Source organism: Chrysemys picta, chromosome 8 (genome assembly GCF_011386835.1).
Source record: "Chrysemys picta bellii isolate R12L10 chromosome 8, ASM1138683v2, whole genome shotgun sequence".
NCBI classification, from domain to species: domain Eukaryota; kingdom Metazoa; phylum Chordata; order Testudines; family Emydidae; genus Chrysemys; species Chrysemys picta.
The window spans coordinates 108,954,678-109,022,553 of NC_088798.1; the positions used below are offsets into that span (position 1 = coordinate 108,954,678).

At 49.0% G+C, this 67,876-nt stretch overlaps 4 protein-coding genes across 9 annotated transcripts; all 4 read right to left on the minus strand.

The window, feature by feature from the left end:
• Positions 1-905: 905 nt before the first annotated feature.
• On the minus strand, positions 906-6,749 carry LOC135973312 (ovomucoid-like). Its single transcript, XM_065556050.1, has 4 exons — positions 6,234-6,749; positions 3,491-3,513; positions 1,347-1,462; positions 906-1,106 (listed from the first exon to the last, which is right to left on the minus strand). The coding sequence occupies exons 1-4, from the start codon at positions 6,289-6,291 to the stop codon at positions 1,025-1,027; spliced, it is 279 nt and encodes a 92-aa protein (XP_065412122.1). The 5' UTR covers positions 6,292-6,749; the 3' UTR covers positions 906-1,024.
• Positions 6,750-17,719: 10,970 nt separating this feature from the next.
• On the minus strand, positions 17,720-22,820 carry LOC135973313 (ovomucoid-like). The gene is made up of 4 exons (XM_065556051.1): positions 22,575-22,820; positions 20,048-20,070; positions 18,167-18,282; positions 17,720-17,925 (listed from the first exon to the last, which is right to left on the minus strand). Exons 1-4 carry the CDS (start codon positions 22,630-22,632, stop codon positions 17,844-17,846), a joined length of 279 nt encoding a protein of 92 aa, XP_065412123.1. The 5' UTR covers positions 22,633-22,820; the 3' UTR covers positions 17,720-17,843.
• A 6,260-nt stretch (positions 22,821-29,080) lies between these two features.
• Positions 29,081-32,841, minus strand: LOC112059814 (ovomucoid-like). Its single transcript, XM_024106789.3, has 4 exons — positions 32,675-32,841; positions 30,135-30,157; positions 29,535-29,650; positions 29,081-29,295 (listed from the first exon to the last, which is right to left on the minus strand). The coding sequence occupies exons 1-4, from the start codon at positions 32,730-32,732 to the stop codon at positions 29,250-29,252; spliced, it is 243 nt and encodes an 80-aa protein (XP_023962557.1). The 5' UTR covers positions 32,733-32,841; the 3' UTR covers positions 29,081-29,249.
• A 10,545-nt stretch (positions 32,842-43,386) lies between these two features.
• LOC101947131 (serine protease inhibitor Kazal-type 6-like) lies at positions 43,387-48,750 on the minus strand. Of its 6 annotated transcripts, none has more exons than XM_065555166.1 (5): positions 48,459-48,750; positions 47,095-47,172; positions 45,386-45,411; positions 44,290-44,405; positions 43,387-43,599 (listed from the first exon to the last, which is right to left on the minus strand). In XM_065555166.1, the coding sequence occupies exons 1-5, from the start codon at positions 48,547-48,549 to the stop codon at positions 43,554-43,556; spliced, it is 357 nt and encodes a 118-aa protein (XP_065411238.1). In that variant the 5' UTR covers positions 48,550-48,750; the 3' UTR covers positions 43,387-43,553. The 6 variants fall into 6 exon arrangements, with proteins under 6 accessions (XP_065411238.1, XP_042700837.2, XP_065411239.1 ...); XM_042844903.2 differs by lacking the exon at positions 48,459-48,750 and adding an exon at positions 48,275-48,452; XM_065555167.1 differs by lacking the exon at positions 48,459-48,750 and adding an exon at positions 48,275-48,452 and having other exon boundaries at positions 47,095-47,175.
• Positions 48,751-67,876: the final 19,126 nt, after the last annotated feature.

Here is a 67,876-nt window from a genome sequence, read left to right on the forward strand (position 1 = left end):
TTCATTTGCAAATTTGACACCATCAGATCAGGATTAAACAAAGACCGTGAATGGCTATCCAACTACAGAAGCAGTTTCTCCTCCCTTGGTGTTCACACCTCAACTGCTAGCAGAGCACCTCACCCTCCCTGATTGAACTAACCTCATTATCTCCATACTGATTTATACCTGCCTCTGGAGATTTCCATTACTTGCATCTGAAGAAGTGAGGTTCTTACCCACGAAAGCTTATGCTCCCAATACTTCTGTTAGTCTTAAAGGTGCCACAGGACCCTCTGTTGCTTTTTACAGATTCAGACTAACACGGCTACCCCTCTGATACTTGGTTTTCATAACCATTCGTCCCCATAACAAGTGGCCCTGGTGGTGATACTGGGAAATCTGGGGGAATTGCTTGTATGACTTCTAGTTATCCAGTGGGGCGAGACTGAAGTCCTCTCTGTTTGACTGGTTTGGTGCCTTAATAGTAAAGGAACCCCAGGTTTGGGCTGTGACTGGCATGCTCTAAGCAATTTGTCCTGAATTGATACTCTCAGTTGTGTCCCGCCAGAGGCAGCCTCGTTACACCAGGCAAAGCTCTTTTACACGGGCTTTGCTCACGGTCTCGTGATCTGGGCCATGGAGAACACTCAGGTCTGGAAGGGAGTCAGATACAGGGAACATAATAATAAATAATAAAATAATAAGAACGTGTCTGGGGTTGTGTATTGATTTCTCTTGTAGGAAAAGCCATGGCAGGAGGTGATATAATACTTGCCAGTCTGTGGCTCCCTGAATGCCTGTGACTGGTTACTGCACTTTGTGTTCTCATTAACTCCGGTCTGTAAGCTGGGAAGAGCCTCTGTGAGACCCGGGAGAGCAGAGTCCTTCCTTGGAAAGGGGGAAAAAACCACAGAGGTAACGAATTCTGCTGAGTTTGCTTTATTGCACAAACAGGTGGGGAGCGATGCTCTTAGCGGCCTGGAACTGGCGGATGAGACGAGAACGGGACTCCGTGCAGGGATCTGTTAGTGGGAACTAAATGCTAAAGGTCATCTTTTTCCTTGGCCTCATCGTGCGACTTGCATTCTCCATAATGCTCAAAGCAAAGACTTCCAAGGTATTCACTGGAGGGAAAGACAGAGACACAGAACTCAGGGCTGCAACCTTATGGACAACGAGAGCAAAACATCTGTCAAGGCCCCAGTATGTGACATTAACCAGAGCTTATTTGCTGACAGGAAAAATTACACTGAGGAAGTCGACCCAGCCTCTAGGAGGTAAAGACATAGGCGCAGGCAGGGCCTAGAATTACCTCACAATTGTATTTTAGTTTTTGTTAATGGGTCGTTTATTCTGTTACTTACTAGACTGCTTGGCAAAAGAAGCATTTGTTGCCATATGTCTGGCCATCAGTGCCACAAACAGGTTCATACTGCTCGGTGCAGAATTCTGGAGGCTCCTTGTACTCACTGCAGAAACCCTACAAAGAACATTAGTATTGCTATTAGAGTTATTGTCTGCATTTCAGTGGTGCCCCAACGCCCCACTTGCCTCTGAACAGAGAGGGAGGGACACTCCCTGCCCCTGGGAGCTCGCAGTACCTACTCCTGTCTCTTGTCTCCACTGACGTTCTGATGAACCGACTCCCCAATTCCCCTCTCGCTGTCAGGAGGAGCCGAGCCCGTCTCCCTGGTGTAAGAGATGTTTCTGAACCCACAGCACATGGTGTGTGAGCGAAGGGGCATCTCCGTAGGCATCAGATGCTAATCTGACATTACCCAGGGTACAAGCTGGACTGATGAACAGCTGTGTGCCCTTTTACACTGCTTTGCTAGGAAAGCAACCACTCCTATTCCTGCTCACCCACAGCCTCCAGCATGTAAATTACTCTGAGCTGTACGGCATGAGTGCTTTGGCCGGCCACTCTTGAATTACACTGCAGGGAAACACCAGCAAACTTCCAGTCCCAGACTCTCCCCCAGAAATGTGCGTCTTGTAGTGCCCAGCACCCTCCTGGACAATACAAGCTCATATAAAGTCTGTCATTTTATTAATAGAAAATGAAATGCACAAATCCTGTTGTTTCAAATGGAGTTTTCCAAACCCTTCAATCCAAACACACTGCTTTAGATAAAACAATAAAACAAGTTTCTTATCTACAGAAAGATAGATTTTAAGTGATTACAAGTAATGAGGCATCAAAGTCAGAATTGGCTACAAGAAAATAAAAGCAAAACGCCACTAATGCCTGACTTATCAAGCTAAGTGAATTCAAAGCAAAAGGTCTCTTTCACCAAATGCTTCAGCAGTCTTACTGGGTGTCCTTTCCACCAGGACCCCTCCCCCAGTCCCGTGTTACTTTCCTTGTCCTTCAGGTATTGGTGATGTTGTGGGCAGAGAGAAAGGGAGGAGTAACTTGGGGCGTTTGTTCCCCATTCTTATATTTTCCCCTCTTCTTTGAGCATCATCTACAGCTGGGATTCATGCGACAGAAAGTTTGTGGGGATGGGAACCTCCAGCTGTTCCTTTGCCAACAAGTAAATTTCTCGCTCACAACTTTTTTCCTGCCAAAGAATGGCCATGTAACCATGTTAGGGTCACTTTGATTATGTTGAGACCTGGCTGAGGTGTGAGTTTGTCTTTTGTCTCTGGTTTATAGCTGTTTCCCCAGACTGGGAACATGTCTTATAGAGCAGAATCTTATAACTTTACATACAATGTTGCCTCACAGATTTAACAGGACAATAATAATGTTCAGCACATGATGAGTGTTCAAAGATACCTCACAAGGCATACTTTCTAAAAAAGGTATCATAATCTTGTAAAAGGGGTGAACATAGGGGTACAGACTGTCACACCCTGGTCTAAGAGATGCTTCTGAACCTGCATCATATAGAATGTGAGTGAAAGAGAATCTCCACAGGCAGCAGATGCTCATAAATCAAAAACCTCATGCTCTTGTCACACCGTCCCCTCCTCTGCTCTGTCTCAGTTGCTCCCTGTGTCTCCCCCAGGCCCATCACAGACGGACCTGTACAATAGCGTAGGGAATCCATCCCCCTGACCCCATGGCTTACGTCTACTCAGCAGTGAGACACCCCTGGCTAGCTCCGCTCAGCTGACGTGGGCTCGGGCTGTGCAATTGCTGTGTAGACATTCGGGCTTGGGCTGGAGCCTGAGGTTTGGTACCCCACGAGGGGGGAGAGTCCCCGAGCCTGAACATCTACACAGCCATTTTGAGCCCTGCAGCCCACGCCCCCCAAGCTCGAGTCAGCTGATCCGGTCCAGCTATGGACGGGCCTTGGGTCTTTGTTCCAGTGTAGACATACCCATGGGTTCTCAGCCCCAGAGATTCACTCTCCCCTGGCTAGGGCACTGGGTACAGTCTACTTCTGCTCTGAGTCATCAGTTCTAGCGTGTTTCTAACCCAGAGATTGTGGTCCCTGTGATGCTACAAACCAGAGACTGGGGAAAGTGACTATTAATGAACAGGGAGAGTTCGACTTACCGTACCAGCCTGGCCAGCAGCATCTGGAACAAAACATACAGACAGAATGAGACTCTTTCAGATTCTCTCTCCCATTCTGGTGCTGGGGTTATCCATGTCCCTAGTTCTGACCAAGTCTCTCTCTTTACTTCTACTATCTTGGTGGGGGGATCACCTGCAGAGCCCGAGAGGGCCAGTGTGATGGTGTCTGCACAGAGAATGACCGACACTGTCTCCTGGCAACTGATGGCCTGGGCCCCTCCCCTGCACAGGTGCCAACTGAAGGTGTTGGAGAACAAAGAGATCAGGTGGCCTCCTGGCCTGGGAAAGAGACAAAGGCAGAGGAGGTGCTGGAGAGTTTCAGTTGGGAGCTGGCTGGGGAATTGGAGGGAGCCCCAGGACTGGGGTCTAAGCTCCCTGCCCCCCAGAAGGACCTGACTGAGGGGTCCTGGGTGTACCTACAAGCCCTGCTTGGAACTGTGTTCCTGTTGGCCAATAAACCTTCCGTTTTACTGGCTGGCTGAGAGTCCTGGTGCATCGCAGGAAGTGGGGGTGCAGGGCCCTGATTCCCCCACACTCCGTGACAGGAGGTGTCTCCTCTACAGGACCTCACCCTCGCCTTTGGGGCAGATGGGGAGTTTCCTACTTTTCCAGGAACTTCTGAGAAGATCTCAGTGCTATTTGTTTTAACCCTTCTCCTTCTGGATGAAGGGTAACGTATCTATCCACTCAATTCAGTGAAAGGCTTCAGAAAATATTCATGCTGTCAACAAGACTTAATCATAAAAATGCAAAGAAATGTCTTTCTTTCTTTCTTTGGAGTTTCAGGGGGAACAGTTCACCCATGTAGTGGGATCGTGGTTGTCTTAAGCCACCTATAATAAAACAATGCCCACATGATGGTCTCAACTTTTAGCTTCTGAAACACAGGCCTCTGCCATTTGAGCTGAAGAAATAGCTGTTAGTCGCCACCTCCATAATACCCTGATGTTCTTTCAAAACTACACCCAGCCAACAGAGGCCAAAAAATGTCCATTGACATCAGTGGTAGCAGGATTAGACCCCAAACTATCCACAACAAAAGTGGTTAATGGCTTTGCTTTAAAACGCCTTTTATGGAGTTCTGCATTTCAGAGGCATTTCATACCACAGCCACTTTTCTGTCATTCAGTTTTCCTATGCTGCTCTGGTGCTGGCCTCTGACATTGGACTCCAGTTTGTCTTTGTTGTTTCTTGATCTCTCTGTAAGTGTGAGGGGTTTCCTGGTTCTGCTTCTTGGTCCTGCTCATTAGGGGCTCTGATGGGAAACTTGTGATCTGGGTCTTCAGGAGTTAATTTTCAAAAAGCCAACCTAGAGCAACAGGGATTGAATTGTGCCTCGCTGCCTTCGGGAGCAGCCTGCTTTGTCTCTCTCTGTGTTTTGGGCTCTTGTACAATAAGGTTCTGGATTCTGAGAAATCATGTCGTATTATATTGCAAGGATACAGAAAGAGAGTTTTACATTTTACTCTAACATCCATTTGGATGGTATGAACATAACACTGCACACTCCGCCAGGTACCCCACAACAGGCTGTCTGGTCCATTCATTGACACTGCCTGAAAAATACCAGAACACTAAAGGTTGTGTCTCAGCAGCTGTTTTGCAGGATCCAGGATCTCACGGGCAGCCAATAAAACCTCAGCAGCTTTTGACTCTCTCTCTCTCTCTCTCTCCATTATTTGAGTGTCTCTTCCGAGTTAAGCCATAGCACAGAATTACATCAGCAATTACTCAATTCTAATGAGATGTTTCATTCGGAACAGGTCTGACTGTTTGTTAATGAACCTGTATCCAATTGACTAAGATATCAGCCCCACCAGTGAAGATTATCTGTATTAAGGAGCTATGGATAATGGGATCATTCAGCATTACAAGGTAGGGATTTAACCAAAAAAAGCAAGTGTTTGGAGAGGATCTAAATCTTCCAATTTCTCCTTTGGCAATGCCATAGAGCTTGTCATGCTAATAAAGTATCGTTGACTTGAATTAATTCAGGGCATGAAGCAACTCCTAAGTAATACAAGGTAAGAAGAAATTTTTGCTGTGGGAAGCTTCTCTCAGAACTGCCGAGGGCCTTGTACATGGCTCTAAATACACTGGCATAGGCTAGTGTTGGAAACAGAGATTGGGTAGCTGGGTGCCTGGTCTGATCCCGGGTGGGAATTTTTGACTCCTGATGGTAAGGTAACTGGATAAAAAGTGTGAAAAATCCGGACGGGAATGGGGGCTAATAGGCACCTATATAAGAAAAAGCCCCGAATATTGGGATTGTCCCTATAAAATCAGTACATTTGGTCACTGATGGCCTCTTTGTGGAGTTTCATAATAAACAATGACAGGAATTAAAAGTATTTAAACAACTAGATCAAGAATTTTACTGCCAACCACCTCAACCTCAACAAAATAATCAGAAAACAATGAGAACCGTAGACGAGAAGAAATTCAAAAAGAAAGGGGATTCCATGGATGTTTGGTTTCTAGGGGTGAATCTTTAGAGCTGCCTCAGTTTCTGGCAGAGTCAGTGATATCCCAGCTCAGAGAGAACCCCGGGAACAGCCCTTCCGAGCTCTGGGATCCGTGCAGGGAGGTTAGAGCTCCTGGAATCAGCCACTGTGGGGATGTGTGAATCCCTGTATAGATCAGAGTGAGGCTGGCCCCGACCTTTCAGGGGGCAGAGGTATCAGAGCAGGGCTCAGCACAGGTTACAGCAAAAGTGACTCACCTGAGTAGAAGCAGCAAAGTGCCAGAGCGAAGAGCAGAACGGCCCCTGTTATCTTCATGGCGGACGTGGCTGTCTGGTCTGCACTGGGCTCTTGGTGCTCCGCTCCCTCAGTAAACCCCACAGACAGAGCCCCACTATATATAGGGTGTCGGAGAACCCACCTTCATTGTGACATCATCCTAAATAGTCACTCACAACTCCGGCAACCGGAAGCAAAGCTCTTGAGGGGAATGTGAAACTGTAAACAATGTTTCCTCCTCAACAAGATTCCAGGATAAGTTGAAGGAGGTTACAAGTCACATCCTTGATTTGGTGAATAATGGCGTAGTTATGTGGGTTGAGTGCTCACCATGGGGACATGGGCACCCAAACCTGGACATGCCTGTTTGTCATGACTGCGAGTGCAGAACATATTGCTCATGCTGCACGTTAAAGGCACTGACCCAACAGAGCACCTGACATTTACCGTGTTACCAGCCTCTTTCAGCCAGACTCTGCAGTAGGTCCCAGCAGCAGGGGGCAAAGCTGACCGTAAGCGACTGCCATGCTGTCCTGATCTTGCAAGTATTCTGCCCGGAGCCGGTGCCTGGCTTAGTTTAGAGGCGCTAGAGGGCAGGTCTAACTCATTCCACTGGCCTGTGACCCCAAGAAGCCGTTTCCAATGTCGTGAGATTCCAGGATCTTGGTTCTGTCCCTTTCCCCGGCTGTGCGCCCTGCGGCAGCTGCAGTGATGGGGTGACCCAGGAGTTGATTTGACACCTGGAGATCCCCGTGCACAGGTTTAGCCCAGTGTTGACTTGGGGCCCAGCCCTGCACGGTGCTGGGCGCCCTCGCAAGGAGCTGAGAGCTATTTTGGACCAAACCAATCAGCACGGCACCGATCCCAGTCAGAGGGACGCCACAGTCCCCGGTGCCCCCTGGAGGAGATGGACGGAGTGAGCAGCTCATGGGTCTCTGGGTCGTGGGGTATTGGGAGAAACGAAGCTGGGCAGGGGATGGCGCACAATGTGGATCCACATGGCCACACATGCTCCATGAGGAAAAAGAAGGACAAGCCATGTACACCTCCCTCGCCGAAAAGGAGGCCTGGGCCCTGTGTCTGGGTTGGAGAGCTGTCACGGGGTCCCTGGTGTGCTGAGGAGACTAGCGGTTAGCGTCCACTCCCTCGTGGGGCAGTGCCAGAGGAGCCCTGGTGCGCTCACTCCACCGGGCTCCGACCCAGGGACCCAGGAATGGCAGCAGCGTATGGCCTCCAGGAGGGGCCCTCGGAGCTACCTTGCCTGGGTCATTCCTACCACTGCTTCCCTCCCTCAACATCTAGTCATAGAATACCAGGGTTAGAAGGGACCTCAGGAGATCATCTAGTCCAACCCCCTGCTCAAAGCAGGACCAATCCCAACTAAATCATCCCAGCCAGGGCTTTGTCAAGCCTGACCTTAAAAACCTCTAAGGAAGGAGATTCCACCACCTCCCTAGGGAACCCATTCCAGTGCTTCACCACCCTCCTAGGGATATAGTGTTTCCTAATATCCAACCTAGACCTCCCCCACTGCAACTTGAGACCATTACTCCTTGTTCTGTCACCTGGTACCACTGAGAACAGCCGAGCTCCATCCTCTTTGGAACTCCCCTTCAGGTAGTTGAAAGCAGCTATCAAATCCCCCCCTCATTCTTCTCTTCTACAGACTAAATAAGCCCAGTTCCCTCAGCCTCTCCTCATAAGTCATGTGCCGCAGCTCCCTGATCATTTTCGTTGCCCTCTCCTGGATTCTCTCCAATTTGTCCACATCCTCTCTGTAATGTGGGGCCTAAAACTCAACGTAATACTCCAGATGTGGCCTCACCAGTGCTGAATAGAGGGGAATAATCACTTCCCTCAATCTGCTAGCAATGCTTCTATTAATGCAGCCCAATATGCCGTTAGCCTTCTTGGCAACAAGGGCACATTGCTGACTCATATCCAGCTTCTTGTCCACTGTAATTCCCAAGTCCTTTTCTGCAGAACTGCTGCTTAGCCAGTCAGTCTTTAGTCTGTAGCGGTACATGGGATTCTTCCATCCTAAGTGCAGGACTCTGCACTTGTCCTCGTTGAACCTCATCAGATTTATTTTAGCCCAATCTTCCAATTTGTCTAGGTCACTCTGGACCCTATCCCTGCCCTGCAGCATATCTACCTCTCCCCTCAGCTTAGTGTCATCCGCGAACTTGCTGAGAAAAACAAGGAGTCCAGTGGCACCTTAAAGACTAACAGATTTACTTGGGCATAAGCTTTTGTGGGTAAAAAAACCCCACTTCTTCAGATGCATGGAGTGAAAATTACAGATGCAGACATAAATATACTGACACATGAAGAGAAGGGAGTTACCTTACAAGTGGAGAACCAGTGTTAATAGGGCCAATTAATCAGGGTGGATGTGGCCCACTCCCAATGATTGATGAGGATGTTGTGACGCTCTGTACCTCGGGGGAACACCCTACACCCCCATGTTTATCTTCATAAAACGATTGTGTGGTGTCCAATGCAAAGTTTATCATGTCGGATGTCTGCGGAAGGCTCATGATGCACTGAGCATGGTTGTTATAGGGATGTTATAGTCATTGTTACAGTGATGTTATAGGTTATAATTTCATGTACATAGTTATGAGGCTGAAAAATGTGTCCTCATGGCTTAAAGCAAGCCCAGGCAGAAACTCTCCAGGAGCAGAGAGGCAGCTCACACCTCGTCAGGGCATGGATGGGACAAACCCAGCCCAGCCCCACAGGAACAATGGACACTGGCTCATGCAGCAACAAAAGAACCTGTTAGTCCCTGGAGGGAGTCACCCCCTTCCTTGGGGCAGTTTGGGACTGGGATGAGGTAATGCTCACCTGACGCTGAAGGTGGGGGGCAAAGCCAAGAGGAAAGAAAGGACATGATAAAAGGGGGAGATGTTTGTCCTGCTCTTCCTCTCTCTCTTCCTCCTACATCTACAGACACCACCACCAAGCGACTGAAGCTCTGATCAAAAGGGGAGAGCCTGGCTGAAGAGCAGCCAGCTGGTGGTGAGAAGCATCTAAGTTTGTAAGGACATGGAAAGTGTTACGATCAGCTTAGAATGTGTTTTGCATTTATTTCATTTTACCAAATCTGACTTGTTCTGCTTTGACTTATAATCATGTAAATCTACCTCTATAGTTAATAAATCTGTTTGTTTGTTCTACCTGAAGCAGTGCGTTTGGTTTGCAGTGTGTCAGAGACTCCCCTTGGGAGAACAAGCCTGGTACATATCAATTTCTTTGTTAAATTGACGAACTCATATAAGCTTGCAGCGTCGAGTGGGCATAACTAGACACTGCAAGACGGAGCTTCCCAGGGTTGTGTCTGGAACTGGAAATATTGGCTAGTGTCATTCGCTTGCAAGTAGCTAGGAGCAGTTTATGCCAGAGGCCGTGTGTGAACAGCCCAGGAGAGGGGGTTCTCACAGCAGAGCAGGGTAAGGCTGGTTCCCAGAGTCAAGGATTGGAGTGACCGAGCAGATCCCTGGGCCGGATAACACCAGAGGGGATCGTCACAGAGGTGTCAATACCAAGAGAGGGAAAATTGCTTTTGTAGTGAGCCAGCCACTCCCAGTCCCTATTCAAGCCCAAATTAATGGTGTTAAATTTGCAGATGAATTATAGCTCTGCCGTTTCTGTTTGAAGTCTGTAAAAAGCAACAAAGAGTCCTGTGGCACCTTAGAGACTAACAGACATATTGGAGTATAAGCTTTCGTGGGTGAATACCCACTTCATCAGATGCATCTGACGAAGTGGGTATTCACCCACGAAAGCTTATGCTCCAATACGTCTGTTAGTCTATAAGGTGCCACAGGACTCTGTGTCACTTTTTACAGATCCAGACTAACACGGCTACCCCTCTGATCTTTGAAGTCTGTTTTTGAAGTTTTTTTGTTAAAATATGGCTACTTTTAAATCTGTTATTGAAGGTCCAGGGAGATTGAAGTGGCTTTTGTATGTTACCATTCCTGATGTCTGATTTGTGTCCATTTATTCTTTTACTTAAAGACTGTCCGGTTTGGCCAATGTACATGGCAGAGGGGCATTGCTGGCACATGATGGCATATATCACATTGGTAGAAGTGCAGGTGAATGAACCCCTGATGGTGTCGCTAGAGTAGATATGGAGACAGAGTAGGCAATGAGGTTTGCTACAGGGATTGGTTTCTGGGTTAGTGTTTCTGTGGTTTGTAGTTGCTGGTGAATATTTGCTTCAGGTTGGGGGGCTGTCTGTAAGTGAGGACTGGCCTGCCTCCCCAGGTCATAGATTCATAGACTTTAAGGTCAGAAGGGACCATTATGATCATCTGGTCTGACCCCCTGCACGCTGCAGGCCATAAAACCGTCCCCGCCCCTTCCCTGGACTCTGCTGCTGAAGTCCCCAATCCTGTTATTAGTGACCTCAATCGGCAGAGACCCTCCTGCTAGAGATCCCTGCCCCATGCTGCGGAGGAAGGCGAAAAACCTCCAGAGGCTCAGCCAATCTGCCCTGGAGGAAAATTCCTTCCCGACCCCAAATATGGCGATCAGTAAGACCCCGAGCATATAGGCAAGAGTCTCCATCCTGACCCCTTTTAGCCATTATGCTATTTACCTACCATTGCTTGGTTTTCCTTGACAACTATGTTTTACCATTAAACCATTCCCTCCATAAACTTATCTAACTTAATCTTAAAGCCAGACAAATCCCTCGCCCCCACCGTTTCCCTCGGAAGGCCGTTCCAATATTTCACCCCTCTAACGGTCTGTGAGAGTGAGGGATTATTTTCCAGAATAGGTTGTAGATCGTTGATGTGCTGGAGAGGTTTTAGCTGGGGGCTGTACATGATACCCAGTGGTGTTCTGTTATTTTCCTTGTTGGGCCTGGCCTGTACTAGGTGACTTCTGGGTATCCATCTCGCTCTGTCAATCTGTTTCCTCATTTCACCAGGTGGGTATTTTAGTTTTAAGAATGTTTGATAAAGATCTTGTAGGTGTTTGTCTCTGTCTGAGGGGTTGGAGCAAATTCGGTTGTATCTTAGGGCTTGGCTGTAGACAATGGATCGTGTGATGTGTCTTGGATGGAAGCTGGAGGCATGTAGGTACGTATAACGGTCAGTAGGTTTCCGGTATAGGGTGGTGTTTATGTGACCATCACTTATTTTCACTGGGTTGTGAAATCCAGAAAGTGGATCTCTTGTGTGGACTGGTCCAGGCTGAGGTTGATGGTGGGGTGGAAATTATTGAAGTCCAGGTGGAATTCTTCAAGGGCCTCCTTTCCGTGGGTCCATATGATGAAGATGTCATCAATGTAGCGCAAGTAGAGGAGGGGCACTAGGGGACGAGAGCTGAGGAAACGTTATTCTAAGTCAGCCATAAAAATGTTGGCATACTGTGGGGCCATGCGGGTACCCATAGCAGTGCCACTGACTTGAAGGTATAAGTTGTCCCCAAATCTGAAGTGGTTGTGGGTGAGGACAAAGTCACAAAGCTCAGCCACCAGGTGTGCTGTGGCCTCATCAGGGATACTGTTCCTGACAGCTTGTAGTCCATCCTCATGTGGAATATTGGTATAAAGTGCTTCTACATCCATGGTGGCCAGGATGGTGTTTTCAGGAAGAACATCAATGCATTGTAGTTTCCTCAGGAAGTCGGTGGTGTCTCGAAGATAACTGGGAGTGCTGGTAGCGTAGGGTCTGAGGAGAGAGTCCAAATAGCCAGATAATCCTGCTGTAAGAGTGCCAATGCCTGAGATGATGGGGCGTCCAGGGTTTCCGGGTTTATGGCTCTCGGGTAGCAGATAGAATACCCCTGGTCGGGGCTCTGGGAGGGTGTTGGTGTAGATTTGTTCCTGAGTTTCTTGAGCAGATGGTGTAGTTTCTTTTGGTATTCCTCAGTGGGATCAGAGGATAGTGGCCTGTAGAATGTGGTCTTGGAGAGTTGCCTGGCAGCTTCCTGTTCATAATTCGACCTGTTCATTATGACTACAGCACCTCCTTTGTCAGCCCCTTTGAATATAATGTCAGAGTTGTTTCTGAGGCTGTGGATGGCATTGCGTTCTGTACGGCTGAGGTTATGGGACAAGTGATGTTGTTTGTTCACAATTTCAGCCTGTGCACGTCTGCGGAAACACTCTATGTAGAGGTCCAGTCTGTCATTTCGACCGTCAGGAGGAGTCCACGCAGAATTCTTCTTCTTGTAGGGTTGGTAGGAGGGTTCCTGTGGGTCAGTGCACTGTTCAGTGATGTGTTGAAAATATTCCTTGAGTCGGAGACAACGAAAGTAGGCTTCCACATCACCGCAGAACTGTATCATGTGCGTGGGGGAGGTGGGGCAGAAAGAGAGTCCCCGAGATAGGACAGACTCTTCCGCCGGGCTAAGTGTGTGGTTGGCTAGATTAATAATATTGTTGGGTGAGTTAAGGGTACTACTGTTGTAGCCCCCTGTGGCATGTAGGAGTTTAGATAGTTTACTGTCCTTCTTCCTCTGTAGAGAAGTGAAGTGTGTGTTGTAAATGGCTTGTCTTGTTTTTGTAAAGTCCAGCCACGTGGAAGTTTGTGTGGAAGGCTGGTATTGTGTGAGAGTCTCCAGTTCTGAGAGCTCAGTCTTGATCTTCTCCTGTTTGCTGTACTGACTGCTGATCAGGTGGTTTCTCAGTTTCCATTTCCATTTCATACGGCTAAATTCAGTGCCTTGCATGGTGTCAAGTATCAGGGGGAGCCGTGTTAGTCTGGATCCACAAAAACGAGGAGTCCAGGGGCACCTTAAAGACTAACAGATTTATTTGGGCATAAGCTTTTATGGGTAAAAAGCCAACTTCTTCAGATGCATGGAGTGAAAATTACAGATACAGGCACAAATATACTGACACATGAAGAGAAGGGAGTTACCTCACAAATGGAGAACCAGTGTTGACAAGGCCAAATCAGTCAGGGTGGATGTGGTCCACTCCCAATAATTGATGAGGAGGTGTCAATACCAAGAGAGGGAAAATTGCTTTTGTAGTGAGCCAGCCACTCCCAGTCCCTGTTCAAGCCCAAATTAATGGTGCTAAGTTTGCAAATGAATTGTAACTCTGCAGTTTCTTGGAAGTCTGTTTTTGAATTTTGTTTGTTGAAGGATGGCTACTTTTAAATCTGTTATTGAATGTTCAGGGAGATTGAAGTGTTGTCCTGTTGGTTTTTGTATGTTACTATTCCTGATGTCTGATTTGTGTCCCTTTATTCTTATTAATTATTATTATTAGCATTTATTAACAGACTTCAAAGAGAAACTGCAGAGCTACAATTCATTTGCAAATGTTGAATATGTTAATGGGCACAGGGCGAGCTCCCTCAGGCAGCCCCGAGCTACGGCAGCGGATAGGTCTGGTGGGATCCAGGGGAGCGGGACGAGCAGAGGCTGTGCTGCATGGGGCAGGAAGGCAGCACAGATCCCATGCGGAGGGACCCCTGCACCCCTTGTGCACCAGGGAGATCATGGCTGGGGTAGGGTACAGGTCTCTGCCGCGGGGATCGGGAGGGATGTGGGATCGCTGTGGGCTATGGCACAGTGGGGCTGTACATGGCCCCAGTGCTGCTGGGGGGAAGTGGTGGGATGTTCCCTTCTCCGCTCCCAAACGCAGGAGCAGCTGTGCACTGGGTAACTGTCTGGGGGCGCCGGGCTCTGCTTCTGGGCTGGGGATTCCTCCTCCCCTCTGCCCCAGGCAAAGCCCTTGAACTCTGGCTTCGCTCTTGGCTCCAGGACTTGCACCATTGAAAATATGGGTATGAATCTGCTGACTCGTCACTGGGCCCTGTGACAGCCCAGGTCAGTGCCTGGCTGGTTCAGAGCCCCATAGTCCCTCCAGCACAGGGCCTGTGGTCGGGGGAGAAGGTCGCCTACAGCCCCTTTCATCTCTGTACAGCAATGCTGGGAGTTGCTGAATCCTGCAATAATCAACAACAAATACCCCTGGAAAATATAGGTGAGTGCTACTTAGTATTATCATTATTAAGCATAGTAATATCGGGTCGGGTGGGGGGAGTCTCAGAGTCGGAGAGGAGATGGGCATGCAAACAATAACGGGGAAGACGTGGTGGCCCAGGCTTCAGCAGGGCTAGCAACATGAGGACGTCTTAATGGGTGAGGAGCCATGTCCCTCTCCCTTCAGAGTTCAGATTTAAGCTCACAATCTCCTTGCAATTCACCATGCTTAAAGTCTGACTTTAACATAAGAACGGCCACACTGGGTCAGACCAAAGATCCATCTGGCCCAGTATCCTGTCTGCCGACAGCGGCCAATACCAGGTGCCCCAGCAGGAATGAACAGAACAGGGAATCATCAAGTGATCCATCCCCTGTCGCCCATTCCCAGCTGCTGGCAAACAGAGGCTAGGGACACCATCCCTGCCCAGCCTGGCTAATAGCCATTGATGGACCTATCCTCCATGAATTTATCTAGTTCTTTTTTGAACCCTGTTATAGTCTTGGCCGTCACTACATCCTCTGGCAAGGAGTTCCACAGGTTGACTGTGTCTTGTGTGAAAAAATATTTCCTTTTGTTTGTTTTAAACCTGCTGCCTATTAATTTCATTTGGTGACCTCTAGTTTTTGTGTTATGAGGAGTAAATAACACTTCCTTAATTACTTTCTCCATACCAATCTTGATTTTATAGACCTCTATCATATCCTCCCTTAGTTGTCTTTTTTCCAAGCTGAAAAGTCCCAGTCTTATTAATCGCTCCTCATATGGCAGATGCTCCATACCCCTAATCATTTTGTTGCCCTTTTCTGAACCTTTTCCAAGTCCAATGTATCTTTTTTGAGATCAGGCGATCACATCTGCACACAGTATTCAAGATGTGGGCATACCATGGATTCATATAGAAGCAATATAATATATAAGCACTTTAAAAACCTGTCACTTTTTAGCGGTCTCCCATTGCATGATGTAATTAAATGAGACTTTTTCTCATTTGACTGTTTCTCATCAGATCCTACCTGTATTTTATCATCATCTTCCATCTTCTCCTCCTTACTAGGACATAGACAATCTCCATTAGCAGATCCTCCCCTAAGGGATGTCTCTGTCCGAACCACGGGCTCCTCCGCACCTGTGGGCTTTCCCCCAGCCCTTAGTTTTAAAACGGCTCTAAAACCTTTTTAATGTTAAGTGGTAGCAATCTGGCTCCATTTGGTTTAGCATTTCAGAGAATGCTACCATGGTCCTGGACTTACCTAATAGCCTAAATTTGGCCTCCAGGACCTCTCTCCTATCCCTCCCTCTTTCACTGGTACCTACATGTACCACAACCCCTGGCTCCTCCCCAGCACTACACATAAGCCTGTCTATATGTCTCGAGAGATCCGCAACCTTCTCACCAGGCAGGCAAGTCACCATGCGGTTCTCCCGGTCATCGCAAACCCAGCTATCCATAAAAAGCAACAGAGTCCTGTGGCACCTTAAAGACTAACGGATGTATTGGCCTGCGTCTGACGCAGTGGGCATTCACCCACGAAAGCTTATGCTCCAATACATCTGTTAGTCTTTAAGGTGCCACAGGACTCTTTGTTGCTTTTTACAGATCCAGACTAACACGGCTACCCCTGATACCAGCTATCTATGTTTCTAATGATCGAAGCTCCCATTACTAATACCTGTCTCTTCCGAATAACTGGAGTTCGCTCCCCTGGAGAGGTATCATCAGTGCGAGGGGATACATACCATGAGATCGTCTGGAAGGAGGGTCCCAACTGTGGGATTGTTTCCCTCTGCTCCAGTTGGATGTTCTCCTTCCCTGAGACTTTCATCCTCCTCAACAGCACAGAGGCTGTCAGACCAGGGGTGGGACCATTCTACTGTGTCCCGGAAAGTCTCATCTGTGTCCCTCTCTGTCTCCCTTAGCGCCTCTAGCTCAGTCACCCTGGTCTCCAAAGCCCGTACACGGTCTCTGAGGGCCAGGGGCTCCTTGCACCGAGTGCACACATACGTCACCCGCCCACAGGGCAGGTAATCAGACATGCTGCATTGGGTGCAATAAACTGGATAGCCCCCTGTAAGAGGATCCGGACTCACCCCTGCAGCGCCTCCTGCTGGTCGTCCAGGGAATTCGCTCACCAGTCTCTGGAGCGCCCTCTGCAGGCCGGTGATCCGCCTTGTCCTCTGCACTGGCCCCCGTGTCCCTCCCAGGACCCCGGTGCCCCTTGCCCTGGGTGCTGCCCCCTGGCAATACCCACACACGCTGGTTCTTCCCTCCCAGGGGAACCTCCACCCACTAACCCCACCTCACCTCAGGATAAGGCCACTGCCAGTCACCAACTAGCCCCCACGCTCTGGGGCAGACTGCAGTATAGGCCACTCATCATCAGCAAGGTTGGGTTTGGACCTGCTGCCTTGGCCTAGCCCTGGGCTGCCCTCTGCAACCCCCAATACCCCTTGGCCTATTACCAGGCCACAGCCTGGGGCTATCCAGGCTGGAGCTCCCCAGCTCCTCAGCCTTTCCCCAGCCCTGCTCCACTACAGGTACCCTGTCTAGCTCCCTACAGCCAGCCCCTTCTCTCCCTGAAGGCAGAGAGAGACTCGTGGGCTCCTGGCTCCCAGCCTCTTTATCCAGGCCAGCTGGGGCCTGATTGGGGCGTGGCCCTGCCGTGGCTACTTCCCCAATCAGCCCAGCTTTTAGAGCTGCAGACCTCTGCCAGGGCTGTTTTAAACCCCTCAGGCGGGAGCGGGGTAACCACCCCGCTACACCCCCACTCTGTTGCTGGACTGCTGCCTGCATTCTCCTTTTACTCCTAAAGCTTGTTCCTTTCTTGAGGTTTTGTTTGTATCAGGGGGTGTTTTGGGTTTAAGTTTAAAGGAGTTTAAGGAATGTAACGTGTATCTATCCCCCCACACTCCCACTCCCCCTGTAAATTCCCTCGCTAAGCTCCCCTGTTAGCCGCTCCTGTTCGCTAGCTCGAGTCATTTCGGGGTGCCCCTTTGTACCAACCTCCCCGTTCTTTGTCTCTGGCGTCTCCCCGCTCCCAGACGCTCCCGAGTCACTGGGACAGGGCGCTGGCTTACAGCAAGCATCAGCATGGTCAGAGATCGGTCAGGCTCCCCCAGGGCAGCCCAGAAGTGAGGCAGCTTCCAAGCACGTGAAGAGCCAAATGTGGCAGGTTGCTGGTCTGCTGCACAGGGCATCAGCGCAGCTCGGACCCCAGTCAGAGGGACTCCGCAGTCCCCTGTGTGCCATGGAGGAGACGGACAGACTGTGCAGCTCGTGGGTCTCTGGGATACGGGGGGCTGTATTAGAAGGATCAAGGGTTTGTTGGTGTGTAGGGTGTGGCGCACGGCACGGATCCACATTCCCACAAGCCCTTTACACCTCCTACCCCGACAAGTAGCCCTGGGCCTTATATACCACCCCTCCAATCCCTTTGTTTTCTCCCAGGCACGGGAGAGCAGAGTCCCTCCTTGGAAAGGGGAAAAAACCACAGAGGTAACGAATTCTGCTGAGTTTGCTTTATTGCACAGACAGGTGGGGAGTCAGCGATGCTGTCAGGAGCCCTGCAAATGGAGGATGAGACGAGACTGTGGCTCCATGCAGGGATCTGCTGGTGGGAACTAAATGCTAAAGGTCTTCTCTTTCCTTGGCCTCGTCTTGCGACTTGCATTCTCCATAATGCGCAAAGCAAAGACTTCCAAGGTATTCACTGGAGGGAAAGACAGAGACACAGAACTCAGGGCTGCAATCCTTATGGACAGTGAGAGCAAAGCATTTGTCAAGGCCCCAGTATGTGACATTAACCAGAGCTTATTGGCTGACAGGAAAAATTACACTGAGATAGTCGACCCAGCCTCTAGGAGGTAAAGACACAGACGCAGGCAGGGCCTTGAATTACCTCACAATTGTATTTTAGTTTTTGTTAATGGGCCGTTTATTCTGATACTTACTAGACTGATGAACAAAAGTCACATTTGTTGCCATATGTCTGGCCATCAGTGCCACAGATAGGGTTGTATTCCCTGGTGCAGCCTTTCGGAGGCTCCTTGTACTCACTGCAGAAACCCTACAAAGAACATTAGTGTTGCTATTAGAGTTATTGTCTGCATTTCAGTGGTGCCCCAACGCCCCACTTGCCTCTGAACAGAGAGGGAGGGACACTCCCTGCCCCTGGGAGCTCGCAGTACCTACTCCTGTCCCTTGTCTCCACTGACGTTCTGATGAACCGACTCCCCAATTCCCCTCTCTCTGTCAGGAGGAGCCGAGCCTGTCTCCCTGGTGTAAGAGATGTTTCTGAACCCACAGCACATGGTGTGTGAGCGAAGGGGCATCTCCGTAGGCATCAGATGCTAATCTGACATTACCCAGGGTACAAGCTGGACTGATGAACAGCTGTGGGCCCTTTTACACTGCTTTGCTAGGAAAGCAACCACTCCTGTTCCTGCTCACCCACAGCCTCCAGCATGTAAATTACTCTGAGCTGTACGGCATGAGTGCTTTGGCCGGCCACTCTTGAATTACACTGCAGGGAAACACCAGCAAACTTCCAGTCCCAGACTCTCTCCCAGAAATGTGTGTCTTGTAGTGCCCAGCACCCTCCTGGACAATACAAGCTCATATAAAGTCTGTCATTTTATTAATAGAAAATGAAATGCACAAATCCTGTTGTCTCAAATGGAGTTTTCCAAACACTTCAATCCAAACACACTGCTTTAGATAAAACAATAAAACAAGTTTCTTATCTACAGAAAGATAGATTTTAAGTGATTACAAGTAACGAGGCATCAAAGTCAGAATTGGGTACAAGAAAATAAAAGCAAAACACCACTAATGCTTGACTTATCAAGCTAAGTGAATTCAAAGCAAAAGGTCTCTTTCACCAAATGCTTCAGCAGTCTTACTGGGTGTCCTTTCCACCAGGACCCCTCCCCCAGTCCCATGTTACTTTCCTTGTCCTTCAGGTGTTGGTTTTGTCGTGGGCAGAGAGAAAGGGAGGAGTAACTTGGGGCGTTTGTTCCCCATTCTTATATTTCCCCCTCTTCTTTGAGCATCATCTCCAGCTGGGATTCATGCGACAGAAAGTTTGTGGGGATGGGAACCTCCAGCTGTTCCTTTGCCAACAAGTAACTTTCTTGCTCACAACTTTTTACCTGCCAAAGAATGGCCACATAACCACATGATGGTCCATTTGATTATGTTGAGACCGGGCTGAGGCATCAGTTTGTCTTTTGTCTCTCATTTATGGCTGTTCTCCCAGACTGGGTACATGTCTTATAGAGTAGAATCTTATAACTTTACATACAATGTTGCCTCACATACTTAACAGGACAATAATGTTCAGCACATTATGAGTTTTCAAATGATACCTCACAAGGCATTCTTTGTACAAAATTTATCATAGTCTTGTAAAAGGGATGAATATAGGGGTACATACTGTCATACCCGGTCTAAGAGATGCTTCTGAACCCGCATCGTATAGAGTGTGAGTGAAAGAGCATCTCCACAGGCAGCAGATGTTCAAATATAAAAACCCTCATGGGGGAGGGTCCCAGAGCCCGAACATCTACACAGCCATTTTTAGCCTGCAGCCCACGCCCCCCAAGCTCAAGTCAGCTGATCCGGTCCAGCCCTGGACGGGCCCTGGGTCTTTGTTCCAGTGTAGACGTACCCATGGGTTCTCAGCCCCAGAAATTCACTCTCCGCTGGCTAGGGCACTGGGTACAGTCTACTTCTGCTCTGAGTCATGTGCTTTCATAGGTTTCTAACCAGAAATCTCTAAAACCAGAGATTGGGGAAAGTGACTATTAATGAACAGGGAGAGTTCGACTTACCTTACCAGCCTGGCCAGCAGCATCTGGAACAAAACAGAATGAGATTGTTTCAGATTCTCTCTCCCATCCTCGTGCTGGGGTTATTGATGTCCCTAGTTCTGACCAAGTCTTTCTCTTTACTTTTATACAGAGCCTTTTCAAATGTTCTGGTACGGGGTTGTGCCACTAGGGATGTCAACTCTTGTACCACCTGTATTCACTGAATTGAGATCACAAAGGAGGAACGGGCAAACATTCTTGGTGCTTTCCATAGTGATCCTATTCTAGGCAGGTGTCTCCTCTACAGGACCTCACCCTCGCCTTTGGGGGAGGTGGGGAGTTTCCTACTTTTCCAGGAACTTCTGAGAAGATCTCAGTGCTATTTGTTTTAACCCTTCTCCTTCTGGATGAAGGGTAACATTGTATCTACTCATTAAATTCAGTGAAAGGGTTCAGAAAACATTCATGTTGTCAGCAAGACAATCATAAAAATGCAAAGAAATGTCTTTTTTCTTTCTTTAGAGTTTCATGGTCGATCAGTTCAACCATATAGCGGGATCATGGCTGTGTTAAGCCACCCATAATAAAACAACATCCACAGGTTGATCACATCTTTAGCTTTTGAAACACAGGCCCCTGCCATTTGAGCTGAAGAAATCGCTCTGTTAGCTGCCATAATACTCTGATGTTCTTTCAAAACTACACCCAGCCAACAGAGGCCAAAAAATGTCCATTGACACCAGTGGTAGCAGGATTAGACCCCAAACTATCCACAACAAAAGTGGTTAATGGCTTTGCTTTAAAACGCCTGTTATGGAGTACTGCATTTCAGAGGCATTTCATACCACAGCCACTTTTCTGTCATTCGGTTCACCTGTTCTCAACAGGCTGTCTGGTCCATTCATTGACACTGTCTGGTGCTGGCCTCTGACATTGGACTTCACTTCAGGTATCTTTGTTGTTCCCTGATCTCTCTGTAAGTGTGAGGGGTTTCCTGGTTTTGCTTCTTGAGCCTGCTCATTAGAGGCTCTGTTGGGAAACTTGTGATCTGGGTATTCAGGAGTTAATTTTCAAAAAGCCAACCTAGAGCACTAGGGATTGAATTGTGCCTCGCTGCCTTCGGGAGCAGCCTGCTTTGTCTCTCTCTGTGTTTTGGGTTCTTGTACATTAAGGTTCTGGATTCTGAGAAATCATGTCGTATTATATTACAAGGATACAGAAAGAGAGTTTTACATTTTACTCTAACATCCATTTGGATGGTATGAACATAACACTGCACACTCCGCCAGGTACCCCACAACAGGCTGTCTGGTCCATTCATTGCCTCTGTCTGAAAAATACCAGAACACTAAAGGTTGTGTCTCAGCAGCTGTTTTGCAGGATCCAGGATCTCACGGGCAGCCAATAAAACCTCAGCAGCTTTTGACTCTCTCTCTCTCTCTCCATTATTTGAGTGTCTCTTCCGAGTCAAGCCATAGCACAGAATTACATCAGCAATTACTCAATTCTAATGCGATGTTTCATTCGGAACAGGTCTGACTGTTTGTTAATGAACTTAACAATCCAATTGACTAAGATATCAGTCCCCCAAGTGAAGATTATCTGTATTAAGGAGCTCTGGATAACGGGATCATTCAGCATTACAAGGTAGGGATTTAACCAAAAAAAGCAAGTGTTTGGAGAGGATCTAAATCTTCTAATTTCTACTTTGGCAATGCCATAGAGCTTGTCATGCTAATAAAGTATCGTTGACTTGAATTAATTCAGGGCATGAAGCAACTCCTAAGTAATACAAGGTAAGAAGAAATTTTTGCTGTGGGAAGCTTCTCTCAGAACTGCCGAGGGCCTTGTACATCGCTCTAAATACACTGGCATAGGCTAGTGTTGGAAACAGAGATTGGGTAGCTGGGTGCCTGGTCTGATCCCGAGTGGGAATTTTTGATTCTTGATGCTAAGGTGACTAGATAAAAAGTGTGAAAAATCCGGACGGGAATGGGGGCTAATAGGCACCTATATAAGAAAAAGCCCCGAATATTGGGATTGTCCCTATAAAATCAGTACATTTGGTCACCGTACCTGATGGCCTCTTTGTGGAGTTTCATAATAAACAATGACAGGAATTAAAATTATTTAAACAACTGGATCAAGAATTTTACTGCCAACCACCTCAACCTCAACAAAATAATCAGAAAACAACCAGAACGGTAAATGAGAAGAAATTCAGAAAGAAAGGGGATTCCATGGATGTTTGGTTTCTAGGAGCTGTGAATCAGTTTCTGGCAGAGTCAGTGATATCCCAGCCCAGAGAGAACCCCGGGAACAGCCCTTCCGAGCTCTGGGATCGGTGCAGGGAGGTTAGAGCTCCTACAATCAGCTCAATGTCCAGGCTGTGCAGTGGCATCTCAGAAATAAACCAGCTGCTCCTGGAATCAGCCACTGTGGGGATGTGCGAACCCCTGTATAGATCAGAGTGAGGCTGGCCCCGACCTTTCAGGGGGCAGAGGTATCAGAGCAGGGCTCAGCACAGGCTACAATAAAAGTGACTCACCCGAGTAGAAGCAGCAAAGTGCCAGAGCGAAGAGCAGAATGGCCCCTGTTATCTTCATGGCGGACGTGGCTGTCTGGTCTGCACTGGGCTCTTGGTGCTCTGCTCCCTCAGTAAACCCCACAGACAGAGCCCCACTATATATAGGGTGTCGGAGAACCCACCTTCATTGTGACATCATCCTAAATAGTCACTCACAACTCCGGCAACCGGAAGCAAAGCTCTCGAGGGGAATGCCAAGCTGTGAACAATGTTTCCTCCACAAGAAGTTTCCAGGATAAGTTGGAGGAGGTTACAAGTCACACCCTTGATTTGGTGAATAATGGCGTAGTTATGTGGGCTGAGTGCTCACCATGGTGCACATGGGCACCCAAACCTGGATATGCCTGTTTGTCATGACTGCGAGTGCAGAACATATTGCTCATGGTGCACGTTAAAGGCACTGACCCAACCAAGCACCTGATACTTACTGTTTTACCAGCCTCTTTTGGCCAGACTCTGCAGTAGGTCCCAGCAGCAGGGGTGTGGTGCGGTGAGACTCACCGGCACAGCACCTCCTGCTGGTTGTCTCGGGAATTAGCTCTTCCAGCCCAGAGTGCCCTCTGCCGGCTGATGTCTCGCCTGCCACTGGCCCCCGTGTCCCTCCTGGACCCCGGTGCCCTTTGCCAGGGGTTCTCCCACCACAGCAACCCACAATCTGGGTCTCCCCACCAAGGGAACCCCCAATGCCCTATCTCCACCTCACCTCAGTGGCTACTGCCAGTCTCCATCTAGTCCCCACTCACTGGGGAAGATGCAGTCTGTTAACCACTCCTCATCGGCCAGGGGGGTTGGATCAACTGCCTCTGCCTATCTCTGGGCTGCCCCCTGCAGCCCTAGTGCCCTTTTGTGGGTCCTTAACTCAGCCTGCAGCCTGGGGCTTTGCTAGGCGGGAGCTCCCGAGCTCCCTCTGCCCTTCCCCAGCACTGCTCCGCCCTAGGTCCCCTCCTCAGCTCCCAGGCAGCCAGGGTCCTTCTCTCTCAAGAGGCTAGAGAGAGAGTCTGTCTCAGTCTCTAGCCCTTAGCCTCTTATAGGGCCAACTGTGGTCTGATTGGGGCGTGGCCCCAGCTGTGGCTGCTTCCCCCAATCAGCCCAGCTTTTCCCCCGCTGCAACCCTCTCCCAGGGTTGTTTTAAGCCCTCCAGGGCAGGAGCGGGGTGACCACCCTGCTACCAGGGGGCAAAGCTGACCGTAAGCGACTGCCATGCTGTCCTGATCTTGCAAGTATTCTGCCCGGAGCCGGTGCCTGGCTTAGTTTAGAGGCGCTAGAGGGCAGGTCTAACTCATTCCACCGGCCTGTGACCCCAAGAAGCCGTTTCCAATGTCGTGAGATTCCAGGATCTTGGTTCTGTCCCTTTCCTGGCTGTGCGCCCTGCGGCAGCTGCAGTGATGGGGTGACCCAGGAGTTGATTGGGACCTGGAGATCCCGGTGCACAGGGGAGATGCTGCTGTGCCCAGCGAATCCATCGTTAAGGCAGCTTTGCGATGGTGCCGCGCCATTAAACTGCCAGAACTCAGGGAAGGCTCTGACTCGTCAGCTCCTTGTGGAGCCTGGGAGCCGCAGGGTTGGAGGGTCGGGGCTAGCTGGGCCCAGTACAGTCCTTTATCCCCTTCCATCCCAGTGTGGGGTTTGTACACCCCATCCCAGGAGCCCATCCCCACCAATCCCTTGCTGTTCTCCCAGGCAAAGAGCTTTTCCTGCAGCTTTGCTCCACTGATAACACTCAGGTCTGGAAGTGAGTCAGAGACAGGGAACGTATCTGAGGCTTGCGTAGGGATTTCTCTAGGAGGACAGGGCACGGCAGGAGGTGACTGTCTCATTTAGTGCCTGTGACTGGTTACTGCACTTTGTGTTCTCATTAACTCAGTCTGTAAGCTGGGGAGAGCCCGTGTGAGACACGGGAGAGCAGAGCCCTTCCTTGGAAAGGGGAAAAAAACCACAGAGGTAACGAAATGTGCTGAGTTTGCTTTATTGGACATGCAGGGGGATAGTCAGTGATGCTGTCAGGAGCCCTGGAAATGGAGGATGAGAACGTGGCTCCATGCGGGGATCTGCTGGTGGGAACTAGAAGCAAATGGGGGTCAGCTCCATATCAACGCTCGGCACCCCTGAGGATTCAGCATTCTCCCAGTCGCGCAAAGCAAAGACTTCCAAGGTTTTCACTAGGGGGAAAGTCAGAGACACAGAACTCAGGACTGCAACCCTTACGGGCAATGAGAGTAACCTTCTGTAAGGGCCCCAGTCAAATAACCAAATAACCAGAGCCCTTTTGCTGACAGGAAAAATTAGACTAAGTTTACCCAGCCTCCAGGAGGTAAAGACAGAGGGGCGCAGGCAAGGGCTTGAATTACATCATAATTCTGTTTTCATTTTTATGAATAACCTATTTATTCTGTAAAAAGTGACAGAGAGTCCTGTGGCACCTTATAGACTACAGACGTATTGGAGCATAAGCTTTCGTGGGGGAATACCCACTTCGTCATTCATGAGGTTGATGGATTTCCACTCCATATGGCTAAATGCAGTGCCTTGCGTGGTGTCAAGTATCAGAGGGGTAGCCGTGTTAGTCTGGATCAATGTATTTATTCTGTTACTTACAAGACTTCTTTGCAAAAGAAGCATTTGTTGCTGTGTGATCTGCCATCAGTGCCACAAACAGGACTGTACTCCCGGGTGCAGGCAGATGGAGGCCTCTGGTACTCACTGCAGAAACCCTACAATGGTGTTAATATCACTGTCAATGTTATTGCCTGTATTGCAGTAGTGCCCCGACGTTCCCCTGGTGCTGGGTGTGCTGTGAACACAGAGGAACGGACAGTCCCTGCCCTCAGAGCTCACAGTCTAATCCTGTCTCTCGTCTCCTTCGTGGTTCTGATGAACTGACTTCCCAATTCCCCTCTCGCTGCCAGGGGGAGCCGAGCCCGTCTCCCTGGTCCACAAGACTCTTCCGAACCCGCATCACAAGGTATCTGAGCAAAGGGGTGTCAATGCAGGCAGCTGATGCCCAAATATAAAGAACCTCATGTTCTTGTGATACTGTCCCCTCCCCCGTTCCATCTCTGAGCTGTTCCCAGTGCCTCCCCCAGGCCCATCACAGACCGTGTCCTGTCCAGTAGTGTATGAAGTCCGTCCCTCGGACCACATGGCGTCTCAGCCCCAGGGATTCGCTCTCCCCTCACTAGGGCCTGGGGGAGAGTCTGCTCCCACATTGACTCATGAGTTCCAGCGTGTTTCTAACCCAGAGCTCCTGGCCGCCATGATGCTACATACCAGGGATCGGGGCAAGTGACAATTGATTGACAGTGAGACTTAGACTCACCTGATGACCTTGGCCGACAGAGTCTGAAAGAAAACAGACACAAAGGACACAACTAAGGGAAATGTCAGAGGAAAATCAGCTAAAAACATTTAGCTCTGCCTATGACGACGGATGCAAATTGCTAACCAGCAACTGGGCCACGGGAAGGAGTCCTGCACTCTCATCCAGTTGCTGTGATAAATAGAAACATGGGGAGTAATGCACCCACAGTCTGACCTGAAAGCACAGAAGATTAGGGTTGGAAGAGACCTTTGGAGGTTATCTAGTCCAACCCCCGAATACTATCACTGGGCCTACAATTAACTGCAGGCGCGATTGTTTGGAGTTCCCAGAGTGGAGTTTGGTTAAAAGCCCATAATGGCCCCTCAGTAACATCTTTCCAAAGGAAATGGCTGTTTCTGCCATGAGCCACTTCCCCGCTTATGACACCCAAACGTCCATAACTGGTGCTCGGCTGGTCTTTAACAGTTGAGCCCCGGCTGAAGGTTAGAGGGTCAGACACAGCGCTCTGTACAGGCTGCAGCAAAAGTTACTCACCCTGAAAGCTGGGGACGAGCCCCAGAGCGAGGAACACAACGACAGCTGCTGTCTTCATGGTGGACGTGGTTCGTGGGTCTGCTGGAGTCTGTTAGTGCTGAGCTCTGCAGATGCTCTCCCAATGCAGCCCAAGGGAGGAGACCTCATATATATAGACAAGAGGTTGGGCTCTCCAATTGGATTATGAAATCCCTCTTGAAATGGTCACTGAGGCTACAAACCAGTACAATGAATGGTCATTCCCTATTCCTAATTTATCATGTCTGGTTGGTCATCTAAGTCAAATGGGCATTTGGTGCCCCCTGATTGGTTGGTTGAAACTTTTGCAAAAGGAGGATCGCGTGTGCCAACTAACAAATAACAAATACTCTTGTTACGAACGACACTCGTCATTGTCACATGATCACAGGGGTTGGCATGAAGAACAGCAGTTCCCAAACCCTAATGTAAACAATCCCACATTACTGGATGCTCGTAAGTAGGGCAAGAATGTGGCTGTATCAAATGCCCTTTGGGAACTGCAATAAATATTAATGGGGAAGGTTAAACTGCCCTGACATACACGGGTGAATTCAACGTCAGACTTTGTAAATCGTGTCGCACCTGCAGAGGAAGGCAGGTTATTTACATTCGATCAGGTGTGTCTGGGGCTCTGTTGGTTGCTGAGAACTGCCACCTTGCATCCCAGTCACATTCATCTTTGCTGTCCTGCACCAGAAACCGGCATATTCCAGGGTCCATGCCCCCTGTCCCTCACACACTGCCAGCCACTTTACCATTCAAGCCCCTGCCAGTCTGTTGGTAACAGCAGCTGGGAAATTCGATCTGGGCCAGGAGGGAGGGGAAGCGGCCATGTGGCACCAGTGTGCAGCCAGTAGCCCCGTGTCCATATGTTAATGGGGACAGGGCGAGCTCCCTCAGGCAGCCCCGAACTACGGCAGCGGATAGGTCTGGTGGGATCCAGGGGAGCGGGACGAGCAGAGGCTGTGCTGCATGGGGCAGGAAGGCAGCACAGATCCCATGCGGAGGGACCCCTTCGCCCCTTGTGCACCAGGGAGATCATGGCTGGGGTCAGGGTACAGGTCTCTGCCGCGGGGATCGGGAGGGACGTGGGGTCGCTGTGGGCTATGGCACAGTGGGGCTGTACATGGCCCCAGTGCTGCTGGGGGGAAGTGGTGGGATGTTCCCTTCTCCGCTCCCAAACACAGGAGCAGCTGTGCACTGGGTAACTGTCTGGGGGCGCCGGGCTCTGCTTCTGGGCTGGGGATTCCTCCTCCCCTCTGCCCCAGGCAAAGCCCTTGAACTCTGGCTTCGCTCTTGGCTCCAGGACTTGCACCATTGAAAATACGGGGATGAGCCTGCTGACTCGTCACTGGGCCCTGTGACAGCCCAGGTCAGTGCCTGGCTGGTTCAGAGCCCCATAGTCCCTCCAGCACAGGGCCTGTGGTCGGGGGAGAAGGTGCTGTGGATAGCTCGAGGCAGGGCCAGGGCTGGAGCACAGCGTAACCAATCCCAGGCTTCAAAATTCATGATTCCGGACACCACAATCCCAGGACTGGGATAAGGATAATAAACGGGTCGGGGGGATTTTGATTTGCCTGCTGGTGCTTGATCCCTTAGTTGTCACATTTCCCAGCTTGCCTCTGAAATCACAAGGGCAGAAACTCTCGTTTTTAAAGGAAAGCCGAGACGCCCCCATGTCTCCTGGGTCCAGGAGCTGGGGCTTTCAGAGCAGCAACCATGGTGAGACTCATCGGGGGAATCACGGGGCACGGCAGGTCCGCAGGCTGGGAGCGGCTGCAAGGGTGACGCCCATATAGCAGGCAGCCGAGGGCTGGGACTGGCGGGCCTGAGGGCCAGGCTGGGGAGCAGCCTGTGGCTGACAAAGGAGAGGGCCATGGGGAGGGGACCAAAGGCCGGGACCCCGGCTGGGGGACCTGCAAGCCCATGTGTGATGGTCTCTGGGATGGAGGGGGGTATTCCTGGCACCAGGCTGAGGAACCCCCCACATCCTGCTGTGTCAGTCGGCCCTGAGGAGCTGGGCTGGGAACTGTGGAGTTTAGCAGTGGTTTGTGGTAACTTTGAAGCCGTTGTACCCAGGGTACAAGGTTGGCAGGTTGTTGGTCTGCTGCACAGGGGCATGAGGGCAGCACGGAGCCTGGCCAGAGGGACTCCGCAGTCCCCTGTGCACCATGGAGGAGACGGACGGACTGTGCAGCTCATGGGTCTCTGGGGGGGCAGGGTTGGGAGGAAAGTGGGGCGGTTATTGGGGAAGGGGGCACCCCACAGCATGGATCGACATGGCCACACCCACACCGGGGCAAGGAGAAGGACAAGCCCTTTACACCCTGACAAGTAGCCCTGTGACCTGCGTTTGGGTTGTGGATCCTATATCCTCCCATCCCTTGCTGTTCTCCCAGGCAAAGACCTTTTACTGGGGCTTTGCTCATGGTATTGAGAACACTCAGGTCTGGAAGGGAGTCAGATACAGGGAACGTGTCTGGGGTTTGTGTTCTCATTAACTCCGGTCTGTAAGCTGGGGGGAGCCCGTGTGAGACACGGGAGAGCAGAGTCCCTCCTTGGAAAGGGGAAAAAAAACCACAGAGGTAACGAATTCTGCTGAGTTTGCTTTATTGGACATGCAGGGGGATAGTCAGCGACGCTGTCAGGAGCCCTGGAAATGGAGGATGAGAAGAGAACGTGGCTCCATGCGGAGATCTGCTGGTGGGAACTAGAAGCAAATGGGGTTCGGCTCCATATCAGCGCTCGGCACCCCCAAGGATTCAGCATTTTCCATGTCGCGCAAAGCAAAGACTTCCAAGCTTTTCACTAGGGGGAAAGAGAGACACAGAACTCAGGGCTGCAACCTTATGGACAACGCGGGTAAAGCTTCTGTCAAGGCCCCAGTGTGTCAAATAAGCAAAGCCCTTTTGCTGACATGAAAAATTAAACTGAGGAACTTGACCCGGCCTCTAGAAGATAAAGACAGATGGGTGAAGGCCGGGGCTCGAATTACATCACAGTTGTATTTTGTTTTTTATGAATGGGCCATTTATTCTGTTACTTACTAGACTGCTTTGCAGAAGTAGCATTTGTTGCTGTATGTTTTCCCATCAGTGCCACAAACAGGGTTGTACTCCTCAGTGCAGACAGATGGAGGCTTCTTGTACTCACTGCAGAAACCCTTCAAAGAACATTAGTATTGCAGTTAGTGTTATTGTCTGCATTTCAGTAGTGCCCCGACGCCACCTCCCCCCCGCCAGGCTGGGCATTCTCTGAACACAGAGGACCCTGGGAGCTCGCAGTACCTGCTCCTGTCCCTTGTCTCCACTGACGTTCTGATGAACCGACTCCCCAATTCCCCTCTCGCTGCCAGGAGGAGCCGAGCCCGTCTCCCTGGTGTAAGAGACGTTTCTGAACCCACAGCACATGGTGCGTGAGCGAAGGGGCATCTCCACAGGAAACTCTTTTGTTCCAGTGTAGACGTACCCATGGGTTCTCAGCCCCAGAGATTCACTCTCCCCTGGCTAGGGCACGAGGTAGAGTCTGCTCCTGCTTTGACTCATCAGTTCTAGCGTGTTTCTAACCCAGAGATCGTGGTCTCTGTGATGCTACAAAGCAGAGACTGGGGAAAGTGACTATTAATGAACAGGGAGAGTTTGGCTTACCTTACCAGCCTGGCCAGCAGCATCTGGAACAAAACACAGACAGAAACGATACAATGAAGGGAAATGCTGGAGTCAGTTAAGAACATTCATCCCTGTGTAGGACAATGCATGCAGCTTCCTAACCAGCACAAGAAGTATTAGCAAGAAGTGTCATGCTTACAACAGTCCTGCTAACACACCCCAGAATGATGTTCTCTTTTTTTGCAACAGCGTTACACTGCTGACTCATATTTAGCTTGTGATCCACTATGACCCCAGATCCCTTTCCGCAGTGCTCCTTCCTCGGCAGTCATTGCCCATTTTGTATGGGTGCAACTGATTGTTCCTTCCTAAGTGGAGTACTTTGCTTTTGTCCTTATTGAATTTCATCCTATTTACTTCATTCTCCAGTTTGTCTAGATCATTTTGAATTTTCATCCTAACCTCCAAAGCACTTGCAACCCCTCCCAGCTTGGTATCGTCCACAAACTTTATAAGTGTGCTCTCTGTGCCATTATTGAAATCATTGATGAAGATATTGAGCAGAACCAGACCCAGGACCAATCCCTGTGGGACCCCACTCGATATGCGCTTCTGGCTTTATTGTGAACCACTGATAACTACTCTCTTAGAATGATTTTCCAACCAGTTATGAACCCACATTATAGTAGCTCCATCTAGGTTGCATTTCCCTAGTTTGTTAATGAGGTCATGCGAGACAGTATCAAAAGCCTCACTAACGTCAAGATATACCACGCCTACCGCTTCCCCCCATCCACAAGGCTTGTTACCCTGTCAAAGAAAGCTATCAGGTTGGTTTGACAAGATTTGTTCTTGACAAATCCATGCTGTCTGCTACTTATCACCTTATCATCTTCTAGGTGTTGGCAAATTGATTGCTTAATTATTTCCTTCATTATCTTTCCGGATACTGATGTTAAGCTGACTGGTCTGTAATTTCCCAGTTGTCTTAAGCAACCTATATTAAAACAACATCCACCTGTTGGTCTCATCTTTAGCTTTTGAAACGCAGGCCCCTGTCACTTCAGTCTAAGGACTAGCCCTGTTAGCTGCCAGCTCTAGTAATGCCCTGATGTTCTTTCAAAGCAACATCGAGCCAACGGAGGCCAAAAAATGTCCATTGATATCAGTGGAAGCAGGATTAGACCCAAGCTATTCACAACAAAAATGGTTAATGGCTTTGCTTTAAAACGCCTGTTATGGAGTAGTGCATTTCAGCGGTATTTAATACCACAGCCACTATTCTGCCATTCATTTGTCCTGTGCTCCTCTGGCGCTGGCCTCTGACATTGGACTCCACTTCAGGTGTCTTTGTTGTTCCCTGATCTCTCTTTAAGTTTGAAGGGTTTCCTGGCCCTGCTCATTAGTGGCTCTATTAGGAAACATGTGATCTGGGTCTTCAGCAGTCACACTGCAAAGAGGCAGCCTAGCGCAACATGGGTTGCCCTGTGCCTCATTGCCTTTGGGAGCAGCCTGCTTTGTCACTCTCTGTTTTTTGGGTTCTTGTACATTTGGGTTCTGGATTCTAAGATATAAAGTCATATTATATCGCAAGCTTCCAGAAAGAGAAATTTACATTTTTATCGAACATCTGTTTGGATGCTGTGAACATAACACTGCACACTCCGCCATGTACCCCACAAAGGCTGTCTGGTTCATTCATTGACACTGTCTGAAAAATATCAAAAAAACTAAAGGTTGTGTCTCAGCAGCTGTTTTGCAGGATCCATGACCTCACCAAAAGCCGTAAAAACCTAGGCAGCTATCTCCTATCTCTCTCCTCTATTTGCGTGTGTCCTCAAAATTAAGTCATAGCAAAGAATTGCATCAGCAATTTCTCCAGTGTAATGAGATGTTTCATTCTGAACATCTGGCTCTGTCTTTTAACGAAACTGTATCCAGTTCACTAAGATATCATCCCCCCAAGTGAAGATTATCTGTATCAAGGAGCTCTGGATAACAAGGTCATCCAGCATTACAAAGTAGGGATTAAAAAAAACGTATTTGGAAAGGATCTAAACCCTCCTGTTTTATACTTTGGCAATGCTGTACATGTTGTCATGCTAATTAAGTATCCTTGAATTGAATTAATTTAGGGCATAAAGCAACTCCTAAGTAATAGAAGCTAAGAAGAAACTTTTCCTGCGGGCAGGTTTTCTCAGCTTCTCTCTCAGCCAGAACCAGAGATGAGAAGAAATTTAGAAAGAAAGGGGATTCCATGGATGTTTGGTTTCTAGGGGCTGTGAATCTTTTCAGCTGCCTCGGTTTCTGGCAGAGTCAGTGATATCCCAGCCCAGAGAGAACCCCGGGAACAGCCCTTCCGAGCTCTGGGATCGGTGCAGGGAGGTTAGAGCTCCTACAATCAGCTCAACGTCCAGGCTGTGCAGTGGCATCTCAGAAATAAACCAGCGGCTCCTGGAATCAGCCACTGTGGGGATGTGTGAACCCCTGTATAGATCAGAGTGAGGCTGGTCCCGACCTTTCAGGGGGCAGAGGTATCAGAGCCGGGCTCAGCACAGGTTACAGCAAAAGTGACTCACCTGAGTAGAAGCAGCAAAGTGCCAGAGCGAAGAGCAGAACGGCCCCTGTTATCTTCATGGCGGACGTGGCTGTCTGGTCTGCACTGGGCTCTTGGTGCTCTGCTCCCTCAGTAAACCCCACAGACAGAGCCCCACTATATATAGGGTGTTGGAGAACCCACCTTCATTGTGACATCATCCTAAATAGTCACAACTCCGGCAACCGGAAACAAAGCTCTCAAGGGGAATGCCAAGTTGTGAACAATGTTTCCTCCACAAGAAGTTTCCAGGATAAGTTGAAGGAGGTTACAAGTCACACCCTTGATTTAGTGAATAATGGCATAGTTATGTGGGCTGAGTGCTCACCATGGGGACATGGGCACCCAAACCTGGATATGCCTGTTTGTCATGACTACGAGTGCAGAACATATTGCTCATGCTGCACGTTAAAGGCACTGACCCAACCGAGCACCTGACATTTACCGTGTTACCAGCCTCTTTCAGCCAGACTCTGCAGTAGGTCACAGCAGCAGGGGGCAAAGCTGACTGTAAGCGACTGCCATGCTGTCCTGATCTTGCAAGTATTCTGCCCGGAGCCGGTGCCTGGCTTAGTTTAGAGGCGCTAGAGGGCTGGTCTAACTCATTCCACCGGCCTGTGACCCCAAGAAGCCGTTTCCAATGTCGTGAGATTCCAGGATCTTGGTTCTGTCCCTTTCCTCGGCTGTGCGCCCTGCGGCAGCTGCAGTGATGGGGTGACCCAGGAGTTGATTGGGCACCTGGAGATCCCCGTGCACAGGGGAGATGCTGCTGTGCCCAGCGAATCCATCGTTAAGGCAGCTTTGCGATGGTGCCGCGCCATTAAACTGCCAGAACTCAGGGAAGGCTCTGACTCTGTGCCCAGCTCCCTGCTCAGCCAGACGTGAGAAAATCGCATCAGCATCTTCTCTCGAGCCAGCCGGCTTTCGGGAGCTGCTCTTGCCTTTGGGTCTGCACCAGCGGCTCAGCCCTGTGCTCCAGGGTGCTGGGCCACTTTGTGGGAGAGGTGTAGACGTAGGGCCCAGCCCTGCATGGCGCTGGGCACCCTCGTGAGGAGCTGAGAGCTATTTAGGACCAAACCAATCCTACTAATATGAATGACTATCTCCCTGGACTGATCCTGCTCACCTTCACCATGGCAGCATGAACGCTACATTAAAGGTTGGGACTTACCAGCTGGGGCTATCTAAGTCCCCCAGTGCAAGTGGAAGGACATAACCAGAGATTTTTTTTCAGCAGTTTCCAGTCTAATGTTCTATCTTTCCGTGTTGATGCCCCTTGAGTCCTCAGTCTCCAGCAACCCAGTGGATAGCAATTCTTTGGAGAGGAAAGTGTCTTTTGCATGTAATTTCTCTTCTCCATATGCTATAGTTTGACTGCACAACTTCCTTTCTTCAGAGTTGGGAGGAGCGATATTTTGGGTGTCAAAGTTTGTGTTCACACCGTCCTAGAGGTGGTATGGGAACTGTAGAGAGATCTTAACTTCACTCCCTTCCAGGAATTGAAGCAGGGCTTCCTAGGAGATGCTGAGGTACCGGCAGTGTGTCTGTGCACATGGCACAACTACCAGTACCTCTTGGGGCATTCTTGGAGAATGGGGAGGGAATTCCTGCTTGTCGCCCATTAGAAGCTCAAGACCCAATGGACTCCAATACCATGGTGATGGGCAGGATGCAAATGCCTAGGCTTGATAGACAGATGGACAGACAGAGAGACAATTCTTCCAGGAAAAAAATCAAGATGGTGTCCAGAAGAGAAGGCGAAAGAGGAAGAGTTCATCATGGTGAGTAACTGGTGGCTCTTAGACACCCCATCTAACCTGCAGTTTTGCATTGGAGACGGCAGATGATGGTCTCTTGGTGACATGGGAATAGTTGGGAGAGCTCCTCTACAAATGGTGTCTCCATCGGTACAGCAAGTTGAAGGACGTTCTTGTGAGCTGCTCTTCTTGTTTATTTCCAGCTAAGAGGAGCAAGAGAGGGCAGCTGGTGGTTAAGTACAAGCGTAGTAGATGCTTCTCCTACTCAAGTTTCGTGCCTTCACTGAGACCAAATTAGTACTTGGCATAAAGCCATTGTAGCCACTGTCATGTCAAAATGTGCATGGCATCAAGATGGAGCTGTGTGCCATCTCAGCTTCTGGCCATGAAATGGAGCGTTACATGCTTGACGGTATTGGGCAGCTCCTCAAAACGTGCAGGCCCTCTGGATTTCAGCCTCTGTTTTGATGTGTATGGCAAACCCATTAAAATATGCCCTGCCTTGACTCCCTCGGGGTACATTTTGACAGACACAGGAAGCCTATCCAAATATGTCCTGCCCTGGTTTTCACTCTCAGCGCCAACAGGACAGAGTCAGATGCATTTACTGAGCCAGAGACCTTCAGCTTCAATCGCCTTTGCTGAGGACATTTGGAAATTAGGAGAGAACACGGAAGAGATTTGTGCTGTTTCAGTGAATCCATAAAAGCAGAGCTGGGTGCCGTTAAGGCTGGTCGAGACATCAACATGCCTCACTCACACTTTTAAAATAAGGAAATGGAAGGTGAGGGCAAGCAGCACCACACACACACACCCCTATTCCTCTACCCAGCGACACAGGCCTCATTGCTAGCACCAACACCATGGGCCCCAGAGAATGCAGCGCACCCAACCATCCCTTCTTCACAGCCCTGCCCTGCTCAAAGATCTTCTGGGACACAACACAAACATTCCCCGGCTAGCAAAACCCATCCCCCATGCCCCTCGCTCTGCCTTGGGTTCAGATGAACCCAAGAGAATGTTACAGGCGAGGCGTATGACAAAACACTGTTGTGTTCCTCTTCTTAGCGGCTCTAAAAGGCATTCACATGCTGCATGGAAGGAATCAGCATTAACCACTTTCTCTGCTGGCTAACAAGGACACAGAAAGACTCAAGTTCTATTGAATAAGGTTCTTCTAAAACTCTACCTGCTCTTACCCTGCGTCAGACAGCCGGCGTTCCGATAAAGTCTGGGTTCCATGGTGTGGACAAATTGTCTGGGGTCTGGATGAAAGGGGCTTCCTGGGGATTTCACCCCCATCTCCCACAGCTCCCATATCTCAGCTCATGGAACTACCCCTGCACTGGTGCCGTGTGCTTGGGTAAGTGGGAAATGCCTGTGGAAACGGAGAGCAAAATGCAGGGGGAGGACAAGGCCTGACTGAGACCTCAATTCCCAATGTACCTGCGTGCATTCCCTGCACACGCTCGCTCCTCATGGTTAGAGCGCTTGGGTCACGCTCCGTAGCAAAATGGGCATGTTTTCCTGCAGTGCACGTTTTTGTCATGACGTCTCCTCTCCTGGCCTGTTCTGCTCTGGTGAAGTTTTTATAAACTTTGGGAAAAGTTCCCCTACCATGGGAGAGCATCTCAGCAAAGGTTTAAGAGCATTCTTGGCTCCACTAGCAGTGATAATTCTATTTCAAAGACGACAAGCAAACCCCATCTTTTAAAAGGCACCGGATTCAATTAAATACCCTGCCAGCGTTTCCCATCAAAGGCGAGGAGAGATGTGTGACAGCGGGTAATCAAGCCAAACTCCAGGGGTGTGGTGCTTTGCTGCTCCTCATGTTGCCATCCCGCTGGCTACCACACCCACACCTCTGCCTCTGATGATAGCGTCCTGGAGTCTCCACTGACTCATGCTCCTTCTAGCAGTGGCTTCATTTCTACTCTGCCTATATGCCAGGCAAAGGAGCAGGAACGCACTGAGGCGGAGAAAGGAGGGGTTAAAGCTCCTGGTCTCCTTCTCCTCTTTTCCCCACCTTCAGAAGGGGGAAGCCACATCCCGCTATCTCTGGCAGAGACAATGGCTGAGTGTCCTGCCATGTATCTTTGCTGATTCCCAGAACTCAGGCTGAAGTGCAATGCAGCGGGAAGTTCCTTCACCTTTCTCTAGCAGGCTCACTCACTGTCCCCATCTCATTCTCATGCTCATCCTCCAACTGATTCCTTCAACCCTCCCCGCAGAACCAGAGGAGATGGCGCTGGAAACAACCCCTTCCGTAGCTTCTGCAGAGGCTGGAAGAGTTGTGACTGTGATGAATTCCTCATTAGAACAGAATGAGCAAAGCCTGTCCCAACTAGCAGACTTCACAGAAACAACGGACACACTTCAGGAGCCCATGCTACTTAGCTGAATGGAAATCGGGGGGCGGGGGAGAAAAGCTCCCAAGAGGTTTGGATGGGGGTAACACTGATTTGGGTTGGGGATGTGAAATGGCCAGACAGAAAAACACATGGAAATATATGTAAACAGCTAACCTGGTATCATTTGTCATTTCTTTCTTTCAAATAACTCATTCAGTGTGTCAGCATATTACACTCCATTGGAACGATGCGCAGAGCTGAGATGGGGTGTTGTTATGCTGGAAGATGTTAATAGCAGCCATCAATCACAGAGCTGGTTAAAACCAGTGGGTGTGCTAACCACCCTTCTTTCAGGTTCCATGGAAGGAGCAATTAAGCCCCTTGAGGCCATGAAATAATAGGAGGCCACTGCCCAAGGCACTGGGCCACATGGCAAGATCTGATCAGCGCTAAGCCATGTGGGTCAAGGGGTTTCCCTAAGACTGGTTGCAAATGCAAGGATAAGGGGATGGATTGGTTGTAGCTCTGTGCATGTGTGAGAAAGAAAACCAGAAGCCAGCAAGGGAAGCAGTATTGAGAGTTGTCCTGAGTGGGAGCAGAGGACAGAGCACCTTAGGGTACATGGCTGGATGGAGGGGCAGGCTTGGAAACTGAGCAAGGAAACTGCCTGTTGCTGTTTGCTTCTACTGAGCGAAACAGACTCTGTAGATTATAAATAAACAGGATCGCACCAAAGAAATAGCTGACTAATATAATCAATTTCTCCACCTGAAACAACCTGGCAAGGCCCTGAATATTGGTTAACCACTTGGGCCAAGAGGGCAACAGTACATTCTGAGACAGGAGAAATCAAGCATCTCTTGAAAGGTGAATGAGTCTGAGAAGAATCTGGATCAGTGCTTTTCAATCTGTGGTCTGTGAACCCGGTTCACAGACTATGTCTAAGATTAGCAAAGGGATCCTCACCCCAATTCGAAAATTTTTAGGGGTCGGCAAATCAAAAAAGGTTGAAAACCACTGCTCTAAATCAATATCGTCAGAAGGGCGGAATGGGTGTGGGTGTTCGAAAGGGAAAGAGAGAGAGAAAGTTTTGTAAACAGAGAACAAGGACCAGTGACTCACCACAGAGCATTTAACTGAGCCCGGGAAGCCAGATGAAAATTGGGTGTTGCCTGTCTCCTTTGAAATATAATGATTCCTGTTCAGAGATGAGCTGCCCCTCAAATCTTTGCTGGGACATTGTATGACAACAGGGAAGCATGTCCAATATTTATGAAAACGTACTCAAAGCCGAAGAGGGGATTTATCCCAGAATATAGCCCCATTGCCTGTGGGAAGGTGCCTTTGGAATCAGGTATAACGATGTGGCAGGAGCAAATGGAATATTGCCATTAGGAGTTGGGTCAGGCAAACTCCAGAGGCTCATGGGAATGAGATTAAGGCTTGTTGGGAATTTTTTAATTAAATTTTTTTTAATTGGAAAATGCCAATTTGTCAAAAACAAAGTTTTTCAGGGGAAAGGGTCAGTGTGGATGAATTTCCTAACTTGAAAAAAAATGTTGAAAACCAAACAGATTTTGAAATTGCTGAAACACACCAGTTAGACACGTTCTAACTGAAACCAATGGAGGTTCATGCTCAGCTTGTGTGAACGGCCAAACCCGCTGGTCCAAAGTGAAGGATTGTGGCCAGCGGCTCTGCCCTCAACTAAGTGTAAATGTTTGAGATTGCTGCCTCTTCTGACATCAACGTCACCTCCCTTCTGAATGCCCTGCAGAATTCCTGGGCCACACAGGTCAGTTCCTCAGAGTCTGGTTTACTCCAAGTGTAACTTGCTTTTTTTACACCAGGCCTGGAACAGAGGTGGTCACAAACAGCATGCAGGCAATCCTCTATACCCAAAATCCCAGCTCACACTCATATACCTGGTTCCTAGGAAGATTCTCGGTCCTAAGAATTGCCTCTAAATATAGAACAAATAAAGCAGAGAGCAAACTCTGTGCTGTCTGCCAGAGCTTCTCACAAAGGGTCACTTCAAAAAAAAGTGACAACATAACTGTAGTTCTTCAAAGACTCATAGACTCATAGACTTTAAGGTCAGAAGGGACCAGTATGATCATCTAGTCTGACCTCCCGCATGATGCAGGCCAAAAAAGCTGACCCACCCCTTTCCCTTAACTCAGCTGTTGAAGTCCCCAAATCCTGTGATTTAAAGACTTCAAGTCGCAGAGCATCCCCCAGCTAGCGACCCCCGCCCCATGCTGCGGAGGAAGGCGAAAAACCTCCAGGGCCTCTGCCAATCTACCCTGGAGGAAAATTCCTTCCCGACCCCAAATATGGCGATCAGTAGAACCCCGAGCATGCAGGCAAGATTCTCCAGCCAGACCCTCATTGACCATTGATACTATTTACCAGCGATGCCACCTTGTTGACCAATTGACTAAAAGACTAAAAACTTGCTCACTCCCTAAGAAAAGAACACGCATGTCTATGTGTAGTGGCCTTTTGAAACCACCAGCCGTATAAAGTGATACAGAGTCTTGAAAGGCTGTGTGGTCTAGAAGGAAGAACACAGACCTCCTGAGTTCAAATCTGACTCTTCCACTCATGCACTGTGTGCCCTTGGATGAGTCACTTCTTTCTGTCTCAGTTTCCCCATTTGTGTAACATGGATGCTTTGAGAGTGTGTTAGCTAGTGCTTGGGACATAGAAAAATGCTCATCAATATCATGTGTCATGGGGCCAAATTCATCCCATGTATATGCTGGATTTACACCAGGTATAATTCAACCCATGCCTGAATCTAATACCGGCAGAGTGATGGGAAGTGAGCAAGATCTTTTCTGGTAGGTTGTCTGGTGGCAGATTAAAGTGAGGAAACTCAGAGAGGCACTCAACAAAATTCACCTTCTGTGATCTCTGCAGTTGGGGATTGGAAAACACAGCTGCTGGTGACCAGTTAGAAGAGATGGACTGGTACCAGCCCGCTGATTGATATCACAACGGGACACGTTCCCCTCTTTGTGTGTTGTGTCAGACTTAACATGCAATAGGGACACTGCCATATTCCTGCAAGCAGGGTGGAGCATGGATGTGTGTGTAGAACAGAGCTTCGTGTAACCAGAGAACCACCACACCCCACCTCCCTCAGCTTCTTTTAGGGCTGGAGATTTTCACCGTTCATCCCACCCTCTTGATGTTAATTGAGCCCTGGGGTAAGCAGGTGTCTTCAATGCTGCACTCACACCAGGAATCAGTTTGGCCCATAATGAGTATAAACCCTGCATAATTAAACGGGGGATGGTGTTAAGTGATAGGATCAACCACTTGGGGTAACCCATTCTTACCATCACCTCCTGTCACCTGTGGGACTCTGGTGCAATCACAGACCCTGCAAGATTGTCTATTAACTCCCACTGGATGCCTGCCATGGATCTGGCCAGAGGCAGGCTTCCCCAGCTGTGCAAACTGCATTGCAATCACTCCGCAAAGCAGCCAAAAAGCTTCAGGGGCAGGGAGTCCATCCAAACAGGGAGAATGTTCATTCAAGTTGCCGAACACTGAGCTAGGACTGGAAAGTTAGTGCTTATTCGCTTTTATTCATTTTTTTTTTTTATGTTCTCAAACTTGCTTACAGAAAAGTAAAAGTTTGAACACATCAGCAGCACATAAGGGAAAGCTGTCTGAATGATCCTGTTTTAAGTAAGCCCTCGTTATAGTGGGCAACCATTTTGGAGACCCTAATGATGAATGTCAACAAAAATCCTGGGCTAAAATGTGTTTTCCTGCTTTACCTTACTAACGCTACCTCTAGGGAAAATCCATCCCATAATTTCTTCCTTCTACTCTAATAAACGTGGCCTGCATGATGTTCGTTTACATTTGTTGCCACACTGAGATTCATTTTGGCTTTTAAAAATTGCACTAACAAGAGCCAAATACAGAATAATTATCAAATTCCAAAGTGTCCTAGAACAATGTTCTCTGCGTGGTGCAACCGGATATTCCAGCCTGAAAGGTATGCTCGCGGGGGGGGGGAATGCAGGGATATTTCTGGGAAGGGATCTAATTAGGAGACATGTTAACATCAGTGGTATGATAGAGCATACAGCATGTGAACTTAGGATCCCCATAAGTATGCCTTGGCTGGCTGTCTAGCTATCTGGAGGCATATAAAAGGTGAGGCATATTTTGAGAAGAGTTGGCAAATGTGGGAAGAGCCCAGTATAGTGTGTTGGAAAAATCTGGCAAGTTTAAACATTGTGTCTGGGACAAAATACCGTCAATCTGCTTACATTTGGGATTGCTGGCTTTGCTTGACATATCAGGATCACTGCAATCGCTAGCTGGATGCTTCCTAAGACTGCGTGAAATGGCAAAGTCTATACAAATCTCAGAGCAGATGGGACTTGCCATAAAACAAGCTGCCATTCAATGTGCTAAGTGTATTGCCTCCCTCCCCCGAAATCCTTGTTCTGAATTGCCTGAACAGAAGGAATATTGTCAGAGTGAGTGTTATGGACAAGCAGCCAGCAAGTTATGAACAGCAAGTCAGAGGTCAGATTGCGTTCAGCTAAATGGCCCAAAGGTTTGGACGCTTGTCTGAATTAGGGGCTCAAACAGTGGTGTGACAGTGGAAACGGATTGCTGCCAGAGTCGCTTTCTTCTATCACTGAACAAGGCACTGTGAGTAGAGGGATTACCCTGACAGCCACTCTCTCCTTCGGCTTCCCTGGCGAGCTTCTGCCCAGAACCAGCCCTAGCCCCCTCCTGCCTGCCTGCCTTCCCACTACAGATTTAAAGAAACAGCAGCACACATATCCCTCCTTCCCACCAGCTTCTTTACCTCTTCGTAGTAAAGAGCTTCCTAATCTTGCCCTACATACAGAGGCGGTCCACTCCCTGTCCCTGGCCTAAGGAGTTGAATATACAACCCAAAGCTGCTCCGACCCCTTCTTGTGGCTGTAAATGGGAGCTGTCACAGAGCAGCCCCTCATGGCATGGGACAGTCCTGCAGACACCCTGCCTCAGTTGCTCTCAGTGTCAAAAATAATCCACTTACACGCCAAGTCTGTAAGAACAATAGTTCCCCTCTTTCAGGGGCTAGCTTATTCTGAATAACTCGCTCCCCTGTTAGATTCGGGGGTTCACAGCCCTCCTTCCTGGGCTATGCCCTAGCTGAGTTGTTCCTCCTGGGAGGGGAAGGGGACTTAGCAGCTCCTTTAATAAGCTTAGAACCTCTTTCTGGGTCACCTTCCCCCCACCTGCTCCTCAAGTGCTTAATTCTACCCAGCTGAGTGTAACAGCCCCGAGCACCTGTCTGCACTGCCTGGGGGAGGGGAGCTTTGCCCTCTCTCCCTACAAGGCTTTTGGTCCCAGATCCTCAAAGGCATACAGGCCCCTAACTCCCACCAAAATTCCCATGAGGATCTGCCCAGATTTAGGCCCCACGGTGATCCACAACCCACCACTCAGCTGCCGCCTACTCTCGCAGGTGCCTAAACTCACTCGGCACCTACGTTTCTGCTCCTGGGCACATCCTGCAGCCTCAGACCGGTGCCTGTCCCCCTATCTCCTGCCCAGCCCCCGGTGTGAGCCCCGAGCCCGGGGGAGGCCTGTCTCGCCTGTGGGGCATGGTTCAGCATGCCCAACTCCACACAAAACAGCTGGGGCGAAGGGGACCTCCCTTGTAAGCACTAGCCCAGGTGTGAGGATCTCGCCTGGGATGTGGGGGAACCATGCTGAATTGCCCTGTCTGCCAGATGAGTAGAGGGTTTTGAACAGGGGGTTCCCATCTTTGAGACGGGGCCCTTAATCTCTGGACTATGGGTGGTCTGATGTGAGGCTGCCTCAGTCTCTCCTGTTAAAGTTGCTCCACTTTGTGTTAACTATGAATTGGGAGAGGGATAGCTCAGTGGTTTGAGCATTGGCCTGCTAAACCCAGGCTTGTGAGTTCAATCCTTGAGGGGGCCACTTAGGGATCTGGGGCAAAATCAGTACTTGGCCCTGCTAGTGAAGGCAGGGGGCTGGACTCAATGACCTTTCAAGGTCCCTTCCAGTTCTAGAAGATGGGCCAGAAAGAGAGACTGACTCTGCAGTTAGGACCTGCTCTGGCTTGAGATGTGGGGAACCCTGGTTCAAATCCCCTTTGCTCATCAAGCAGTGGAGGGAATTGAGCCAGGGTGTGTGTCTCTCTCATTACCATTGTATCTTTAGTGGTAAGATAAGACACCCATGGTACAGTTGGGGAACGGAGCCACAAAGTTCAAGATCACACAGGGAATATGTAGCAAAGGTGAGAATTATTAACACCTGTCCAGCCAGGTCCTAGGCGAGCTGTTCTCTCAGAGACACTGATGTAGGACTTAATCAACTGGTGCCACAGCCCTGGGTGTGGTTCCTGCTCTGTTTTTGATATACTTGTCATTTTCCTCTCTGGAAAAGGAAATGTGATGCTGTAGTACAGAAATCTCCCATAAATTGGGCCCCCTGGTGCACATTGCTAGTATTACACACTATTCTCAGACACTGTCTCACTTCAGCCCTTCTCTGTTTGTTTGTGACGGAAAAAGGAAACAATCAAAAAATTCTGCTGAGTTCACTTTATTGGACAAGCAAATTGGAGACACTGTCGTCCCCAGCAGCTCCCGGGGAGAAGGGTGTGTGGAGACCGTGGCTGGGAGCAGGGATCCGCAGCGGTTGGTGGAGAGCGAAAGCAGAAGGGCAGCTTTTAACACTCAGCAGCGAGGAGGCTTCAGCATTTTCCAAGATGCTCCAATCGAACACTTCCCTGACTTCTCCTATAAAAGGAGCAAAACAGACTCAGGCACTGCTGGGGATAAGAGACGTTCAACTCCGTGCCACAGACACAAGCTAGGACCTGGCGCCTGGGAACAGCCCAGTCTGTCTCAGACACTGGCCAATTCCTGATGTGTCAGAGGAAGGTTCAAGCCCCCTTTTTAACTTCTTGCCGGAGGCAGAGCGGTCTGGACAGGAGGGGGCTCTGGCTTTTCCTTTAGGGTTTTAGACCTTGTTCCACAAAGACAGTCAGTCTGAGCCCATTCAAACTTTGAATTAACATTTTTGCCATGGGGCACGTGGCTCCCACAGCCCTGGAAACCCTGTAGAGCCCTCTCCTGATGTTCTCAGAGGTGCAGTTCACCCCTTGCGGAGGTGTGGCAGAAGAGGCCGGGCACCAAGGCAGTTCACAAAAGAAGGCTCAGGAGGGACTGAACTGTGGGCACAGGCTGTGTGCCAACTCCCTGCATGCCTGGATTTCATTCAGGGAGCAGAAACAGCTTCCAGTGAATTTTGATTCCTCTGGAGCTGCTCTGGGTGAGGCGCTTCACTGAGAAACCTTCTCACTGGGCCAGAATTACAGACTGGTCCATAGAAACAGAAGCAAAATGGAGAGAGGGCCTCCCTCCTGGGAAGAAAATCAGGAAGTCAGAGCAGCTCTACTCATTTTAGTGACCGTTGCTCCCACTTACTTGACGGCCTTGCAGAAGGAACATTTGTTGCCGTATGTCATGCCATCCGTGCCACAGTGGGGGTTGGACTCCCTTGTGCAGTACATGCCGTCGTCCATGAACTCCTTGCAGTCAAACTGCAAAAGTAATAATAAACCCCATTAAAACTCCTTCCCCCCCCCCTTCGTTTTCCTCCACGACTCTGATAATCAATTGACTCACTTACTCTAGTCTTTCTACTGAGAGGAGTTAAAACAGCAGCAAGGGTACTGCCTGCTCCCTGGAGAGAGAGATCCTTCCACGACCAACAGATGTGGCTTCAGAAGGAGCATCTCCACAGGGCTGTAACCACCTACTTATCAAGAAGAAATTCTGGTTTCCCAAACAGGTTGGCCCCGTCATGTCAGAAGCAAATAGATATCAACACTCTTAACACCAATCAGTCTCCAGTGCGGCTAGCTCCCTGCGGCTCGGAGCCAGACTGTCCTAGCTGAGTGCACCGACCTTTCCGAGGCACTCAGAAACTGGGTGAACAAGCTCAAGTCAGGCAGCTTCCGTTTGTTAGGAAAGGTTAAGACAGGCATCGGTATAACATAACGCTCGGTACCTTCCCACCGGATGGACAAGCGAATTAGAGTTTGTGAATGTCTCCAACATGACAGTGAGTCAATTGGATTCCAATCGCATCGTACAGCTGGTCTGGCTTTGGTCACCTTCCAGTAATTGACTCTGCTATTGGGTCATATATTTTCTTGGCAGTCCCTACCTGCAGTGTCTCTCTCCTGGGAGAAGACTGGGCCGTGGGGCTAGAGTGAAAGAAGCAGTGTGACTCTGCTCTGGGATCCATTCTGCCGACACTGTGGTGTGCTGAGTCTGCACGGGTCTCATCACATGGACAGTCCATCTTGTGGGTCTGCCTGTGTCCCACAGCCCAGCTATGTAATTGCATCCCATACACAAGGCTACATTGCCATGAGCGCTGGGGGAGCCTGGAAGCACCCATCGCTTCCCCCCCTTTTTTTTTAGGGTTTTCCAGGGCCTGAGCTTTTCCTTACAAAGCCGTGTCTCCGGAATTGGGAGAAAGTGCAAAGTCAGAAGCAGAAACAGTTGCACTAACCTGGCCTCCGTCTTTACTGGCCACATCTGGAACAAAAACACAGAGAGACAAGATTTTACAAAGCCACCAACTATCTGAGAGAAGCTGAGTGAAAGCTGAGTCAATTTACAAAAAATCTTGAAAGTTACAATATTTTCCTTAATATGATCTCCTGCAGTACAGGCTGCGTGTGGGGGAGGGGAGGGCTAGTCAATCAATGCTCGGAATTGTTGTGCAAGATTTTATTAATTGACCAAAAATATTAAGTGACTTATTACAACCACTCAGCTGTTGCATTGCATCCTGGGTACATTCAGCAAACTCCTTGGGGTGCTAGCTAACCCCTGCGGCAAGACAGCGATTGCAGCAGCGCTCAGCAGGCAAAGGGTTAAAAGGGAAGTTAAAAAAATATATTGTAAGCTATGTGAGTGTTTGAGGTTGCAGCAGGTCTGAATAACTAAAGATGGCTGGTGTTGTCTGTGGCTTCTGAGGGCAGGGAGCGGAGACAAGGGCCCTGGTGGGGGGATGGAAAATTAGCCCGTCCGGGTGGTAATTAGCCAGTGCTGGTGATCAGCTGTAGACTCCTGGTCAGTCCTGTAGCCAGCAGTTCATCCCATGACTGCTTCCTCCGGGTCAGGACGCAGGGAGACCCGGTGCAGGGCTAGCTGCGCTTAGATTCTTCCTGAGCCAGCCAGGGAGAACCGTAGACGCTGTCTGTTTCCATCAGCCACAACAGATCGATCCCCTTTCTGTTTCCTCAGCCCCAGACAGCCTGCAGTCAAGCTCTCGAGGTGAGTCCGTATCTCTAGCTGGGGGACATTGCAATGGCTTTAAGGAGGAACCTCCCAGCTGGGGGGTAGGTTAATGTAGGCTCCTGGGGGCCTAGGTCGTGCACTCGGTCGGGGCTCGGTCTCAGGGCGGCTCCAGTTTCGCCTCCCGCAAGGCAGGGCCGCCATCGCCGCTCGCGGCCGCCTCCCCGCTGTTGCCAGGGTAGAATCATAGAATCATAGAATATCAGAGTTGGAGAGGACCTCAGGAGGTCATCTAGTCCAACCCCCTGCTCAAAGCAGGACCAATTCCCAGCTAAATCATCCCAGCCAGGGCTTTGTCAAGCCGGGCCTTAAAAACCTCCAAGGAAGGAGATTCCACCACCTCCCTAGGTAACGCATTCCAGTGTTTCACCACCCTCCTAGTGAAATAGTTTTTCCTGATATCCAACCTGGACCTCCCGCACTGCAACTTGAGACCATTGCTTTTGTCGTTCGCTCTGGTGACTGTTTGGTCTGCTTGAGCGTCTTCCAGCTTTGCTGCGACGCGACACGTCACGAAACTGCCGCTTGTAATGAAATCGGGCGACTTTGGCTAGATCTTGTGACGGAATCACTACGTCGGCAACACCGGGGAAGGCAGAGCTGGGGGGGCGGGGAGGGATGCCTGGGGGAGCAGGGGCGATGCCAAGCGGGGCTGGGGTTAGGCAGGGGGAGGGCACAGGAGAGAGCAAGGGGGGTTGGGTAGGGAGAGGGCAGAGGGCATTTTGGGTGTCGGGGGAGCAGGTGGGCTCCGTGAGGGGCCTCTGGAGGGTCCCCATTCCCTCACGGGGAGCTGAGTGGCTCTGGTGGGGAGGCAGCCCTGGGCTGCTGCCGGCCCCGGAGAACTCGGCTGCGGGGTGCTTCTCTGGGACGGACTATGCAGTGTCGGCCTTACCCCGCCCCTCGCGGGGTTTTCTGTACCTGGAGGAGCAGGTCCCGGTGGAAGGGGCACAGCCTGGCTGGAAGGTGGCCGATGTGAGCAGGAGATACGGCGGCTCTCTGCTCCGGAAGGAGAGACGGCAGCTGAGCCCGGGTCTGGACTCTGGGGGGGGGGTCCTCCTGGCCCCAGGGAGACCCCCCCCACCCCTAGACCCAGCTCTCCACTACAGAAGGAGAGACAGCGGCTAGGCAATCAGAAGTACTGGAACACCGTTGTGCTGGCACAACACGGGCACTGCCCTAACACCCCTCCTCTCCGGGCTGCCAAGGACTCAGCATCTCAGGACACCCATGCGTGGCACCAGCAGCTTGGCTGGAGCCTCAGACATCCAGCCGGTCACTCCTGGCTGCCAGGAGCCACTGGTGCACCTGCTCTGCTTACCAGCCAGGCAGCCACTCTGCCTCCCCTCCCCACCCAACTGCCCCCTAAATATCCATCCCTGCTTCTCCCCCACCCACCCAGCACCCCCTAGACATCCTAGCCCACTCCCCGCAGAAACCCCAATTACCCATCCACCTAATCCAATCTGCGCTAGCAATTTTTATGCCTCTCCATGTTTTATCACTACTGCTTCGGGCAGGCTGTGTGGTATTGGGGGCCTGTGCTTTAAGGGCTGAGCTTCCCAGAGACAGAGACTGGGCAGGGCATTGTGACAGCCTTGTTGTCATGCCGGGACACAGAATAAAACAGAGCTCTGGAGAGCAGCGTAAGTCCCCGCTGATCACTGAACACCACAGGCTGTGTTGACCATAAGCTGCAGTTTATGGCTCTGTGCAAATCTTTGGGAAATTAGCTCAATAAATACTTCGCGTAACATGTCACAGGTGGAGCGTGACGAGACTCATCAGCTGTGCCCTCAGATGCCCCAAACAGGCTTATATAAGACCACAGGGCCGTCTGGTGTCCTCCTCCTCCGGAGCTCTGGTGGATCTCTGCCCTAATTAAGTTTCACTTTGAGCTGGGTGAATAAGCCATGATCAATCACTTATTCCGTGCCTTTCCCCTCTCTTTGCCCATGCACAGCCTATATTAGCAGAAATCTGTGCTGCATTATTTGTTCAGTTTCCATTTTATCTCAGCCCTGACATCCAGTAATCAAGGCTCCCTAGGGCTAGAGATGTTAGCCAAGGCTATGTACAAGCTGCGGGAAGAGTTACTCACCCGAGAAGAAGAAGAAAAGAGACAGGCCGAGTAGCACAAAGAAACCTGTTGTCTTCATGGCTGTTTAATGCAAGGCCAACAGCCTGCTCAGTAGATGCGCTCTCAGCAATAAACCCACAGCGAGTGCTCATGTACCTGCCTCTCCAGCTCTTTATATACACACGGGCACGTTCACATTCCTCACCTGCATTATGAAAACTTTCTCCCTCTCCTTTCTCAAGGTTTCTCAAGTAATCATTGGCCCTAGGAACCAGCTGCCGTTCACGAGGCTCCATCCCAGGTGTTAGGAATGTAGCCCTATCCACATCAAACCCAGAGAACTGGGTTAAGTATGCAAGTCACACGCTACGGCTTGTAAATGGCTCCGCCAATGGTAATCTCCCTTTCTCCAATAATCACAGGATTCTCACAAGGGAGAACTTTCAAAGCAGTGACTCAAGAGGGAGGCTGGTAATTGTCCTGCTACGGGGGCCCTTCCCGAGTCCCTGCAGTGGGGTTTTGCAGCGCAGCAGGCTGGCTCTTCAGGGACGTGTAGGAAATGACTCACACCAGGAGAATGGAGTGGGTGTGAAACCAGTGATTTGGTGCACCCTTTCTATTTTTGAAGTCAAGTCTACATTTGTTCAGCTGGGGTGGAGAGAGGCAGCGGAAAGTGACATGATTTCACGGCCGTTTGCAGAGTCCCAGATCAGGCATGCTGATGCTCCTCCTTCAGCTATTTAAACTAGGGCTATATGTTGTTTTTCAGTTCTCCTAAAACACGAGAGTACATCCTGGCCCCGGTCCTACCTTAGGTGTCAGCATGAAGGCACCTGCTCTTTGCCCAGCGCTTTCCAGTTACTCTCTGTGCAACCTGGGACCCAACACATACATTCAGTTTGCCCATCTGTACAAAGGGGATAACAAGTCCTTTGAGACCAGAAATGTTACGTATCGGTTTCATTTGCCCATCTCAGACAGACAGTTCCATTGACGACAATGGGGCTTCTTGCGTAAGGCCATAGCAGGGTGAGATCTAGTATCTTTTGGTTCCTGGCACCTGTGTTCTCACACGGTGCCTTTGGATGCAAGTGGTTAGAAGAATCACATTAGCAAGGAAGAGCTATTGTCACGTCAGTTCAACCAAGAATGGAAAGTGGTTCATGCAGTGGCGCCATTGCTAATGGCTCTGAAAGCCCTCCAAGAATTACAAGGATAGGGGAAAGGAATTCACCATGTAGAAACCTGCCACTGAAATCAGAGGTGGGCTGGATCCAAACCTCAGATCACAGCGCTCCTAAAACAAGGGCAGAGTATTTACCATAGAGTCAGTCACAATTCAATATGTCACGTGTGAATTGCTAAGCCACCTTTGAGCTACCAGGCAATGGTGTGCACTTACAGAGAATATCGGCACTAAGTCGTTAGTATGACTATCTGTGCGAGGACAGAAGGTTTTTTTGTTTCCTTAGCACCAGCCAGGTCTTCGTACAATAAAGCAAAGAGCTGCTCAAAGATAGGTCAGTCCATGATGCCCTCCAATGGGATTTGGGGGTAGAGGCTGAAGTGAAGAGTGCCCCATAACACAAACATTCCCTGAAAAAATCCAAGACAGGTTTGAAATGCGTCTGGTTTCGGTGCAGCTAAAAAAACCTGGGTTTGTTAAGTCTTTTGAAATGTAATTATTACTCCTCTGCCAGTGCAGATGCCTCTTAAACATTTGCAGAGACGCTGGACGGTGGCAGAGGAAACTTTGCCAAAGCCTATAAAAATGTCATCAAAGTGGAGCTGGCTAGGACTGGTAAATTACCCTGGTGTCAATCACACATGATGTTTGTTGAGTGTGTTGTGATAATGTCTATGAAACAAGACATTAAATGATGACAGTAGGAGGTAAACAAAGGGAATATTTGCATTAAGACACTCGCATACTTGAGGAAAACTACAGCCACCATGCATTCTGTCCTTCTAGGTCTCCCATCACCATGGCATCTGGGCACCTCAGTTCCTTACAACCCGCCCGGATCAGAGTTTATCCTGTGATGGAGCATGCCTGGATTGAGCTGAACATTAAGAAATGTGCCCTAGGAAACAATCCTGCGTGGGCTGAGTGGAGGACTAGACTAGAGGACCAACCAAGTCTTGCCAGCTGAATGATGGTTTTTTTCACCTTTCCCAGCAGCATCTGGAACTGGCCACTGGCTGCTCTGATCCGGGGTGGAAATTCCTAGCTCCCTAATTTGTTTGGGAGCGTCTGACCTGAGAGGGAAGGTTTGAAGATTGAGGGCCAGACTCTCAGCAGGGGAAATGGGTGTAGCCCCACTGAAGTCAGTCTGGCCCTGAGTTCTTACTGCGCTGTGGGCAAGTCCCTACAGAGTCAGCCAGTCACGTGGGCGATGGTAGCATAGGTCTCTGAACTGCCTGGTGGTGGCACAGCCGTGTAACCTGCACAGACTAGCTCAGGGCCCGTGCAGTGCTTCTCTGCTGACTCACGCACTGCTCTTCCCTGAGCCTCTCGCAGGCCGCACGGAGCCCCGGGCAAACAGTGAACCGGACGCCTGCCTCCCTCAGAACCTGTGACACAGCGGAGGCCAGCGGGGGCACCCCCGGAGTGGCAGATGGGGAGGGCAACCCTGGCGACTCCTGCCTCAGGTTTGTGATTCAGATTCACAGATTCAACGTGATTCACAGTTGGAGAGAGTTCCCTGCCATGCTCATGTCTCCGCTGTCCCGCAAGGAAGCTACACCCCTGTTAGCCGACCAGGAGCCAGGGTAACCCACAGCCCACTTCTACCCTGTAGACTTGGTGACGGTGCTGCCAAGCGCAGGAGGCAGAGCATGGTATAGTGATTTCCTGAGCAGCCTGTGGGACACTGGCAGCAGAGCTCTGAGCAGACACCGATTCCCCATTTCCCCCACCGTCAATGGCTCCTTCCGTCCTGTCTGGCATGACAGCTCTGCCTGTTCCCATCGCCTGGGGTGAAGGAACGCTCCAGAAACCACATTTTATATTGCATTGAATTATTGATAAACTGGAACTATGGAGTACGCCAAGTTACTAGGTCTTCTACTGAAAATGGCGTCGTTTTAATGCTGGAAGGAGGGAGACAGCAGCCTAGCCCATGGTGGGAGGAGGCTGGACTGTTGCTATGCCAAGGAATGGAGTGAGCAAGGCCAGGAGGGGGGATTGGAAGTCCCAGATAGGACTCTACGGTACATGCATCATCTGCACAGCAAGCAAGTGGAAGGCGGAGAAAGGAAAGAGGTGAGAAGGCGTCAGGTCCGGCAGGATGTTGTTGTGACGGGTTGAATCACAGAAACCCCCTTGGGAACTGCCAAATGCTGTGCCAAGACTACTTCTGCTCCTGATTTCCCTGCCAGCTTGGGACCCCAGCACCCTGTCTTGCTGAGCCAGACACGCCCGTCTGCTCCAGCACAGACCCAGGGTCTGAATTACATGCCCCGAAGCTGCAGGTTTACCTGAAAACAGCTCACAGAAGTGTTCTCGTCTTTAACACTCAGATGCCCAGCTCCCAATGGGGTCTAAACCCAAATAAATCCGTTTTACCCTGCATAAAGCTTATACGGGGTAAACTCATAAATTGTTCACCTTCTATAACATTGATAGAGAGATATGCACGGCTGTTTGCCCCCCCCCCAGTATTAATACATACTCTGGGTTAATTAATAAGTAAAAAGTGATTTTATTAAATACAGAAAGTAGGATTTAAGTGGCTCCAAGTAGTAACAGACAGAACAAAGTGAATTATCAAGCAAACTAAAATAAAACACGCAAATCTACACCTAATACAGTAATACAACTGAGTACAGATAAAATCTCAGCCTGAAAGATGTTTCAATAAGCTTCTATCACAGACTGGACACCTTCCTAGTCTGGGCACAGTCCTTTCCCCTGGTACAGCCCTTGTTCCAGCTCAGGTGGTAGCTAGGGGATTCCTCATGATGGCTCCTCTCTTTGTTCTGTTCCGCCCTTTATATATCTTTTGTATAAGGTGGGAATCCTTTGTCCCTCTAGGTTCCCCCCCCTCTCCTTCTAAATGGAAAGACACCAGGTTAAACATGGATTCCAGTTGAGGTGACGTGATCACATGTCATTGTAAGACTTCATTACCCACTTGCCAGCACACACGTATACAAGAAGACTTGCAAGTACTGTAAAACACAGCTGTCTGCAGTCAATTGTCCTGGTTGATGGGAGCCATCACGATTCCAAACCACCATTAATGGCCCACCCTTTGCATAATTACAGTAGGCCCTCAGAGTTATATTTCATATTTCTAGTTTCAGATACAAGAGTGGTACATTTATACAAATAGGATGATCACACACCCACACTCAGTAGATTATAAGCTTTGTAATGATACCTTACAAGAGACCTTTTGCACAAAGCATATTCCAGTTACATTAGTGTATTTTCATAAAATTATATAGAGTGCAACGTCACACCCTCCTTCTGAACTTACTGCCAGTGACTTGGACACTGACCATGGCAGAGGCAGTATACCTGAAATTCATTTTTGAGCTCCCCTCTTGGGCAGACACTCCTGTGTCCCCCAAAAGGGAAAGAGACCCTGATCCAGCTATTGGCTCACAGCTACCAGCTATGATAGACCCTTCACTGGCCAGCAAAATCCTGCCCCCCCCTTCACTCAGGTTGGGTTTGCTTCCAGCTACACAGTCCTTGGGGTCTGTTCCCACCGCAGCAGTCACCAGCACCCCAACTTCCAGATCCAGGATACCTGTCTCTGTGCCCCTCTTCTACTCCATTACAGCCAGTTCCTGCTTCTGAGTCTTAATTGCTTTGTCTTTTAAGTCCAGGGTTTGCTGGTGGGCAGCCTTTTCCCAGGCAAATTGTACATCAATTTCCATTTGTCTTCCCTTGAGACCCTCCTGCCAGAACAGGCCTCCTTCCACTCCTGTCTTGCTAAGTTAGGCTATGTCTTCACTGGGGGGGGGGGAACAATTTAAGATACGCAAATTCAGCTACGCAAATAGCATAGCTGAATTTGACGTATCCGAGCTGACTTACCCCGCTGTGAGGACGGCGGCAAATCGACCGCCGTGGCTCCCCCGTCAACGGCGCTTACTCCTACCTGGGCTGGTGGAGTACACGCGTCGATTCGGGGGTCGATTATCGCGTCCTGACAAGACGTGATAAATCAACGCCCCGAGAGATCGATTTTCTACTGCCGATCCGGGCGGGTAGTGAAGAAGTAGCCTTAGACACTCCAGTCAGCTTCAGCACAAACACAGAGGTTGGGCCACACCCGTCTGCAGTTCACTGAAACTGAGATGCATTCAGCCCAGGGGCTTCTTAGTTAACAGAGACTTTCCCAGCGCCCAGTGTTCAGCCTTTCTGGGCAATTTGCAACTTGTATAATTCTAGCTTCTTCTGATCTTTAATCTTATTTATTTTGCTTCCTTTTCTGTCCCTACTTCCCTTACCTGAAATAAACAAACAGAAAATAACAAACCAGTAACCACTTTGTCTGTTCTCCAGCCACCACACTTAAAACTCACTTAAAATCACTACCAGTATCTCAAAGCAATCTAAAACCCAAATCAATCCGTTTTACAGGGTAAACTCATAAATTGTTCACCCTCAATAACACTGATAGAGAGATATGCACAGCTGTTTGCTCCCCCAGATATTAATACATACTCTTGGTTAATTAATAAGTAGAAAGTGATTTTATAAAATACAGAAAGTAGGATTTAAGTGGTTCCAAGTAGTAACAGACAGAACAAAGTGAATTACCAAGCAAAATAAAATAAAACACGCAAATCTAAAGCTAATACAGTAATACAACTGAGTACAGATAAATTCTCACCCTGAAAGATGTTTCAATAAGTCTCTTTCACAGACTGGATGCCTTCCTAGTCTGCGCACAATCCTTTCCCCTGGTACAGCCCTTGTTCCAGCTCAGGTGGTAGCTAGGGGATTCCTCATGATGGCTCCTCTCTTTGTTCTGTTCCACCCTTTATATATCTTTTGCATAGGATGAGAATCCTTTGTCCCTCTCTGGGTTCCCACCCCCCTTCTCAATGGAAAAGCACCAGGTTGAAGATGGATTCCAGTTCAGGTGACATGAGCACATATCACTGTAAGACTTCATTACCCACTTGCCAGCACACACATATACAGGAAGACTTGCAACTACTGTAAAACACAGCCATCTGCAGTCAATTGTGCTGGTTGATGGGAGCCGTCAAGATTCCAAACCACCATTAATGGCCCACCCTTTGCATAACTACTTTAGGACCTCAGAGTTATATTTCATATTTCTAGTTTCAGATACAAGAGTGATACATTTATACAAATAGGATGACCACACTCAGTAGATTATAAGCTTTGTAATGATTCCTTACAATGGAAAAGGGAATTAATCATTTTGTTTTGATTTTAAGCATTTTAAAACATTTTTGATTTTTTTAAAAATACAATTAGAGGGAAATTTGAAGCAAAAAGCCATTTCAAGCTGAAAATATTTTGCTCAAAAAATGTTGAAATGAAAATGTTCTGATTTTTTTCTGATTTTTTAAAATGAAAAATTCAACAAAAGGGACACAAGGTCATTGAACGTTTGTGTCCTGAATCTGCATTTTTTTTTTTAGCAAAAAACATTTCATTTGAAAAATGTTGCCAAGTTCGAAGTTCAGCATGTAGCATGTTCTCTGTGTTGTCTTTACACTGACACTGGTCGCCTTCTGGGAGACAACAAAGATTGAGCCTCAAAATATAGGCCAGGATTTCAAATCTCAATTTCCTGCCATATCCTTCAAAGACGTTATTGTATTGAGTTTCTGTATTGTCGTGGCCCAGGATTGTATGTAACGTCTCTAGGGGGGATGTGACAGATGTAAGATCTGAGAATTCAAAAGACTGTATGGAAAATGTGCCAGACAAGGATGGACTTTTGGGACGATAAGTGTGAAGTGGATTTCCATTAATGCAAATTCCCCAATTCTGGTTATGCAAACACGGAGCCTTCTGAAATTATGTCCCGAGGAGAGGGTCATTGTCTGCTAATTAGCTGTTACAGAAGGCCAGGATCAAAGACCCGAGCTGTATAAAGAAAGGGCTGACCTGCCCAGTCTAGGTGATGGTTCTGAATCTCAAATGGATGAATGCATAACCCTGGGGAAAACCCAGTCGTGGGTTCTGAAGGACTAAAACCTACCAGAGCCCTCACTTAAAGCTGGGGGTGACCAAGGAACTGCCTATGCCTCTGTGGGATTTCGGAGAAAACCTCCTTAAGCGCTTTTGAAAATCACCACCTATAGATCTGTGTAGGTTTCTATGGTGCCCACCACCCTCATGCAGCAAATATTCGCACATAGCCAAAACATTCAGGTAAAATGTAGTCTGCTGGTGGAAAATTCGAGGCTAGAAAAAGAGGTGATTTTCTTGGAATCAGTCAATTTTATGAACTATTCACTGAAATCCCTTAATTATATTCAGATGGCTGAAATTTTGTGTAGCTTTTAAAACAAAATGTAAGGGACACTTGATCACATGTGACACTATTATGCAATTGTGTTTGAACTAAAAAGCACATGGAGTATATTAAATTAACAAGGGGCCTTGACAAATGCATTATGGATGAAATTGACCCCTCTGCACTAGGGCTTAAGTGGGCTTTAAGTGGTACATTGGCCTTGCATTGGCCCTCAATGGTGGAGTAAATTCCACCTTATATCATTAGTAGTTAGTGTTTATTTTTATCAGTTGCACCATGTGGAAACAATAGATCCAAATCCCAGGGATTAAGTGTCTCAATTCTAGGGCAAGGGAGTCATTTCACTTCTATTCTTTCATTGGTGTTTAGTGTTTTTCCATATGTGCCTATCTGTGATTGACCTAGGGATCAGGGGAAAATGACAAAGAAGATCTGAAACTCACCTGACCTGCCCCAGTGGCAACACCTGGAACAAAAAACAGAGACAAAAAAGATAAAAACAAAGCAGGATCTTTGATAAACATCCGTTAGGAAACATTAATCCTAAAGAACAACCAAATACACTATCTTAACCCTGGAAACCAACTGTTCTTTCCTGTACTGATGGCCACAGCTAATATTATATCTCCTCTGAGTAAACATCAGATAATGTTCTAAGGCTGGAATTTTCTGATTGTTTAATAAAAACAGAGTTTTCGGTTGCTCCTTAATGATGAAATGCAATGTGAACTTCGCCTCTGCGACCCACGAGTCCTGGTAACGTCCTATAGGTTCAAGGAGGACTGAGGTGGTACAGAGGTCTTGTAGGAGCTCTCTGCACAGGAATGAATTTCATCCAAGGAGAAATCCCATACCAACCCACTGTCTTGGAACTCTTCCCAGCACAAGCCACTAGTTCAGTGCCCCCTCTTCAAGGATGTGCATATAGCACTGACTTCATCCGCACATAGGCTTGGCTTCAAGAGGGCTAGAGATATCCGCCCAAAAGCGTTACACAGCCTACAACAAAATCAACTCACCGGAAAAATAGCTGAAAAGTGCAAGACCGAGCAGCCCAAAGACACCTCTTATCTTCCTGTGGCGGTGATGGTTGAGTGAGAGTCAACCATCTGTAGGTGCTCTGCCGAGAAGATGATGTTTCTCAGACTCCACTGTCAGCGCTCACTATATATATAATGTGTGGGTGTGTCCCCAATCTTGACTCTGATGTCACCACCCTAAAGTCATTGTTTGCTCTGGAAGCCGGCGGATTTTTATTGAGGCTTGTACTGAGCTGTAAAGAGTGTTTTCTTATCAGCGAGATGCCCAGGAGAATGCAGTAAACGCACAGGCACCCAGCTTGTTAACAAAGGGGCTTGCTGTACAGTGGGCCCTTTGTCTTTCCCGGACAATGAGCACATTGCGTGTGCAGTGGACGCTATGAAATTCCAGGGAGGAATCTGGCAATGTGGACAGGCCTAGCCGTTAAGTTGTGACGTTGAACGATATTCAGCTTGCATGCTGCATTACATATGTCGTAAGATATTCTAGGGGGCAGCAGCTTTTGAATCAGTTGTTTGGGGTGACAAATATAGGGTTTATATGGGATTTTAAAGGGGCCTGAATCTGGGCCTCTGCAGATTACCCACTCATTCTATGGACACGTAGGGAGGTGTGAGGACTTGCCATACTGTCCTTCCCCATCCTCTCCCGGGTTTTCTTGCAGTGTTAGGTTTCTCACTGACAGATGGTCAGCTAGGACCTGAGCTGGAAGTCTGGGTTTGGAAACAATGGGTAAAGGTGAACATGTGTTTGGCGGGGTGAATTCTGTGCCAAAGAATACGCAAGTTTCTAATCATCAGAGGAGTCAAGTTCTGGAACAGCCTCCCAAGGGGAGCAGTGGGGGCAAAACTATCTAACTTGTTTCAAGACTGAATTTGAGAAGTTTATGGAGGGGATGGTATACCGAGGTTGCCTACAATGGCATATGACCCATCCACAACTGCTATTAGCAAATACAGTAGAACTCCGTTTAGCCGACCCTCCATTATCTGGCGCTCTGTATTAACCGAATAGCCAGGACTCCGGGTCCAGAAGTGGCCAATCTCTCCTGTGGCCACTAGATGGCGATGCAGCCTTGCTCTTTCCCATTCTCTGGATTATCCAAATTCTTGATTATCCTATCTAGCCATGGTCCCAATTAGACAGGATAAGTGGGGTTCTGCTGTATCTCCAACAGCTGGAGATGGGACACTAGATGGGAAGGGTTCTGAGTTACTACAGAGAATTCTTTACCAGGTGTCTGGCTAATGGGTCTCCCCCACATGTTCAGGGTTTAACTGATCACCATATCTGGGGTTGGGAAGGCATTTTCCCCATGTCAGATTGGCAGAGACCCTGGGAGGTTTTGCCTTCCTCTGCACTATGGGGCACAAGTCACTTGCTGGTTTGAGCTAGATTTTCTGTAAATCAGGTCCTTAAACGATGATTTGAGGACGTCAGTAAGTCAGCCAGAGATTGTGGACCCATTGCAGGACTGGGTGGGTGAGGTGCTATGGCCTGTGATGTGCGGGGAGCTCAGACTAGATGATCATGATGGTCCCATCTGGCCTTAAAGTCTGTGAGTCAAGTATAGGCCTCATTAGAGCATTATAGATGAGGGTAGGGCCCTTGCAACGGAATGAGCCATCATTAAATGCCACATGCACGGCCATGAAGACTGAAAAGCAAATATAGACACTGCATACAAGAGATCCTTTGTACTAAGGAAGTCATGTAGGCAAAGGTTTGGTCTTTAGAGACCGCATCCCACCTGCAAATGGGCAGGGAGTGAATTAAAGGGACCCTGAGTTTTTAAATAGAAAATCAGAAACATCTTTCTTATTATCCTGGGAGACGCTGCTGACTCTTGGCCTAGGTGGGCAGGTTATCGTTGCTGGTCACTGAGGGTGAGTCCCAGGGCAATCCGAGGGGTGACTGCAGCGAGGGTAGGCATACCCACAGGAGTCTGACCCATTGCTAATAATGACAGTGTAGATGGGGCAGGACAGGCTTCAACCCGGACTAGCAATGTGGATACATACCTAGGGTCCCGTGGGGCTGGTGCAGCCCCTGCTAAAGACTGTGCCGCATTCTATCCTGCTACTTTTAGCCATGCCAGCAGGGGTATGTCGACCCGAACTGCAAATGCACCTCAGTCTGCAGTGCAGATATACCCTGAAAGGGCAGAATGATTTTAGCTACGAGACTGCAGGCTTTGACTCACTGGCTCCAGTGAGAGTTTTGCCTGAGTCAGAATCAGGAACCTCTTCTGGGTTTGGTCCTTTTCTCTGTAGTCTTGTTGGAAATATCACTCTCTGGCATAGTCCCTCCTGAGCTCGCTGGAAAAGACTCGCATTCGTGAAACAGGAAGGCAAAAAATAATCACAAAGGAAGTTTTATGATGTTTATTTTTGAGGCTAAGACACTTCATGCGAGGCTGACCCCGGCCCAGTAAGACACCAGCGTTTCAGGGTGGGGAGTATATTGTCTTACGATTGCATCTGCACAGACAGTCAAGCCAAGTGCGCTAGTCTGAGTGTCTAAACCATTCAGCAGCTGAGGGACGGGCATTGTGCAAGTCTATGAGAGAGCCAGGCAGCCCGTGCCAGTGGGCAGAGCCTGCAGGGTGTGAGGTAGCAAAGGGTCCTGCTACAACATCCCAACAGGGTGAGCTGACCCCCGTTTGGGGACTAAATCTAGGCAGGGGAAATTCCCTCCACTACAGGATTTCCTGGCTGACTTTTTATGGCCTGTGCTTCGTAGGAGGTCAGAGCAGACATGGACAATGGCCCCTTCTTCTGCCTTAAAATCAATGCGTAATGATCATAATACCTAATTCTCCTATAGGGCTATTCATCAGCGGATCCCAGACTCTTCAATCACACCCCAGAGAAAATGATTCCCAGATAATTAGTGGAGGTAAAAATGAAAACATTTGCAATGTCTATCGTTACAACGGTCTCCAGCCCTCACTCTTTGGGACCATGAGTGAGTAATTTTACAGTGACTAAGGTTCACTTTGGGATGCAGTTTGGATGACGGTGAGGAGATGACCCTGGGATTTCTTGGGAAGGATTTCCTCTAATTTTAGAACCAGCTGGAAAGACCCCAACGCTGAAGAAACGTGCAGGGAGGCGAATACGCCGTGTATGTCCGCAGGTCAGTCAGGTATCATCTTGAGGAAGTTGAGGTACAGATTTCCTGGTCTCCTCTGCCAGAATGAGTGAGATCAACGTTTCCATGGACGCAGAGCTGAAAGAACCATTCCAGTCTATGTTTCCGGGTCTATAACCTCAGTACGAGAGAGAGGCTCCAACGTGGCATCTGAGAGAAAAAACATATGTAGCCGTTAGATAGCCCATACTCACCCCGAGCACTGCGCGTAAGATAGAGCCATCATCAGAACACTTTTGATTTTTATTTAGGGGATGAGGGTTTTTTAGGGACTGAGATGGGGATATTGTTCGTTTGAAGACTGGCTTCTTTTACGGGGAGAATGGTTGTCAATTTGCTGCTAGTATTTGAGTTGATGTTGGACTGTGTGTGATGAATTATTATGGCAAGGGAGCCTAGGGTTGGAACATCCTTCTGTCTTTTCTATGCCAAAATGGAAATAAATAAAGAGATCTGGCTGGTGGGTCTTGCCCACATGCTTAGGGTCTATCTGATTGCCATATTGGGGGTCGGGAAGGAATTTTCCTGAGGTCAGATTAGCAGAGACCCTGGTGGGGGGGTCACCTTCCTCTGCAGCATGGGGCACAGGTCACTTGCAGGTTTAAACTGGTATAAATGGCAGATTATCAGTAACTTGAAGTCTTTAAACCATGATTTGAGGATGTCAGTAACTCAGCCGGAGGTCAGGGGTCTATTGCCGGAGCGGGTGGGCCAGGTTTGGTGGCCTGCGATGTGCAGGACGGCAGACTAGTTGATCATGATGGTCCCTTCCGGCCTTAAAATCTATGAGTCTAATTAATAAAAACTGGATTTACCCCACACGTTCCCTCATGTTCTTTCTTAACATCAATTCCTTTTCTAGAGAAAGAGAGAGAGAGAGCAGTTAGTGAAAACCACTGATTGCTATAGGAGATCAGTTCACTTCAATACCTTGTACAGAAACTACCAACATGTTTAATCAAAAATCCCTGTAGATCCTATAGGGAAGGGATCTATCTGGTAGGGAATATTTGCCACCAACTACCCGCTGGTGCCAGCATCACTGAGCTATTAGTATTGGCCAACTGGTGCTCATTCCCCTGGATAAAACTGCCTCGTCTGTCTAAACTCAACATGCTGGGATGTGTAGTCTGGCTCTTTTTGGAGAGTGCTCCCCGTCCCCTGTGAATTGAAGTGCTGTGAGGGGCCCTGGAAGGGTGTTGAGGGATGTGGGAGGATCGCAGAGGATAGCGAGAGGCTGCGATTCTAAGCAAAACTAGCCCATTATTCTCCTTCTTTGAGGAAAATACTTCCAGCAAAGGATATTCGCAGCTCGGCCCTGAGGTACATACGAGATTAACCTACAGATCTCGCATTCGTGCCAATAGGTGACACCATCCGTGCCGCAGACAAAGAGAACCACTTCTGGGCATAGTAACTCGCCATCGTACACAAACGGTTCTTGGTTGTACCGGGTGCAGTTAAGCTGCAGAAGTAATCAAATAAAATGAGTGTGGCCTTTATTATAGGGAGTAATCGTCCTGCCCCTACATTCCTCACGTGGACTCTTCTCTCTATGATAGAGGAGAAGTCACTTGGGGCCGACATCTGCAATCGTTTGCTGCAGTCCGAATGGGGAGGTGGTCAGCAGGCGTCTTCTCCCGTTCTCCAGGGCTGATGGGAAAGGACATTGCAGCAATAGTCAGGCATGGGACGCTCCCTTACAACCATTCCTTGCTGTGGTCAGCATCATGTCTTCAAGACATCCCCTCCAGATTCCTGACCAGCAATTCAGGTCGCCCAAAGGAGAGAGCCAGTGCTGAGAGAAGCCATCCCAGGTGTTTCACTGAGTCCAGTGCATGCTGGGAGCTGTGTCAGCGCTGTGTGAATTCTCACGCTGCCAGATGTGGCTGTTAAGTTCCACCGTTATGTGTCTTGCTATTAGAGCTGGTGGGAAATGGGAAGCGCTTCTGCAAAATACGTCCTTTTTTAGCATTCTTCTTTTGTATGGCAATAGTGGAACAGGGAAAGAAACGGTGTGGCTACAGTTGTCTATTAAGGTCTCTTGTCCAGTCCAGAGCATGTGAATGGCTGAGACACCTCCAGGATGAGCATGGAGTGGGCAATCGTCCGTGATGTGTCCGGCCGTTAGCACTACGCCACAGTCGCAGTTCGGTGGCTCCCACACTTTCCATCTATGGGGTGAGTATGGGCATCTTCCATGCCGGGTGTCGATACGGTTTAGCGCTGCCCATGTGTGCCATGGGGAGGAGAATCCCGGGACTTGCACAGATGGGTCATTACATTGAAAAATTTCAACATTTTTCACCCTAGATCTATTCACTCCATAAGTATCACCAAGTAACCTGGGACAAAGCAGTCGTCAGGACAGAGATATCCCATACTGAGCGTTACTGAGTATTAGAACCTCCCTCCTGAAGCGCTCAGAGCCCAACATCATTATGTGGCAATTTCCGGAGGGTTAAGAAGAGATGTGAAGTAGATACAGGGAGAGCCAATTGTGGCTGTGAAAGTACCCTCTGTTAATCCTAGGGTGTCTCCATTTTTGGTATCATTTTCATTCCAACCCCCTATTTTCAGGTGTGTAATACATTTCTAAATAAAATACCTTTGGCAACTGATATTTTCATGGCCGGTCTCACAGCAGAAAGGAATTGTTTAATTGCTGAAAGTTTCATAGACACCTGTACAGCTAATTTGAGTTTTCAGAAGGTAAAAATAAGCATTTTTCAATAAGAAAATTTTCAGACACTTTATTTGCTCTTGGAAAACTCAACCCTCCTCATTTTAAAATTTCAAAGTTGCAAGAGACGCGCGCCCCTCAGAGGGGACATATACTTTTGAGATGTCTGGAAATAAGGGCAGGTTTGAAATAATGGAATATTGCAGGCTGGCGATGTACTGCCGTACAATCAGCGCTAACGCCAATATTTCTGACTGCGTCTAGACAATATGATCACAACGCAGTCAGCAAGTGATTTAAAAAGTGCTACACACCAGTGTACTTTGTAAACAAAATGCATTTCCTTTCCAGTACCTTACCATGTAGCATTCGCTGCGCAGTATGTCACATTGCGCAGTGTTGCAAAACCAGCTCATGAAACGTGCTCTAGACATATGCACTAGGGGGCAGAGCTACCCTTGTCTTGGGAAACTTAACTAAGACCATAAGGCAGGTCAAAGCTCTTTTAGTGCTGCACAAGCACGTTTGTACAATGTTTGTTCAGCGCAGTTTAGCTGCCCTGTTGCTCTCTGTATCTCACACAAGCTAACCACAGATTATGCTACATCCTGCAATGATATCCGGAGTTGTTAACTGTCTGGAAACCCGGGGCCAGATCCTCAACCAGTATAATCAGCATGACTCAGTCTGACTCTCTGGGGTTTCCTCGCTATGTGCTGTTTTACTGGGGTGGCTCTGGTTTTTGATATGCCTGACTCTTAACCATAAGGGCTTGGGGCAATTTCCCTTTTGTCATTGATTGTATTGATTTTCCCAACACCTAGATCTTGGGAACAATGTGATTAGGAACCATTTATCCATAATAAAGCATCAGAATAAAGTGACAAGAAATGAACAGAAAGAACTGGAGTAACCTGATTCCTGTTTTGGCTAGCAATACCTGGAACCAAAACAGAAGCAGAAATGTAAAAGGGTGCAGAATGACTGAGATAATTACTTATCATGTGCTAACTGGTTTGCAGAATAACTGAATGGAAATATTAAGGAATGACAGACAAGCTACTATTGTGATGAGTGTGGCATAAAATGCCCAGACAGATAGAATATTTCCTGTACTAGTGGCCTGGGGGGAGCTAGATTAGTGAATAGCAAAAGAACTTTTGATGATTTAGCATAGCAGATTTTCATAGATTCATAGATTCTAGGACTGGAAGGGACCTCGAGAGGTCATCGAGTCCAGTCCCCTGCCCTCATGGCAGGACCAAATACTGTCTAGACCATCCCTGATAGACATTTATCTAACCTACTCGTAAATATCTCCAGAGATGGAGATTCCACAACCTCCCTAGGCAATTTATTCCAGTGTTTAATCACCCTGTCTGTTAGGAACCTTTTCCTAATGTCCAACCTAGACCTCCCTTGCTGCAGTTTAAGCCCATTGCTTCTTGTTCTATCCTTAGAGGCTAAGGTGAACAAGTTTTCTCCCTCCTCCTTATGACCCCCTTTTAGATACCTGAAAACTGCTATCATGTCCCCTCTCAGTCTTCTCTTTTCCAAACTAAACAAACCCAGTTCTTTCAGCCTTCCTTCATAGGTCATGTTCTCAAGACCTTTAATCATTCTTGTTGCTCTTCTCTGGACCCTCTCCAATTTCTCCACATCTTTCTTGAAATGCGGTGCCCAGAACTGGACACAATACTCCAGTTGAGGCCTAACCAGCGCAGAGTAGAGCAGAAGAATGACTTCTCGTGTCTTGCTCACAACACACCTGTTAATACATCCCAGAATCACGTTTGCTTTTTTTGCAACAGCATCACACTGTTGACTCATATTTAGCTTGTGGTCCACTATAACCCCTAGATCCCTTTCTGCCGTACTCCTTCCTAGAAAATGGGTCTTATTGATCAGCAAACAAAATGCATTTCAAACAAGATGTTTCAAAATAGTATTGGCATGTCTGAAATCTGAGGAGCAGGTCACCCCTTTGTGGAAAAAACCTCCAGAGCCAGATTTTGCTCACATTGACAGCTGGGTAACTGCACAGACTGTGGGACCAAAGAGCAGAATCCGGCCCCAGGAGTTTCCACTCACAGACTTTCCTCGGAATTGCCCCGTGCTTTGCCCTGCTCAGTGGAAAAGACATGGGGAGTCTGAGGTCGGTGCTGATCTTTGGATACTTGCAGAGTTCCAGCACCTCTGTCCTGCTTCCCCGGCCCTACAACTCCCCTGACAGCCTGGCTTCAAGTGTCCTCCTCGCCCTGAAACACCCTGCCAGGGAGGTTTGGATCACGGAGAGGCCCCCTGAGCGGTGTAAGCTAACTGGGATGGCATTCCTTTACTCTGCCTACTCCATCGGGGGGCAGTGACTGTCAGAGCAGACAGACCCAGCGCTGCCCCACAAGGCACCTGGGAGCCGACCGAGCCAGCACCCTCCCCACTTCCTCCCAGGGGGTAGCCCTCAGTCCCCTCCAATCATGGAAGGCTGCTTATGCTGCTGGAATTTCCTTTCAAAGTACAAGTACCAGAGTCCCCCCTCCACTAGGTCAATGGGCACAACTCAGGGATGTTACAGTGCAGGGAGCCAACTGTCCGGGGTTGGCAGTAATATCTCTTAGGAAGAAATCGGCTCCCATTAGACTGAGCCGCTTCTCCAATTCTTCAACTTCCCCATCCTTATAAAGGGACCAGATTGGTAACTATGTTAAATAAATAAATGGAGATATCCTATCTCCTAGAACTGGAAGGGACCTTGAAAGGTCATTGAGTCCAGCCCCCTGCCGTCACTAGCAGCACTAAATACTGATTTTGCCCCAGATCCCTAAGTGTCCCCCTCAAGGATTGAACTCACAAGCCTGGGTTTAGCAGGCCAATGCTCAAACCACTGAGCTATTCCTCCCCCCGTTTACTGTGCCAGTTACGATCGGTAACTACTTGGTTCCCGGCCCATGCCTTGCACAGCGTTGCCAAGACGTCAGTGATTGTTAATGAATAATATAATTGAATACCCTGGTGACACTGAGCCTTTCCCTTTAGCAGTCGTGATTTCCAGAGTTCAGAGCGTTTTCTACCAGCTACAGTGAAAGCGACACACCTGAGAAGCAGCAGGGAAGTGCCAGAACGAGGAGGACAAAGACACCTGCGATTTTCATGGTGGAGGCGGCTGGTTGGCCCAGCGTTCAGTCTGTTAGAGCTACATGTGCCTTAACAATGCACGCCAATGGAGCTCACACGCACACACATATACACCGGCCACCGGGATTGTGAAAACACCCTCTGCTGTTGTTTTTGGAGCCGGGGAGAAGCAGTGGCTGGGGGTGGGGCTGCCCCGAATGCTAAGGAATGCTTCCTGCTCAGTGACAGATGAGGAAATGTTTATCTGCAAACTAGTCCTGGCTCTAATTTCTATCTGCTAAGAACAATGGGCTAGGTGTGCAAATTGCTCCCTGGGGCTCATGAGGAAAGGAGATGCGGGGGTTTATTGCCTGGCAGAGAGGAGGGATAGAATGAATATTTCTCTGGGCCCTGTTTTGAAAAGTTGACTAATGAGGAAGGAGGGTCTTGCAGTGAAAGCGCAGGACTGGGCCTCAGGAGATGTAAGTTCTGGGCACACAGCATACTCTCTCCTTTTCTCCTGCGGGAGAGCAAGAAATGTTGCGCTGGGAGGAAGGACCATTCCCTCAGACTGGTATTGTGTCTGAGACACCCAGACACTATTGAAACTTACTAGATTGAAACCACAACTCAAAATCTAATGAGTTTTCCATTATTCTTCACTCTCCAGAGGGTTAAATGAGGCTGTGATGGGTTGGGTCACAGAGACCCCTTGGGACTGTCACCTGATGTGCTGAGACTACCTCTGAGCTCATTTTCCCTGCCAGCTTGGGACTTCAGAACCCTGCCTTGTTAAGCCAGACCCACTAGCCTGCTGCAACACAGACCCAGGTCCGAACCCCGGCCCCCAAAGCTGCAGACTAAACTGAAAACAGTTTAAGAAGTGCTCCTGTCTCCAGCACCCAGATAACCAGTTCTTGTCAGGGTGGTTAAGCACTGGAATAAATTGCCTAGAGAGGTTGTGGAATCTCCATCACTGGAAATTTTAAAGAGAAATTTAAACAATCACCTGTCAGGCAGGGCTGGCTCTAGGCACCAGCGTCCCAAGCATGTGCTTGGGGTGGCACTTTTCAAGGGGCGACGTTCCGTCCTTATTTTTTTTTGCTTGGCGCGGCAAAAAACCTGGAGCCGGCCCTGCTGTCAGGGATGGTCTAGATCAGTGGTTCCCAAACTTGTTCCGCCGCTTGTGCAGGGAAAGCCCCTGGCGGGCCGGGCCGGTTTGTTTACCTGCCACATCCGCAGGTTCGGCCAATCGCGGCTCCCATTGGCCGCGGTTCGCTGCTCCAGGCCAATGGGAGCTGCTGGAAGCGGCGGCCAGTACGTCCCTCGGCCCGCGCCACTTCCCACAGTCCCCATTGGCCGGGAGCAGCGAACCGCGGCCAGTGGGAGCCGCAATCCACCGAATCTGCATTGACGCAGCAGGTAAACAAACTGGCCCGGCCCGCCAGGGGCTTTCCCTGCACAAGTGGTGGAACAAGTTTGGGAACCACTGGTGTAGATAATACTTAGTCCTGCCAGGAGTGCAAGGGACTAGACTAGATGACCTCTGGAGGTCCCTTCCAGTCCTATGACTCTATCATTGTGCCCACAACTAATTATGGATGTGGAACTGCACCTGCAGTTATTTGTACCCACAAAACTGAGGGTGCAAAAACAATAGCCCAATTTAAGTCTGTGCTGAAATTAAGAACATAAGAACGGCCCTACTGGGTCAGACCAAGGGTCCATCTAGCCCAGTAGCCTGTCTTCCAACAGTGGCCAATGCCAGGTGCCCCAGAGGGAATGAACAGAACAGGGAATCATCAAGTGATCCATCCCCTGTCACCCATTCCCAGCTTCTGGCAAACAGAGGCTAGGGACACCATTCCTGCCCATCCTGGCTAATAGCCATTGATGGACCTATCCTCTATGAATTTATCTAGTTCTTTTTTGAACCTTGTTATGGTCTTGGCCTTCACAACATCCTCTGGCAAGGAGTTCCACAGGTTGATTGTGCATTGTGTGAAGAAATACTTCCTTTTGTTTGTTTTAAACCTGCTGCCTATTAATTTCATTTGGTGACCCCTAGTTCTTGTGTTATGAGAAGTAGTAAACAATACTTCCTTATCTACTTTCTCTACACTGGTCATGATTTTATAGACCTCAAACATATCT

What these genes read in the sequence shown, in the direction of transcription:
- LOC135973312 (XM_065556050.1), bottom strand. Translation starts at nt 6,291, where the DNA reads ATGAAGATAACAGGGGCCGTTCTGCTCTTCGCTCTGGCACTTTGCTGC. An exon ending in CTGCTGGCCAGGCTGGTACG is followed by an intron (nt 1,463 to 3,490) that starts GTAAGTCGAACT and finishes TGTTCTTTGTAG; the next exon opens with GGTTTCTGCAGTGAGTACAA. An exon ending in TTCTTTTGCCAAGCAGTCTA is followed by an intron (nt 1,107 to 1,346) that starts GTAAGTAACAGA and finishes CTTTCCCTCCAG; the next exon opens with TGAATACCTTGGAAGTCTTT.
- LOC135973313 (XM_065556051.1), bottom strand. Translation starts at nt 22,632, where the DNA reads ATGAAGATAACAGGGGCCATTCTGCTCTTCGCTCTGGCACTTTGCTGC. An exon ending in CTGCTGGCCAGGCTGGTAAG is followed by an intron (nt 18,283 to 20,047) that starts GTAAGTCGAACT and finishes TGTTCTTTGTAG; the next exon opens with GGTTTCTGCAGTGAGTACAA. An exon ending in GACTTTTGTTCATCAGTCTA is followed by an intron (nt 17,926 to 18,166) that starts GTAAGTATCAGA and finishes CTTTCCCTCCAG; the next exon opens with TGAATACCTTGGAAGTCTTT.
- LOC112059814 (XM_024106789.3), bottom strand. Translation starts at nt 32,732, where the DNA reads ATGAAGATAACAGGGGCCGTTCTGCTCTTCGCTCTGGCACTTTGCTGC. An exon ending in ACTTTGCTGCTTCTACTCAG is followed by an intron (nt 30,158 to 32,674) that starts GTGAGTCACTTT and finishes GTTTTGTTCCAG; the next exon opens with ATGCTGCTGGCCAGGCTGGT. An exon ending in CTGCTGGCCAGGCTGGTAAG is followed by an intron (nt 29,651 to 30,134) that starts GTAAGCCAAACT and finishes TGTTCTTTGAAG; the next exon opens with GGTTTCTGCAGTGAGTACAA.
- LOC101947131 (XM_065555165.1), bottom strand. Translation starts at nt 48,405, where the DNA reads ATGAGCACTCGCTGTGGGTTTATTGCTGAGAGCGCATCTACTGAGCAG. An exon ending in ACCGGGACCTGCTCCTCCAG is followed by an intron (nt 45,412 to 47,094) that starts GTACAGAAAACC and finishes TTTTTGTTCCAG; the next exon opens with ATGTGGCCAGTAAAGACGGA. An exon ending in TCCTTCTGCAAGGCCGTCAA is followed by an intron (nt 43,600 to 44,289) that starts GTAAGTGGGAGC and finishes CTCCTTTTATAG; the next exon opens with GAGAAGTCAGGGAAGTGTTC.